This window comes from Mesocricetus auratus, unplaced genomic scaffold, assembly GCF_017639785.1.
Source record: "Mesocricetus auratus isolate SY011 unplaced genomic scaffold, BCM_Maur_2.0 Super-Scaffold_100011, whole genome shotgun sequence".
Lineage (NCBI taxonomy): Eukaryota > Metazoa > Chordata > Mammalia > Rodentia > Cricetidae > Mesocricetus > Mesocricetus auratus.
Genome location: NW_024429195.1, coordinates 10,926,473 through 10,998,561, shown reverse-complemented (window position 1 = coordinate 10,998,561; position 72,089 = coordinate 10,926,473). Strand labels below are relative to the sequence as shown.

Below are 72,089 nucleotides of genomic sequence, written 5' to 3'. Positions count from 1 at the left end.
AGCATGATGTGCGTTCAACCACATACATTACATTTACAGTTAAATGAGCTTGCATGAAGAGCATGGCTGTGTTGGGTGAGTTTTAAAAAGAAAAATTAGTAGTAGAGGACATGGAAAGAGCATTAACCTTCCTTTTGTTGTCTGTCCTGTGGGCGAAGGAGTATCATTACCTCTAAACCAGAGATAATAACAAAAAGGAAGGAAGAGCAGGGAAACAGAGAAAGGCAGAAAAGGAGGAAATGCTTCTGAAATAGGCCCTCAGGATGATGAATGGTATTGTTCTGAAACTGCAAAAATATCCATCCAATAATTCAGTCACTAGTACCTGCAAAATGTTGTTTCCTTTAATTAATGTAAGTATTAATTACAAATATATAACTCATTAAATAGAATTTTACTTCACATATTTAGAGTCTCTGTCTAGACTAGAGGAGAAAAGTATGATAAAAACACAGCCAAACAGAGTTTGACTCTATCACTGATGTATGCTCACTAATAGACCACACCTCAACTCTGGACCTGCCCATCAGATAGCTCACAAGGCTTAAACCACGCATAGCCACACCTCTTGCAAGAGCATACACTGTGGTCCAGAACTATAATCCTTCCAATAACCAAGTCCAACCCTATCTTCCCACTCTCCCAAGCTACTGTTGAAGCTCCCTGGAAGTCTCCCTGCTCTCCAGAGAAGCCATGGTGTGTCAGCCATAGATGTCTACCCCTCTTGAGGTGTGTGTGGCTTCATAAATCTTGATATCAGACCAAATATTAATGAATGGAGTTAATCCACAGCCTCCCACTCTCAGAGATAACAACAGATTGGAAATAGAGCAGACAGAGATGCTCGTTTCCTGCCTTGACCATTGAAACATCACTACAACCCTGAGGATCCAGAGCATGGAAGAGATGCTAAAAGGTGACATGTATTGATTATCTCAATCCTTCTGCCTGACATTATCATTACATCTGCAAATTTTCCCCTTTTACCTCGGCTTCATTTTGAATAAAATAAAAATAGCACTTGAGCAAAAAAGAAGGCTTTTCTAAACCACCAGGGATGTGTTACTATGGCAACATGATCAACAAAAATAGAAACACTGATGCTGACCCAAGACTCCTTCTTGGTAAGCCTACATGGCAAACAGACAAGACCTGCAAGACTTTAAGGAAAAAAAAAACTCACCAGGATTCATCATGAACTCATCATGAGGCTGTGTGACCCTGACTGGGAAGTCACCAGTCAAGACACCAGACTATGCTGCCTGACTGTGCTTTCTGCGTTAAAAAGGTGCAGCTGCTTTTGGGATACCCCAAAGAACAGGCTGTCAGGTCCTGGTTCTTTTAAGTGGGGAGCACGTATCTAGGTCTCTGGTAGCTAAACATACAGCATGAAAAATAAACAATAAAATATCAATATCTAATACAGTATAGCAAAAAATACTAGGAAGGCTTTAAAAATTGTATGATTTACTTTGTGTGTGTGTGCATGTGCACGTGTGTGTGCACATGTGCGTGTACTTGTGCACATGTGCGCATGAGCGCACGTGTGTGTGTATGTGTGTGTGTGTGTGTGTGTGTGTGTGCCCACAGAGGCTATAAAGGGTTTGGATGCCCTGAAGGCTGCTGTGAACCTCCTAATATGGGTGTTGGAAACCAAATTAAGATCCTCTGAAAGAACAGTCAGTGTTCTTAACCACTGAGCTCTCTCTCCAAGCCCTAAATTTGTAATTTTCATGTATTTGTAAATACACTGGTAACATTAGTGCCTCATATCTTGATATATTTGCCAATATTCACATAAATATGTAGGTCCTTTTTTCTCTTAAGTAAGATACAATAAAATACCCTAACAGCCAATTCTTAGAACAAAATTATTTGGCAAGCATTCTGTCTTTTCTTCTGTTCAGCCTGCTTTTTCTCTAGAACTTCGAGTTTGTGTTCTAGGATGCTTTAGGTAGTACCTCTTTGCTTCCCTCTCTACGGAGTTGCTCTAACCCAATAGCTACATCGTCATCTCTCTGTTTCCCAGTTATGACATGCTTTCATGCACAGCTCTTTCCATTTTTAACAAGAAATAACTGGAAACATTCTAACTGTTATTTCTGGTGCTTCCAAATGACAGCTGCTTCAGGTTGACCACCATGCCTTCTGACGAAGCCAAAAAATAGACATTGTCCAGTCACCACTGGGGTTTCAGCTGAGGCTAGTTCACGGTTGACAGTTTTGAGAATGATGGCCTCTTCTGTAAAACTCAACAGCACGCAAGAATTATTTGGAAATTTACTTAAAACCTGTCTCTTACTTCAGAAATAGCTCAAAACATCTCTAAGCAGTTGAAGGGGAAAATATTATTACCTGATTATTTAGTTTAAGAAATTGAGGCAGAAGGTTGTTATTGTCTGGATAACATGCAGCTAATGACTGGAAATTTTAGGGTCAGCCCAGGTCATCAACTTCCAAAATCACAGGCTCTTCCAAGTATATAGCATTGTCTTTTCCTTGGTCTTACGTTCTTAGCTTTAATTTGTTTGTTCTAAACCTTTTAGCTTCTATTAATATTCTGATACCTCCTTCAGTCTTAAAGTAATGTGTATGTTTTTGAGACAGAAAAGAGGTGGAGAAAATGATCTTTGTTTTGGGATAGACATGGTACTAATCTTTTTGTGATAAGATTTACTTAGGATTTACCCTGAGCTGTGCTGGCAGAGTCTAAGCTCAAATAGAAAAGATCACCTTGAAATCCTTGAAATTCTGCACAGCCCTGGATTTAATCTTCAGCATGGAAGGAAAAAGAAAAAAAGTCTAGCTGAAAAGATTCAAGTGTTGCCCATGAAAAATATGTGTGTTTGTGCTAAGCCAGTTCCCCATCACTACAACAAAACTCTGAGATAAATGACAGTTTGATTTTGCATCGGTCTTAAGATATTTCAGTCTACAGTGAAACAAGCTCAATGCTAAGAATCCTCTGGCAGGTGTGCTGGATGGCAGCAGTGCAAATCACATGAGTGTGCAGACAGCTCATCCAATGGCCAGGAATCAAAGAGGCCAAATACCTCCAGTTAGAGGCCATTCCCAAAGATTCTACCATCTCCCACTGCTGTGGGATACTTGGCCACTGTGTGGAGATGTGATTGTTGTGTTAGGTGTAACAAAAAGCTAAACATCCAATAGCCAGCAGGAGGTATAGGTGGGATTTCCAGGGAGAAAAAGGAAGTGGGAATGAATCTCCACATTCAAGAGACGCCGGGAGACACAGAAGAGGGCAGCCTCACCAGCCAGATCAGAGGAGGCATCAGTACCCAGAGATAAGGCAGTGAGCCACACAACCAAACATAAATTAAAACAAATGGGATAATTTAACTTGTAAGAGCTAGTGGGACAAGCCTAAGCTAAGGCCGAGCTTTCATAATCAATAATAAGTCTCCATGTCATTATTTGGAAGCCGGCTGGCAGGACAGAAAAAGACTCCTCACATCTCACTAGTGTTATAGTAGAATTAAGCCTTTCATAGACATGGTGGGGGACATTACATATCCAATTATGGATGTGGACTTCCAGTGAAATTCTTTAAAAAGGCAACTTCTCTGTATAATAGAATTCCAGTCATCAAAAACATTGGACACCAAAGTTTCGTCGTGTAACCCTAGTAAGCTGAGACTCACAGTCCTTTCCACAGAAGAGAATCAGCCCACAGTTTCAGAAGGCTCAAATCCAGTGGGGTTATGAGTAGTAGAGTAACTTCAATTGTTGTTATAGGACATCCTGACCAAAGGCAACTTAGGGGAGGAGAGGGTTTCCTTGGCTTACAGAGTATACTACATCATTTCAGGAAACTTAAGACAGGAACTCAAAATAGGCTAGTCATATAAGATCCACGGTCACAAGCAGAGAGAAACAGAAGCACCCATGCTGGCTACTTGCAAGGTTACACAGGCTTGGCTAGCTTTGTTTGCTTATACAATCTAGTCTTTACCACATGCCTAGGGAATGGTCCCTCCCACAGTGGGTTTGGTCTTCCCCCATCAATCAACAATGAAGACCACCTTGAACAGAAATGCTGTAGGACAAGCTGATCCAACCAATTCCTCAATCTAGACTCCCCTTCTAGTTGATCCTAGGCTGTGACTAATGGGCACTTTGGGGACATTTTGTTGCTCTCCCTATTTGGGGGAGCAAGAACTGTGAAAAGCAACCTGTTATTTAAGATTGAAGCTGTCCTGGAAGCCAGAAATATGGAATAATCACAAGCCAGAGAGTGTGGGTACCTTGCCACGATTCTGGAACCTGGACTGCACCGAGGCAGACAAGGAGAGGTATCAGAAGAGATATGGGCACCCTTTGATGTTCAGGTGGCAGGAGGCTTGACTGGAACAATTACAAGTAGGAAGCTGATTCCCTTACCCTCTCTGACCCATAACAGCCTATCATCTAAGAATAACTGCGGTGTCGGCTAACCCAAGCCTGATTGTAGCAGGAAGATCAACCCTGGAGACATATATTGACCCAAGGTCCACTGCCAAAGGGACCGGGAACCCTGGCGCCCCAGAAGAGACCATAACTTCTGCAGTCTTGTCTCTCCAGTGTGGTATCTAAGTGCTGAGTACATTTTGAAAACACAGAGACCTGTCTTTATTTAACTCTACCTTTTTCTACTCCCTCACCCCTTTCCTTTATTTGAATTACTATTTAAAATTTTCTCCTAAATAACTTAACTTCAGAGTATCCTCTGCTTGCTTACCTCACTCTCTAAGACACCTGGGAGACAGCCTTCAGTGGCAAGTTTGCCGTATCAAGTTGTACAAAATGGGCAGTCTAAGCAAGTAGCTGGAGGATCTAGCCTTAGCCCACAGACTGCAGAGCCACATGTGGCCAGCAGAGGGTGCTGGCATGAAAGGAAAGAAAACTCCAGAACCCATGGTTTTCAACAACAGCCTAAAAGATGAGAATGGTAGGGGACTCAAGTTTCAACTGAATGAATGTCCCTCCCCATTCTTAAAAATACTAAACATTTGGACGCCCAGCTTCACAGAGGAACGACGACTGGAAATAAAAGGGGAAAAGGTCAATGATAATAATTACATCTGACTTTAGTATTCCATTCTTATCAGATATATAAAAGACCCAACAGAAACCAACAAAGAAATTTCAGAGTTAAACTGGACCATAGACATCCAAAGTGTAACCCAAAGAACTTTTTCTAAAATACTTCATACTGTTAGTAAGTCTTAAAATTTGAAAAAAAAGACATTTTCTTATAGCTAGCTTATCAAATCATAGTGGGATAAAATTAAGAAACAATAGCCACATCAACCAGAGATGCTGTATAAATACAAGAGGAAGGAATTGGAGGGAATAAACTGGTTCTTGACATCAAATGAAAACATAAAGGGAACTTCCCAGAATCCTTGGAACCCAGCAAAAGCAGTACTGAAAATTGCTTTAGCTAGACCTGTTAGCGAAAAGTTCCAAGACTTGTCAAATGATTCAATTAATAATCCTCTTACAGCTCTTAGAAAGAGAAGAGCAAGCCAGTCTCAGACACAGCCGACAAAATGAAGTTCTCAGGATCAATTCAGAAACTGATTAACTAGAAGCTAACCGGTGATGAACACAGGAATGAATGAAACAAAGATAAGCCCATGAAAAACAAACCAAGACTGGCAAGCCCTTAGCAGAACTAACCACAAAAGGAGAGATGCTTAGAACAATAAATACGAACTATCAAAATTAAATCCTTGGGATCTGAGAGCCCACACAGATCTTTATAGAGATCTACACACGCCACACCCTTATTCAACACAATGAGACCCTGGTGGCAAAGGAAGAAGCCACAAAATTGCCCCTAATTCAAGGTGATGTCACCGTACATTTAAATAACCCTAAAGATGTTGTAAATAAGCCAATGGACACAGTTGTGTACACAGTGGGGTTTTATTTAGTCACACAGAAAGGTGAGACCACATAATTCGCAGGAAAACTGATGTAACTGGAGGCTGTTCCATACACTACATATTGTTGCCCACAATAATCTACACACCATACATATTGTCCCACACAATAATCTACACACCATACATATTGTCCCACACAATAATCTACACACCATACATATTGTCCCACACAATAATCTACACACCATACATATTGTCCCACACAATAATCTACACACCATACATATTGTCCCACACAATAATCTACACACCATACATATTGTCCCACACAATAATCTACACACCATACATATTGTCCCACACAATAATCTACACACCATACATATTGTCCCACACAATAATCTATACACCATACATATTGTCCCACACAATAATCTATACACCATACATATTGTCCCACACAATAATCTACACACCATACATATTGTCCCACACAATAATCTACACACCATACATATTGTCCCACACAATAATCTACACACCATACATATTGTCCCACACAATAATCTACACACCATACATATTGTCCCACACAATAATCTATACACCATACATATTGTCCCACACAATAATCTACACACCATACATATTGTCCCACACAATAATCTACACACCATACATATTGTCCCACACAATAATCTACACACCATACATATTGTCCCACACAATAATCTACACACCATACATATTGTCCCACACAATAATCTATACACCATACATATTGTCCCACACAATAATCTACACACCATACATATTGTCCCACACAATAATCTACACACCATACATATTGTCCCACACAATAATCTACACACCATACATATTGTCCCACACAATAATCTATACACCATACATATTGTCCCACACAATAATCTACACACCATACATATTGTCCCACACAATAATCTACACACCATACATATTGTCCCACACAATAATCTATACACCATACATATTGTCCCACACAATAATCTACACACCATACATATTGTCCCACACAATAATCTACACACCATACATATTGTCCCACACAATAATCTACACACCATACATATTGTCCCACACAATAATCTATACACCATACATATTGTCCCACACAATAATCTATACACCATACATATTGTCCCACACAATAATCTACACACCATACATATTGTCCCACACAATAATCTATACACCATACATATTGTCCCACACAATAATCTACACACCATACATATTGTCCCACACAATAATCTATACACCATACATATTGTCCCACACAATAATCTATACACCATACATATTGTCCCACACAATAATCTATACACCATACATATTGTCCCACACAATAATCTACACACCATACATATTGTCCCACACAATAATCTACACACCATACATATTGTTGCCCACACAATAATCTACACACCATACATATTGTCCCACACAATAATCTATACACCATACATATTGTCCCACACAATAATCTACACACCATACATATTGTCCCACACAATAATCTATACACCATACATATTGTCCCACACAATAATCTACACACCATACATATTGTCCCACACAATAATCTACACACCATACATATTGTCCCACACAATAATCTACACACCATACATATTGTCCCACACAATAATCTACACACCATACATATTGTCCCACACAATAATCTATACACCATACATATTGTCCCACACAATAATCTATACACCATACATATTGTCCCACACAATAATCTATACACCATACATATTGTCCCACACAATAATCTACACACCATACATATTGTCCCACACAATAATCTACACACCATACATATTGTCCCACACAATAATCTACACACCATACATATTGTCCCACACAATAATCTACACACCATACATATTGTCCCACACAATAATCTACACACCATACATATTGTCCCACACAATAATCTATACACCATACCTATTGTCCCACACAATAATCTATACACCATACATATTGTCCCACACAATAATCTACACACCATACATATTGTCCCACACAATAATCTACACACCATACATATTGTCCCACACAATAATCTACACACCATACATATTGTCCCACACAATAATCTATACACCATACATATTGTCCCACACAATAATCTACACACCATACATATTGTCCCACACAATAATCTACACACCATACATATTGTCCCACACAATAATCTACACACCATACATATTGTCCCACACAATAATCTATACACCATACATATTGTCCCACACAATAATCTATACACCATACATATTGTCCCACACAATAATCTACACACCATACATATTGTCCCACACAATAATCTACACACCATACATATTGTCCCACACAATAATCTACACACCATACATATTGTCCCACACAATAATCTATACACCATACATATTGTCCCACACAATAATCTATACACCATACATATTGTCCCACACAATAATCTATACACCATACATATTGTCCCACACAATAATCTACACACCATACATATTGTCCCACACAATAATCTACACACCATACATATTGTCCCACACAATAATCTACACACCATACATATTGTCCCACACAATAATCTATACACCATACATATTGTCCCACACAATAATCTACACACCATACATATTGTCCCACACAATAATCTACACACCATACATATTGTCCCACACAATAATCTACACACCATACATATTGTCCCACACAATAATCTACACACCATACATATTGTCCCACACAATAATCTACACACCATACATATTGTCCCACACAATAATCTACACACCATACATATTGTCCCACACAATAATCTATACACCATACATATTGTCCCACACAATAATCTACACACCATACATATTGTCCCACACAATAATCTACACACCATACATATTGTCCCACACAATAATCTACACACCATACATATTGTCCCACACAATAATCTATACACCATACATATTGTCCCACACAATAATCTACACACCATACATATTGTCCCACACAATAATCTACACACCATACATATTGTCCCACACAATAATCTACACACCATACATATTGTCCCACACAATAATCAAGACTCAGGCAGCTGTAAAATTACATGTTTTCTTTCACATTTGGGAGGTATGTGCCCACATACATGATTGACAGGTGTCACAAATACATGATTCTCATTAATTTTTGAACAGATAAATACAGAAGAAATATGTATACAGAGGTAGAGGTGTGAAATGGGACCCTAGGACATTCCTGTGTGCAAGAGAAAGCTCCAAAGGAAAGGAGAAAGACAACCCACATGTGGATTTATCTTAACTCTGACCAGAATTTGAGCAGGTCGACTGTGCCAAAGCAGAGCTTGGTGTTTCCGCGAGTTTTTTTTTTTTTTTATTGTAGCGATCACTCTTGCTTTGTCTTAGAGTCTGGCTGAAGAGGCACCAGACATCGTTTGTGGACTAGAGAAGATGATTACGACACTCAGTGTCCCACCTTTGAAGACAGAGTCTTGATGTGGGCAATGTCACAAGAGCCAAAGAGGACGGGACTGTGATCATGACAGCCAAGCAATGTGTGGATCTAGGTCGTTTAATGAAAATCCAGCCATGGTCTGGAGAGACGTTCAGTGTGGAAGGCACTTGATGTGTAAGTGTGCAAACCTGAGTCTTTCCTTTTCTCGCATTGGTAAGCATAGACAAAGCAGCCCAGAAAGCAAAGAGGTTTATTTCCAACCTTTTGCTGCATGTCTGCTCTTCCTCCAGATTTGACATCAGCTACTGGTCCCTTCTTGCATCGGCCTTGGAAGATTTCTTGGAAGGGTTATTATTCCTACTTGGTTAGCATTTTGAAATTAGGTTGATTTCCATGAATTTCAACCAGTTTAATCAAAACATAATAGATATATTAACAGTGTTTCTAAACACACTTGTATGGTGTACTTTCTCCACTAGATGTCTCCAGAGAAATACAAAGTAGATAGTGCTAATACAAACTACATCCAGTGTTAAATGCTCAAATGATTCCAGTTCGGTGAAGGTGAAGCTTACATGGTTGACTACATAACAGGGGAATGAATCCACCATGTAAAGGACTTTCAAAGGCAGAGTCTAAGGAGATGGGTAAGGAGACAGCATCCCACCCCCCTGCTATCCTCAAAGGCTTCTGCCCAGCACAGTTAACAGTCAAGTCAAAAGAAAATGATTCTTTCTTTGGAGTGCGGTGCATTCTGAGGGTTAATATTGTTCCATTGTCTTCCCGTGTCACAACAGACTATGTCTGGGGACTCTTGTGGAAATCCATGGAAACACCCCACTGAAAAGAAGGCTTTAGAAGCCTCACTTCTAGACTGCATCAATTTTGCAATCCCAGGGTGGCCTTGAACTCACAGAGATCCATCTGCCTCTGTCTCCAGAGTGCTGGGATTAAAGATGTGCACCACTACTGCCTGACCTCTATGGCTAACCAGTGTGGCTGTTCTTCAACTGAGGGTTGTGCTGTATAATCTACATGCAAGCCACTTGGAGCTCATGTGTCATGCCAACCCATGAACCATTTGATGAAGAGAAAGCGTTTAAAATGTACATGATACAAGCAAGAACACGGATACACTGCTCCCGGTTTGAGTACACAGGCTCACTGAGAGCGTAGCCCATGAGGAGTCCTGGGGAGTGAAGGAGTTTGAGGTTGGTTACACACTGGTGAGTAAGCTTGGCAGTGCGATGACCTCACAGTCTCCGGAGGCCAGATAACAGAGGACTGCCTGTAAATCTGCATCCCATGGCTACAGACAAATGGCCCTGTCTCTCAGACACACTCTCTCTCTTCAGTTACATAATAAACCATTCTTTCTCACTAATGACTTACATCTCTGGGTCAGACTTTGCATCCCTGGAAAGTCAGACTTAATTTTCATGATTTCCGTCATCTTTCCAACTGCCAGGGACATTGCCAGGCCCCCTAGGGTCAGAATCCTTTCATGGAACAGAAGACAAAGGGTCCTGTGTGGAGAGAGAGTGACTTTTGATGAGGACCCTGGAGGAGAGAGACTGTGTCCTTCCTCAGACTTGTTCCCAGTCTTTTCCACAACGTGGGATAGGTTCCCTCCTCAGTTTCAGAATCACCCCCCACCCACCCCAGCCACCCTTAAACCGTCAGCTGGGCTCAGAATCCAAGGCACTGAAAGCCTCGGACTTCCTCCCACTGATTAAACTCAGCATCACTTTTCTGGCCTGGCCTCAGTCTTGCTCCCCTTGGTCTCTGTGTTTGCTGGTGGCTTGTGTGTCCTCTGGATCTCATTTGCAAGACCCTCCCTGATGTCATTACTGATCAGAATTGTAAATATTTGTGGAGGGCTGGCATTTGTTGACTTCCATGGGAGTTTTGGAAGTCTCAAACATGATGCTCGGGTGGAAAGATTTGAGATTTCTATTACTGGAATCTAAAAATAAAGGGCTTCAAAACGCCTTTTTGTTACATAAGAATGCACTTTGCATTGTGTAAAACAGTAAATGTGTATTATGTATAGCACAGGAATCTCTTAAATGTCACCAAAAACTTTCTATGGCCACTTGATTGATATCAGATAGACCTTATATGTATGAGGTCTGTCTATTCACTGAGTAGTTATCAACAGCTTACCATTTGTACAATCTAAGACTAACAAAAAGCTATCTTAAAGGCAAACAAGAAAAATGCAGATAAAGTTAGAATCATTTCATTTAGATAAATATAAATAAAAGATTAGTATTATTTATCACACAAATACCCTGCAAGGAGCAAAGTTTAATTCTCATGATATCTTCTCTCCCAGCTCTCTAGGGATTGTTTTGTACATTTTCAATCCTTTAATACCAAGATTTCAGAAGTGACAGAGGCCTCTGACTCATATTCAAACTGTGTTGTTTGATCATGCACTTACTTAATAAATCAGCCGGTCATTGCGGAATTATTTCAACACTCAAAGACGATTCCCACAGGAAACTTACACACATCTCTCCAGATAAGGAATTCTCTCTGGCCTAATATGCACTCCCCTTAAGCTTCCCCAACTGTAAAACATTGAGAGTCCAGGCATTGTGTGTCTCCCTTGCCAGTGGGAAGACAATACTGATATCCACAACCGAGCGGGACTTCATAACTCAGAAGAAAAACACAGCACATTCTCTCGAGGGTGTTTTAAAATGTATGCATTCACATGGACTAGTTAGTGGCAGTTAGCATTCCCAGCCTAATGTCCCTTCTGCTCTTCATGACTTCTTCATCAAAAGGATTCCCCACATGTGACACATTGTGTGTGAAGAGGTAAAAATTGTGCCTTCCCTCAGCTGAAGTCCAATGCCAAGAGCAGTGTGCAGTCAGTTGTTCTTTTAAAAAATTGCAAGCATATTCTTGGCAGCAGCCCTGTTTCTTAATATGTATTTAATTACCACATTACTTCTGGATTAGTAATACTTGCTTCCAGGGCTTATCAGGATATGCAGCCTTCGTGTAATGAAAAAGCAATACAAAGCAAAATTTTATTACGTCCATACAAAAATATATGTGTGTGTGTGTACGTGCGTGCGTGTGTGTGTGTGTGTGTGTGTGTGTGTGTGTGTGTGTTTCAAAAGTTAGGGAAACTCTCCCAAAGTAGGTCTTTGTTAATTAACCCTCTATGCTTACTAAGAATTGAAATGGCATAGCCCAAGTTTCATAGCAGTGCAAGGAACACGTGCCTCTTCCATATTAGCTGTGGAAATCATACTTTATACGTGTTGTAAATCTATCTAGGATTTGTGATAAATCCCTTTTGTGATTCCTTTTCTGGTGAAAAACAACCCTGTTGTTCTGTTGTGGAATGATTAAGTGTGATAAGATCAAGCCAGTAAAGTGACTGAGCTCAGACACGGAGTGGCAGAGGCAGAGTTGCCGCCCACCCCCACCAACTCAGACACAGCTGTTTTCATAAACAAAACCTATACAAGCGAACGCCAGGCCTTCTATGATTGGAAGCAAATGGGAGAAGTTCAGTCTGCTCAGGACCCAGTAGGCTTTCACTGGCAGCCAGGGCTCTTGGTGCTTCTGGACAGCATCTGGGAGTCTCAGGTTGCTCCAGCACCCCCTCCCACAGCCCCCGCGCTCCCTCCCACCGCCCTGAGCTATATAAATTCAGCTCTCCAGAGCCCAGGCCAGTTCTCTTCCTGGACAGAGCTCAGGGCTGAAGATGGTTCCTCTCCTGCCCTTATTGGCTCTGCTGCTGTGCGCCCTTAACCCTGCAAATGCCAACAATTACTATGACAAGGTCCTGGCTCACAGCCGCATCCGGGGTCGGGATCAGGGGTGAGTCCCTGGCTTATTTTATTTTAATTGTTTCCTCTTAGCTTGTTCTAGAAATATGTATGAAGTTCCAGATGAATGCACCTCAGGGTAGTTGTTGGTTTTTGTTGTTGTTGTTGTTTTACTTATTGCAAGGTGGACAGGAAAATAAAAAACTGAGTATTCTGTAAATGTATATATATGTATATATATGTGTGTGTGTGTGTGTGTGTGTGTGTGTGTGTGTATGGTTACTATGACACATCTTAAACGCATAAGAATTGCTATCAATATAACAATGATTACTTTATGTGGATTATTAGTTTTAATGTAATTAACAAAATACAATGAGCTAATCTTTTGTAATTCAGTTTACTTGACTTTTTATTTCCTTCCAAAACTGCAGAATATGGATTTCAATCAGAGTCTGCTGTTAGATGGTATCATGCTAAAGGCTTTGAAATGCCTCACAGGATTTCAGCAAAAATTTTATTTGATTTATATATGAAAATTAAACTCTGGTTTGAATAATAGGTTCTCTGAATTCTTTGAAGTATTTTTATCTTTTAGAATAAATGTAGGATTTTAAGAAGTTATTAGAAACAACTTAGTAACTTAAGCAAACATCTGTATTTTTTACATATGGCTCTTGGCATCTTTCCCAAGCCTTGGAGAGTTTTCTTAATTCTCAGAGCACTCTTCCCCACAGCGGAGGAGAATTTCCACCCCCCTTTAAGAGAAAGCAAACTTAAATTGCAATAGAGAACACGTTTATTTGTCCCAGTCAAAGAAACAAGTTTCCTTTGTGTAAAGGCATTGTTCAAAAGTTACTTTTAACACTTATGTGCTTCTGTAAGTACCTAGACAACCACAGAGCAGAGAGGGTAATAACTCAGGTGTCTTGGCTGTCAGTCTCCCACTATTCAGGTGAATCCTGAACCTCCCATCCTCCAATGAGTACATGCTTAGTTTTAAAACAAGGCAGGGTGGGAGGGGGGGGGTCGCTATTAACATTAGTGTGTACATAAAATTCAACTCCACTAAATTGAATTGTTTGAATATTCCTATCAGGGGAACTTCTTGAAATACTGGTATTAGTCTCAAATATACAATTTGTCTTTCTTCCTTCCTCTCCTCCCTTCCCCTTCCTCCTCTCTTCCCTCCTTCCTCCCTCCTCTTCCCCTCCCTTCCTCTTCTCCTCTCTCATTCCCTATCTCCGTCAAACTTCTGCTTTTCTAGGGACCCAGTAGGATTGGCTCAACAGTCAGATTTATGCAAAACTAAAATCACATCTTGGAATATCAAGTCTGCACCCTAACCTCTGTTTTCAGCCACCTGACCTGAGACTGTGGAGAGATGATAGCCACATGAATTAACTCTTTTTGCCTCCCCTTTACTCTCCAGCCCAAATGTCTGTGCCCTCCAGCAGATTCTGGGCACCAAAAAGAAATACTTCAGCTCATGTAAGAACTGGTACCAAGGTGCTATCTGCGGGAAGAAAACGTGAGTCTCACCCTTCTCTTCATTGACAGTTTCATGATCCGATAGGGATGTCACTAGCCTCTTCTTGGGTACATGGCCCAGTCTGAAAACACTGTCCAGTCTCGTGAGTGTGTAAAGAAAGCCTCATCCACACAGACGGAGAAACCTGCTCTTGTCTCCACAGTTACAAGAGTCGATTTCTCTGAGCCCATAAGAGGGAGGGGCCAAAGCAAGCCCATGGCAGTATGATATAGCCTGAATTAGTATGAGCAAACATGATTTCTACTCTGTTGTTTGGTCTTCCTTTGCCATAAGAGAATGTGCTCGCACTCATGCGCACCTGCGCACACACACACACACACACACACACACACACACATACACATACACAGGTTCAAGGACAACAAATTAATTTGAAATATTATGATTTAAAACTCCAAATCAGTGTTTCTCCAGTTATTTAAAAGATTAAATGTCACCCCAAGTTTTCACTGAAGCATAAAGTTAGAAAGAAATTGCATTTTCCACTTCTTCCTAATCCTGGATACCTTTTACAAATTGCCTGATCCCCAGGGGACCATGAAGGTGACAGCAGAAGCCCATCACTCTATCAAATATCCCAATGGCTAAAGGGACGATTTCTTTTAGCTTAGTGATACAACTATGGCTTAGTTGAACCTCTAACTGATCAACTTAAAGCTGTAAATCATTATTGCTTATTGATTTATTTTACTTGGACCTATAAAGGTTAGGAATCACTTATGCCAATTCATCATTTTAGAGGCGGGGTTGCCTCAAAAGTGAGATAAAAAGGGGTTTCCATGTCCTTCCCAGTGATGACAACAATGGGAAGGGCTCTCACTGCAGTCAGCCTGAACAGCATCTCGAAGGCGTAGCCTTGAGGACTGCAGGACCTAGAGATCTGCTAGCATACCATGGTGAACTGCAGGCACCCTCCAAAGAGTGGAAGCATTGGTCAAACTTATTTCTGCCAGGCATGGTGGCTCATGCCTGTAATCTCCAGAAGGCTGAGGCAGCAAAATCACCCCAAATTCTAGCTTGAGCTCCAATGTGACACACTCTTAAAATGAATATTAATGATTAAGTAACTAGTTATCTAGTTAGCTAGCTAGCTAGTTAGTTAGTTAGTCAATGGCTTATTTCTACCCTTGTGCTACTGGTGCAAACACTCAACATAAAAGTATATAACCTGGGGAAGTCGGTGGTTTTCCCAAGCTAAGTGTCAAGGGAAATATTTTTAATGTTCTTCCTGGAAATTACAGGAGTCTTATGTCCACTTGTAATTATATTAGAGATGCCAAAGTTGTCACACAACAAAAGACTCTTGTTTCCTGTTAAACAAAAGTCCTGCTTGTAGCCAGACTTTCTACCAAAGCTATAACAATGTCCCTTAGCAAATTTCCCTCCAAGAGCTTCCGTTTCAAATTGCATTTACATCTCTTCACTGAAATAAATGCAAGTGCTAATCTCGAATAACCAAGGAAACCAATGCTGTGCAGAGGGAGGATGTGTGACATCCCCCCCCCCGCTCCTGCTCAAGTTGCCAGCATCTTCTGGTAATGTCAGTTTTCAACTTGGCTTCTGGTTAAACAGCTACCTTGGGAATTTTCTGGAAGAAAACAAGAAGAGCACACGTATCCCTGGGCCTTGGGTTAAGTTCCTGTCTAGAATGATGTAGAATCCCTTTCATGAAGCATTCTGCAGGCTCCCTGTGCGATGCCAGCGGTATTTCAGCCAGCTTTTGATCGCAGTTTTGCTGCCACTCAGACAGTGAGGGTAACTCCCCCAGGTTCCAAGCTGCCCAGAGCAGGCACTGTGCCTTCTTCTAGCGCTAGTCCACCTCTTGGCCATATAGGAAAATGGACTTTTTTGTTATGTATACCGAACAAACCTATTCCCAAAACACTCTTTGGGGATTCCCAACTATTTCTATTTTGGTATTATCACTGCTCTTCCACGTTAAACAGTTGAAAGACTGAATTCTAAAGTGCCAAGTGGCTTGTTTAAGGGCATCTGTCTACCCCACGGTGAACCTACACATAAACCCTATTCTTCATTCACGATCAAGATACAGGACCCTTCTCCCAGTGCCAGGAGGGTGCAGAGAATAACCAAACTTACATAAATCTGAAGGGCAGAAATGAAAGCTAACTGCTACAGTCTTAGCAAATCACGGGAGTAAGTGACACGTTAGGTTTATGTAAGGGTGCATCTTTGGAAGTTCTCCGTTCTAAAACTGAGATGTTTTACCCCTCTCTGCAGCACTGTGTTATATGAATGCTGTCCTGGCTATATGAGAATGGAAGGGATGAAAGGCTGTCCAGCAGGTAAAATTTACATTTAGGGATTAAGTGGGGGAGCATTTCCTTTGTGAGCAATGAGTTGGACCGCTCGTGGGGAAGCCAACATTGTGTGCACGTGCATGGCTGTACAGGTGTGTGCATGCACAGATTTAGCATAATCATTAGTCCAAGCAAATGCTTGGTGTTTTTGTGTTAATCCCATGCTTACCCTAATGCTGAAATGGTAGACCTCCTGTCTCATGCACTGGAAACTGGTAGCACTAGACACTAACGAGAAGCCTAATTGGAAGTAGCTCAGCTCCTCCTGGATGAAAGTCCCTGACTTTGAACTTGTTTAGAAGCACGGAGCCTACTTTAAGAAGACACCATCTACCGCTGACCAGCTCTGAGCTTGCAATGGCCCTTGCTTTGAAATGTGCTCACTTTGAAATGTGATTGCCCATAGTTCTGCCAAAAAGAATAAGTCACTTTTCATTTCCTCTGGATATGAAATGCCAATCATCACCCTTCCCCAGGCTCCTATTCCCCAAAACAGTGGTCTCCTCCTGGGGCACAGGTCCTCCAGGCCTCGAATCAGGTGTAGACTCCAAAGAATTGACTGTCAAGGACACCGACACTTAGACAGTCCTTGCATAACAGTGTGTTCAGAGTGAGGTGCTAGGCTGGTGTCTCCAGAGCACTCCTGTCTGAGCGGCTGAGAGACCATCGAGAAGCTCACTTGCTGAGACCAGAGGTTTGGTTAATGCTGTTGGTGACAGCGCCGTGTGACTAACTCATGTCACCTCTGTAGTCAATTATGCTACAGCTTTCCTCACAGGGAAACTGCTGAACCAGGTTTGGTGTAGGATGTGTATTGCTCAATCTAGGCATGGGCTTCCCACGAAACCCTGCTAAATTTAACCCTTTCCACTTTTACCCAGTTTTGTTATATTGAGAGTTCTTTTGCAGAATTTGTGATTCAATTTAATAATTGTCTTGGGGCATTCACTAACGCGGTCATTTATTTTATGACTATGTCCAAATGACACCAATTTTCAAATCAACAGGGTCAGAAAAGCAGGTGGTCTGCAGACAGCTAGATGTACATTTTCTGGTTGACATTCAGGCCAAGAAAAGCTTCTGAAAGTATTAGATGTGTTTTCCTTAAATTAAAACGGAGAGGACTGTGTCCATGTATTGCTTTAGGGCCAAGAACATTAAAATTATAGATGTAAAGATAATACTCTGCTTAGAGATTCAGCCCAGCATTGCAGCGTGTGTTATCCTTGCTAGTCTCATTGAGAGTTTGGCTTGTCTTTACCTCAAATAATCAAGCGTGTTTTCTGAAAATTCTGATTGAACTGCTATTGATGTGACAGGATTTATTATATGTTACTTCAGTTTGATCTTTTAAAACTCACTTCTTTAGCCGGGTGGTGGTGGTGCATGCCTTTAATTTTGGCACTCGAGAGGCAGAGGAAGGCAGATTTCTGTGAGTTTGAGGCCACTCTGGTCTACAAAGCTACACAGAGAAACCTTGTCTCAAAAAAAAAGCAAGCAAACAAACAAACAAATCTTCACTTTCTTAACACCAAGAATATAAGAAATAATAATTCAAGTGGTACTTTATTATATAATACTCAAAATGCAACGTTTGTAAAGTAGAGGATTCATGGGATATTATTGCTTAAATTGATAAATTGAATATATTGGGGAATAGTGCAAAGCTTGAATGATTGTGAATGGATACTCTGGAAATCAAGTACTAAGCATTTGCTCATTTCTTGACCATTTCAGTGATGCCTATTGACCACGTTTATGGCACTCTTGGCATTGTGGGAGCCACTACCACTCAGCACTACTCCGATGTCTCAAAGCTGAGAGAGGAGATTGAAGGAAAGGGGTCATACACCTACTTCGCACCGAGTAACGAGGCTTGGGAAAACCTGGATTCTGTAATTAATCCTTTTCATTATCTGAAACATTTATTGTGGGATACTGCCATTTTCATTTTAATTGATCAACTTACTTATATATAACCCAAGAACATATTATATGTTCCTATCACACACATGTGAGAATATATAAAAACGAGTTATTGGGACAGTGGTGTATGCTCACTCAGCTGTAGTGGAACTCCCTAGGAGAGAGTCTTTTTAAAGGGAAGGAGAATGAGCTGAAAGAGGTACTTATCATCATTACATTTTATTTCTCTCCTCTTACCTTCTTTGTTGTGAGAAAATACTTGTGCTTTCAGAAAACGTATCTATTAGAAACATAAGCTAAAATGCCTAGCTATATTTTTAAACTGTATTATAAGCTATATCATATCACTTAGCTGTATTTTTATGATTTATAAACAACATAGCAATAGTTGGATGAAAAGCTACACAAATAGTTTATACATGCATAACTACATGCCATATAGATGGCTATTCCAAACTGTCAAAATAGTAAGTACGTATGGATATTTAAACCAAGTGTTATAAGCAGTATTTGATTTTGTGAACAGACTAAGCCATGACAGTAAATTCATAAAATTTCCCCCTATTTCCAAATTTATACAACTAGTATAGAAATACGCTCCTGCTTCATGCTCCTGTGGCGATGAACTGAAATTTCTACAATGACTCAATGCCACTTCTCGGACAGCGCTTCCTTTGTCTCTACCATGCTGAGTCAAGGTCCCTTGTCTTTCCTTACACGTCAGTCTCCCCCCCCGTTCCTTCTGGTCACATCTGCGCATGCTCGCCTTAGTAGAAAAGACATTTTTCCTGGAACTGCCCTGCCCTTTCCCTGCACCTTAGCGACTCTCACTCTAGTGGGCACAGCCATGAAGTCTGTGGGGTTTGTAGCGATTTCCCTTGGGGCCCCAGCGATTCTAATCTCCACATTAATATTTCTTCTCCAAAAACCATGTGACTACATAAATAACGGTTACAGAAAATGTGAGCCATTTATTTCTTAGCTTCATAAACACTTGCTTTTCTCTAGCCCTTTCTGCCATAATAGGCAGAATCAATGTCAACATTCAGACTTAAAAACGGCAAGTGACCCTGGTTCCCCATCTCAATCCCTTAAATATTAGCTAATCACCATACTATCATGTTCATTTGTGGTGATCCTCCTTGCGCTTTTGTTTCTGAATAATCTTACCCCTCGATTAGCTTTCCAGAAGCCAAGCCCAATCACTGAGTCCCAGACCCTCACACTCTTCAGTTTAATTGCTGTCTTAATGTATTCCTTACTCAGTATTCACAGCATTGCGCCTTTCCGAACATACTTTGAACATTGCCTGAGGAATATAAAAATATGTCATGATGGAATGGTTATCAGTTACTTGACCAACAGTTACTCTGTCAGCATATAGGACAATGCTGTCCCCACCCTATCACCCAAACTATGCCCACCCATCTTAGTCTTACCTCCTTCTGCATATGCACCTCCAAACCACCCTATTGAAAATAGCTTCATCCATCATTGGAGCCCTTAAAGCACGCTGTCCCTCTATCCTCTAAGTTCTGTTCTTACTGTGACTTAACAAGTACCATGAAGCTCACCTTTTCCTCGTTGCATTCACTATAGCACTAGTTCAGAGAGGTGTAAGGCACAGCCTTGGGAAGAGACAGGATGATGAATTCTTACACTAGTTTAGGAAAAAGCACAAAATCCTTGCTAAATCTCATTTGATAGTCAAGGGTGGTGGTACATGCCTGGAATTAATTCTAGCATTCATGAAGCCCAGTCAGGAGCATGGTCATGAGTTTGAGGCCAGGCTAGGCTACATGATGAGACACTGTCTCCAAAAGACAAGCATAAAAAAACACAAAATCCCTCAAGTGTTATATGCAAATATAATAGAATGTTGAGTGATGGCACCACAACCTACGTGTTGTACTGTGTCTGGTGATGTCATGTCCCTGGTTATGAACCTATATGAAGATTGTATCTTCATCAATTTATTTTGAAAGTTTTGTTCCTAAAAACATACAAACATTCTATCCAATTTAGGACTGACTACTTGAATTTCCAAAATTCCTCAATCAGTTAGAATTATACAATTCTATTATCCATGTCAATTTTCTATGATAAATTGGTAATTTAATAAGAAGGCCAGAAAAGAGTAGAAATCATGTTGGAGATATGACTCAATGGTTAAGAATGCTGCAGAAAACCCAAATTTGGTTCCCAGCACCAACATCAGGCCAGTCACAACCACCTGTAACTCAAACTCTAAACACCTTCAGGCATTCTCCTACACATGGTACACATACACAGAGGCAGGCAGGGAAGCATGTACAAACACACACGCACACACACACACACACGCACACACACACACACACACACACACTTTTTTAATGGGTAGTGGAGAGAACTTCAGTAATAAACCAAGACAAACTGTTATTGAATTCTTCCTAGGACATTCGCAGAGGACTGGAGAACAACGTCAATGTTGAGCTACTGAATGCCTTACATAGCCATATGGTTAATAAGAGACTGTTAACCAAGGACCTGAAGCACGGCATGGTGATTCCCTCAATGTACAACAATCTGGGACTTTTTATTAACCATTATCCCAATGGGGTAAGTTTATAAAATTTACATTTCCAAGTCATGTTTTCCTTTTTTTATCTGTTCCCTTGTTAGGATGTTCACAGAAATGATAAAGTTTGTTGGTATAATATAAATTCTTATATTATGATTAAAAACAAAATTTGGCCTTGTAAAATTTCAATCCAATTGCTTCCTTGTAATGACTGAATAATGATTTGCATCTAGCAGTCACTGTATGTTAAATGGTTTCTTATAAATAGTGAAATACACTCTAGAGGGTGTGGTGACTGCCCTGGACTCTCTGGATACTGATTAAGATTCTTGAGTTTTCACATTAGTTACACTATGGCAAACTGTCAATAGAGTTTCAGAGTTTTTTATTCAATGTTCAAATTTCTAGAGGAGAAAGAAATTCCAGTGATGAGGCAATACTATTTATTGTTCAGTAGACCTCATTATAGTTTTGCAATGAAAATTTTATTCCTCTCTCAGAATTCATTTCAGAGCTAATTGGGACTCTGCACAATTCTTTGACCATCATTAAAAACAATTTATAGCCATATTAAAGAATAAAATTAAAATCAGTAACTCAAATCACAGAAATTATTTGCCTTGGATCTCCAGAAACGCTCTTGATTTGATTGACTGAGTTTCTGGACAGTTCTTTCTTTCTCTTTGACAATACTCAAGTCTTAACCCACAGCATTAGCACTCAGGTGTGTAGACTCTTTACACTGTATCTACTAGATCCCTGGCATCAGCACTCAGCATGCAGGTTCTTTACATCATACATTCTAGTACAATAGGAATGTGGAAATCACCTTGCTGTCCTAGCAGTTAAGGCCAGCTCTGATTTTTTTTTCAAACAATTGCAGGTTGTCACTGTGAACTGTGCTCGAGTCATCCACGGGAACCAGATTGCCACAAACGGTGTTGTCCACGTCATTGATCGTGTCCTGACACAAATTGGTACCTCCATCCAAGACTTCCTCGAAGCAGAAGATGACCTTTCATCGTTCAGAGTAAGAACCAGGGCAGATTCCCTTGAGTCACTGAAAACCTTCCTTCCCTGGCAAGATCTGCAGACTGTAAAGAGTGCTATTCAACCAATCTAGCAAACTGCAACTTCACACAGGAGATACCATCCTGTACCTAGTAATAATAAATGTTTGGACATGAAGATAAAGGAAGGCTGGGTGTGTGACTACCATATTTTGGGGGGACTTTAGAACCTGTCCATTCAAAGACTGTACTTGTTGCTGAATTTTGCTGCAATCAGATAAACACTGTCACATTTCCCAACAGTTTGAGAAAAACTGGGAAACACTTAATTGGTTGGGCCAAAAAAAAAAAACTAGTTTAACAATCTAGTTAGAGCAATGTCTCTGGTTTAACAATCTAGAGCAAATGTCTCTGGTGAGGCTGTCAACTCCCTCCTGATCCCCTAGGCCAAGTGTGTGACAAATTTCCTTATGATTTATGACGTAGATCCTCTGAAAACCATTTGTGTTTCAGGCGGCTGCCATCACCTCTGACCTATTGGAGTCCCTTGGAAGAGACGGTCACTTTACACTCTTTGCTCCCACCAATGAAGCATTTGAGAAACTCCCACGGGGAGTCCTAGAAAGGATCATGGGAGACAAAGTGGCTTCTGAAGGTAGGAAAATGTCTTCGTCTCCCAGAGACCTAGGACAAAGACAATAAAAAAAATAAAAAAGGACCAGTTATTGCCAGTAATAGCAGCTGTCATAGGAAAGACCAAAAATGTCTCACGTGAGGTGCTCTAGAAAACATCATTTAAAAGACTGAAAGAATATGCAAGCATCATTCTTAATAAAAACAGCTGCAAGGTCGCAGCCTTTGGTGTTGTTTCCAAGCAGGTAAGTTATGCATGTTGTGAAAGGTCAATAAGGGGCTGGAGAGACAGTTAAGAGCACGGGCTGCTCTTGAGGAGGACCTGTGAGCGATTCCCAGCACCCACGTGGTTCCAGAAGTAATCATTTCCTGTTCTGGCCTCCGTAGGCACCGGGCATGCACGTGGTGCGTGAACGTACATGCAGGCAAACACTCACACTAATAAAACAAAGAAAATAAATAAGCTAAAAAGGAAGATTAATGAAGCATAGGAGAGTACTGTTATATTTGATTATAATGTGAAGTGCATGTTATACAATACTTTCAACTCTAAATGTCTGCTACAAGTCGTAGCTGAGCAGAGAAAGTTACATGGCTCTCCTTGGCCACCGTACGTTGATTCACAAATGCATTTGGGTCCTTTCCAGTCTCCCTTCAATGCTTTATTTCCAAATATGTTTTCCAAATAAAGCTGATGAACTTTGAGAACGTAAGTCTTGATGTAACAGACCCAAAGGGTAGATCACTACAGATGCTCTTCTGGATTTTCTGGGTGTGTCTTGAGGGAGTGACTTGCCTTGCCCTCAGGATCTAGAAATAATTTGCAGATCATGAATGATCTTTTGGAAGGGGTGATTGCAGCATTCTGTTTTAGAACAGTCCTGGTTAACAGATAACTTCATAAATTATCTAAAAGACTCTTCTTTTACTTTTTTCTTTCTTTTGTTTCCTGTATTCCTATTTCCAGAATAGTTTTGGAAGCTCATATTCTCTTTCTCTCCTTTCTAATAAGTTAATCAGTTTCTACTAAAGCAAAGATTTAATACACCCATTTTCTTGGAACCTGTATAGTTAAGATTTTAATTCTTGAGTCTTATGTCTGTGCTGTGATTTCCCTGGTGAATTTAACTCCATGATGAAATGCATAATTTAAGGGTTAAATGTCATTTCCCTTGGCCAGAAGTTGACGCCCTTCCTACCCCTCTTTCCCCAGCTCTCTTGAAGTACCACATCCTAAATACTCTACAGTGCTCTGAGGCTATTACAGGAGGAGCCGTGTTTGAGACCATGGAAGGAAACACAATTGAGATAGGCTGTGAAGGGGACAGCATCTCCATTAATGGAATTAAGATGGTGAACAAGAAAGACATCGTGACTAAGAATGGTGTCATCCACCTGATTGACGAAGTCCTCATTCCTGATTCTGGTGCGTGAGCTGGGCCCGACCACCACTTTGCTTGCTGGCTTAAGGTATTTGGAGAATAAGCCCATGAAGAGCTGATGGGCAGTCTAAAGACGCAGAAACAGCAGTCTGTCTGTGTGCTCACAGAGTGCCGACTCCAAGGCCTGTGCAGTCATGGGCAGCACATGCAAGACCTGGGCCCGGCATCTAGCTTTTCTAAAAGGGTTTCACACTGCTAGTATGTTTCTTGGCAACACAAAGATGGACATTGATAGTAGACTTCTGGTAAAACAAAGGGCATGTCACAGTGTAGAAAGTGCTAAAAGGTGAGTATGTTAAAGAAAAGTACACTAGGAAGACAGGGAGAAAAATCCCCTCTAAAATTATTTGTGTTCATCAAGCCCCTCACATAGAAGCTGGAACCTTCATACAAGGCAGGGTAGGATGTTTTACTGGATTGACACTGAAGTAAATAGCTTACAAGAGTAGAAACGAGCCAGGCATTGATTTAGAAGCCCTGAGATGGGGATCATAACAATGACGGCATTGTTGAAATGGCAATGGTTTATTTTACAGCCAAACAAGTTATTGAGCTGGCTGGAAAACAGCAAACCACTTTCACAGACCTGGTGTCCCAATTAGGCTTGGCGTCCTCTCTGAAGCCAGATGGGGAGTACACTTTGTTAGCACCTGTGAACAACGCATTCTCTGGTATGTGCTGGGTTCTGTTCCTGCTTCCTCCCTGGGGGAACATCTTTCTTCACAGTGATTACTGTGAGCAATCAATACTAGGTGCTTTAGAAAATGTTGATTAGATTTTGCAGTTCAGAAATATAGGTGTCAATTTATAAATGCACAAAAAAACAAAGATGATATGTGTGGATCATGATGGGAAGTTTGTTTTTCATCTAGTTATTGCTACTCACTGCCAATGTTTAGAACACATGCTGAGATCAGTTTTAAAACTTATTTCACAGGGAGATACATAAATTATGAGGAAGAGTTTAGTGAACAAAAGTCAAACTTAATGTTTTTTAGGTATGAAGTTGTAATATATGAAACTGTTAATTAGAGAAATCAGAATTTCTAGAGATACTGTATCTCCCTTAGGTTAATAATGTGTGTATGTTCTGGCACTAAGCTACATCTTGGAGTCTGTGTGCTTTGATCCCTGGACCAGCAAATAAGCATGAACTTACAAATGGCTCATCCACAGTCACCCATGTGAATAATGGACAACTAATTATCAGGAAAAAAGAAAGAAAAAAATAGGCAAACAAACAGAAACTTGGACCACTATAAAGATTTAGATTTTTTGCCAATGACCTTCATGAAAGTGAACAGTCCCTATGTAGATGGAGCCATTGTTTGCCCAATAAGAACTTTGTGGAGATAGTTTGGGAAGGCAGATCAGCTTATACTGGCAGACAGCCTTGCTGGCCTCGGGTATTTAATAGACTCCTTCATGGTATGAGTAAAGGGTACTCATTAATAGCATTAGAGATGCCCACTTTCAGGTTTTTCCTCCAGCCAAGTTATGCATACACAATAATGTTCCTTCCTAATGAATTTATTTACAGACGACACCCTGAGCATGGATCAGCGCCTCCTTAAGCTAATTCTGCAAAATCACATATTAAAAGTAAAGGTTGGCCTTAGCGACCTCTACAATGGACAGATACTGGAGACCATTGGAGGCAAACAACTCCGAGTCTTTGTATACCGCACGGTAAGTGGGTCGGACAAGATTCTATGCTGATCTAAATGTCACACAGTATGTACTGGTCAAAAAACCATAGCAAACGTTCCTCAGACTCATGAAGGTGACTATAAAATTTAATATGATCAGAGATGAGGACAGCTCAAAGAAAGACAATTAGGAGAATGCACCAATGCACTGTGTATGACATATAATCAGCCTTTATGTTGAGTTAAACATGTAGGGTATCCCCTACTGTGGTATCTCCATTCAACAACAGAATTTCTTTTGAATGATTATCATGATGAATTTGTAATGGCCCATACAGATTTCTGAATCCTATGAAATGAAGTGAAAGTAGTGTATCTTGCAGGAATTTTCCTAGAAATATTGACTGTTGGAATTACAGTGCAGCCAAAAGGCTTTGTGCAAAGGGAAGCATTACCTAGAGACTGAATGGCAAGGCACACATTTTAAATAATTCAGCAAATTAGTTTCACTCTCAATTATATATGCACATATATTAAATTATGCATCTATACACACTGGATCATACATATGCATACAGCAAATTATACATGTACACACATTAAATTTTACTTCTGCATACATTAAACGATATATATGTGTATATTAAATCAAACACGGATTTATTCATTTTTTTAAAAGCTGGAAATAAATTAAGGACTAGACATATAACTGATTGGTCTTACTGTCAAAACAATATAGCAAATGTGAGGATCACAAGAAGCACTGAATTGTGGAAATTTATAGCTAATATTAACATACAGAGTACACAGAGAAGCTAGACATAGAATAGGATGCCAGAAAAAAAAACAGAAGTAGAATTCCACACAACCTGCAGTCTGCTATACAATGCACAGGCCCGATGCATGCATACGGCAGCTTGGCTAGCGGTAGGACCGGAGGAGGGTACACAGTAAAGTTACAGGACACTACAGGACTGGAGGAGGGCACACAGTAAAGTCACAGGACACTACAGGACCGGAGGAGGGCACACAGTAAAGCTACAGGACACTACAAACAAGAGAGAGCTGTTTGCTCTGGTTCCATCAGTCCACTGCCTTCTTAGGAGGGCTGGCTCAGATCATGCACACGAAAGGGCATCACGGGTCCTTCTTCGCTCCCCTAGGCTATCTGCATTGAAAATTCATGCATGGTGAGAGGAAGCAAGCAGGGCAGGAATGGTGCCATCCACATATTCCGAGAGATCATACAACCAGCAGAGAAATCCCTGCATGACAAGCTGAGGCAGGATAAGCGCTTCAGGTAAGTCTACCAGCTGTACCCGCACAGAAGGACAAGCCCTGCTGGTGCTATCCCAAGAAGCACTCAGCTTATGGTATTGCCTAACTACATCGGGGACACAACCCCAACACCCAAGCTCAACAAATGTCTTAGAATAAGGAAAGAAAGAGTGTAGGAACCAGAGGATCAGGATGCTTGCTGTGAGACAGTGTCTTCTCTATAGGACAGAGGAGCTCACTAGCAACAACAACAACAACGTGATCACCTAAATAAGACCTTCACAAAGACAATAACAGGTGACACATTAGTGTGAAAGGGGGAAATTTCACACACCTACTCCCCTAGAGAATTACAGGCAATTAATGACTGGTAAGAGAGGGAAAATCCATCCGCTGCAGTGAGGAGCAGCCTAAGAGGTTATCTAACCCCATACCCGCCCTCAACACATGTGCATATCAGCACCACTAAAGGGACTCAGCAGTCTGTGTTTATGTATACGAGTGTGTGTGTGTGTGTGTGTGTGTGTGTGTGTGTGTGTGTGTGTGTGTGTGTACTTAAGGAACAGGAGGTCATGAGTTTGAAGAGTCAGTAGAGGTGGCAACACAAGAGAGGGAGATGGAGAGGTGAAAATGTCATAAACACAGTTCTTGAAGATGAAATTCTAAAAGAAATATAAAAAATACATACAAATGTTTTTAAATTAATACATTTTCCCAGATCTATTTGGTCTGTTCCTGGGGAGTCATTGTATGATTTGGTGGGTAAGCAAAATCTAATAGTCTGATTTACTCCTCGGGATTCTTCTTTTCTTTTCTTTCTTTTTAATTTTAGAAACAATCTTATTTTACATATCAATCCCCCCATTCCCTTGCCCTCCCATCTTCCCATGTCCCCCACCAGCCCCCCACACACTCCCCAAGGATAGTGAGGCCCTGAGGTGCACCAAAGAACATCAATCATTTGGGGAAGAGCCTAGGCCCTCTTTCGTGTATCTGGACTGCAATAGTTGAGATTTTCCTTATAATAGTTTCTTTAAAATTGATAATATAATAAAACTCTCCAATAAAGTATCAAATGAAACAAAGTTTTGTGTCACATAAAATGTGACTGATAATTTTAAAAGAAAACAAGAGGTGGAGAAATTTATAAACTATTTCATCATTTCCCCATTAGGCATCTTACTTCACAGGGAAATTGCATTTAAACACATGAAAATGTGTACATGGATCCCACCCTACTCTGTACAGCGTGGCTGAGTTAACCTACATCTGACACGTACTAAATTAAACGCACATGCTCTGTGTTTAGCATCTTCCTCAGCCTCCTGGAAGCTGCTGACTTGAAAGATCTTCTAACACAGCCTGGAGACTGGACCTTGTTTGCACCGACCAATGATGCCTTCAAGGGAATGACAAATGAAGAAAGAGAGATTCTGATTGGTGGGTATTGGAAATGAAGAAAGGGAGATTCTGATTGGTGGATATTGGAAATGAAGAAAGGGAGATTCTGATTGGTGGGTATTGGCAATGGCAGATAGTCACCCCTCGAATTCAGAATCTTGGCTCTTCCTCCAGCTTTTCTGCCTGTATTTAAGAAAAGAAAAGAAAGCCCCTCAGCCTCACCCCTGGTTTCCTTTATCCTACTTGGGATGTGAGGAGAACCATTCATTAATGTTTATTCATAAACTGCTTACTGTCATACCATAATTTATGGAAAGACACAATTGTGTGATATAAAAGGGAACTGTCATAATTGCAAGACTAATTGGCATAGTTTGAGTTGATTGAAATGACTAACGTTTTGGTAAAGCATTAGCATCCACTTGAAAAAACTGACGTTGTGAGAAACAGAGAACTGGGAAAACAGAGACAACGAAATGTTTTATTCTTATTTTATTCCTTAGTTGTAGGGAGAGATCCAGGTACCCATACTGCTGACCACACCCGTTTTTGGTCTGGCTACAGGTGTGAACAGTACCTAGACCGAACCCAGAAAAGAGAGAGAGTGCTTCTAACCTCTTTCTTTTTCCCACACCCAGTACCCACCTATAGCCAGGCCCAAAACGGGCGTGGTCAGCGGCACTGGTACCTGGATCTCTCTCCCTACACTTAGTCTTGTATCAAAATGTCAGAGAAGCAACACATCATTAAATCAAACCTCTGTCTTTTCCTGCAGGAGATAAAAATGCCCTCCAAAACATCATTCTTTACCACCTGACCCCAGGGGTTTATATTGGAAAGGGCTTTGAGCCTGGAGTCACCAATATCCTGAAGACTACACAGGGAAGCAAAATCTATCTGAAAGGAGTAAGTTACAGCAAGGGACTTATAAAGTGCTCATCATTATTAGGTGGATTCCACACAGTTTCTCCTTAACATTCCCCCTAATTTTCAAAGGTAAATGAGACACTTCTGGTGAACGAGTTGAAGTCCAAAGAAACTGACATCATGACAACAAATGGAGTCATTCACGTCGTGGATAAACTCCTGTATCCAGCAGGTCTGTACTGATTGTGTTGATAGACTAGGACTGTTCAACACGAACGCGGTTTTGGTCGCCCATTTTCTTACCATAGCCATTGAATATTTGTCTCCGTAGACATTCCAGTTGGAAATGATCAGCTCTTGGAAATACTGAACAAACTGATAAAATACATCCAAATCAAGGTACAGAATGCTGTTGGATCTTATTTCTAGTATGTTGAGTAGATGTAGGGTTAACACAAAAACTAGAAATTACTATAGCTTAGTTTTAGTATAGCATTTTGTATAATGCAGTAAACAGGAAAAATACAGCACAACACATATACCTGGCAGTGGATTAATTATTTTATAGCCTTAAAATAATTAGTAGCATACCTGGTGGCTTTTATACTACCTGACATGACTTCATTTCCATTGAGTCCCCTTAGCTGTTTTTATTTTAGCTAGAATCACAATGTCCTTGGTGTGCAAGGTATTTTATGTTACTAAACATGAACCTTTATTTTTAGTTTGTTCGTGGCAGCACCTTCAAAGAAATCCCCATGACTGTCTACAGTAAGTATATGCACAGTTTGGGCTACAAATGGGGGTGATGTGCGAATAAAAGGGGAATAAGTCTCTTTGTATACACAAAGACTGCTGATAATCTGGTATTTAGAATTCCAAATCCTGCAAAACTCACTGTCCTTCAAACAGGGCTTGAGATCTGGAGGAGACCTCATAGACTTGGTCACACCCTCCAATTCTATAGTACCACGCCTCTTCTAATTGGAAACAAGAGTGACAGATTATCTGAAATGAGGGGGAATAAATGAGAAGAGGGCATACAAAAGGGCAGATTGCGAGAAGACACCCCAGAACTATGTGGGAAAGTTAGTAAGTGGGTACAAGGATAGTTTAGCAAAGGAAGGCCACTCACCCTGCCTAACCTGTGCAGACAAATCCTAATTCTACCACATCCAAAACGGGGCAAAGGAACCCCAAGTCTAAGTGATTTTCTTAATCCCCTACACTACCAGATTATCAAGATCAAAATTCAACTACCTAACAACGGCAAAAGACATTTCGCTCTCACCATAAATGCTGCTGTCAGTCATCAAATAACTTCTTCATTATGGTCTCCCCTCCCCTCTTTCCTTCACTGTAGCTTTTAAAGCTGAAGTTCTTTTCATTTTGTTTTGGCTCTTCCACAAAAAAAAACAGTCATGTACGCTAAAATATTACTTTGCTCACATTTATTCTGACTAGAAATGTATTCTGCTTTATGCCATGAATATTCAGTTATCTGATTGTGAACATTTTCCTTAAAATGAATACTAGACATGAAAAAGGGAAAAAAGTCAATATCTGGAGCAAAACAAAATGTCTGCTTCTCCACCTGGTATTACCTCTGCAATCCCAGGGCCAGGCTTTCAGAAATGTCTTAGGGATTCCATTCCATTGGAACCATGATTATTTAGGATGCTCTAAATTCCAGCCACGGAAAAAAAAAACACACCATATAACAAATACAGGAGTACTCCACGGCCTCTGTTCAACAGATATGTGAATCCCCCATGCTATAAATCTTTACAAAAATATTGTTTATCCTTCCCCATTTACCCATATCAGTTCCACTATTGGCTATAGATGACAACACAGTATTTTGTTTATAATGAACTAAAATACTCTTACAGTATTTCATTAATTATGATTGCAAAATTATGCAAATGAAGTAATTTTCCGGCCCACTCAGCAGCCATAAGTAGCTCCGGGGTTTACAACCCAAGGTGGACTGTTGCAAATAGAGGTTCAGGTGGTTTAAAGCGAAGAGTCCACATTCAGGTTCATTTGCTACCTTCTCTCTAATAGTTCTGCAGGTGTGTTAGTGCCTTCTTGTGCCCCCAAAATATCTCACATCCTAAATTTTTATCAGGGAGCACTTTGTTATAAGTTGTCAAAACCAAAATATCTTATGTAGAGAAGGGCAAAAATCAGGAAATCTGTAGACCGGTCCAGATGATTTAAGCCTTCACATAAGCAAAACTACCAACAAACTCAAAATCCTGACGTTCAATTCCTCAGCACCAAGCAACACTTCTAGAAGTGACTGATTATTTCACTTGAACAATAGCAGCAGGGGTCTCTGGGCGTTCCAGGGGGAGAGTCCTGTGTGGCAGAACCACTTGTGGGATCGAGAATTGAAAACACAAATTTGATACATTTTAGAGTTTTATAATTTGAGTTTCCAAACTGTTATGATTGAAAACAGTCCCCATAAAGGCCTAGCACGCATCCCAACTCAAAAGGTTGATACAGCCTAGCAGGTGAGAGCAAGGCCTGAGACTGACAGAAACGCATGTTATGCTACAACCCTGTGTGTCACAATTGTGTTGTGATTGAAGTCTTCTACTAGGATCATCTTTTATGGCCTCTACTTAGGAATGACCCAATGACCTGGGTCATCCAATAAAACTGTACAACTGAAACCCATGACAACCTCACTCAGGAGATGATGTACATTCACCACAAAACCTTATGTTAAAATTATCATAATGAGGCTGCAAATTAAATGGTGATCACATCGTATTTCTTGCAGAAAGCTCGTGACTTCCTGGCTGAAATTTATTCTCATCTAGAACTGTGAATTATGTCCTTTTCCATATTTTCTCCTCTATACCAAATGCATGGGAGTATTTCAGGGGTTCTTTTCTTTCCACATCCTTCTTTTAACTGAGAATCTGACGATGCAATTTAAGGTATTATGAATTGCATGAAATTAATCATGTTTATTTGTCTCCTGTTGCCACGCAGCCAGTATTTTCAAGAAGCACAGAGGAAAGTCAGAGTGTTAGTGGTGCGCTGCAGAGTGGTAGATTTCTAGGTAGGATGCTTCCTCTAGCTAGTGCTTCCCTTCTCTGGAACATAGTCAAGTCACTGGCCTGCAGGAGTCAGCATCTGGACACGAGAAGACAGTAATGTGCCGTGAACATTGCCTGAGACAGCCTGAAAACAGCCCCATAGCTGATAACTGAACACCTTAGAAAGACCAAAAGGGACAACTTCATTGGAGTTGTTTCTATGTAAACTTTGTTCACGCTCCACTTTCTACATTTTCAGCAACTAAAATTATAACCAAACTCGTGGAACCAAAAATTAAAGTCATTCATGGCAGTCTTCAGCCTATTACCAAAACTGAAGGTAAAAGTGAACGTTCTCCATGGTTCCTTCCACTCTGAAAACAAGTACCATGTAATCAACTCATTTCTTTGAATATACCCACATTCTTTTTGAAACTAACATGCTAAATATTTCTTTACAAACAGCATGCTTGTTAATTGCAGATTGTGGAGTGCAATATTTTTTAAAGCAAAGTAGATGGTGCATCCCTAATATTTTCAGTACATTTGCTTGTATTTATTTTCATTTAATTGAGGTTATGTCAACACTAGAACCCGGATGATCACTGAACAAATTAATCATAAATATTTTTGCTGCAGATTCCTTCCTAAAATACACTCTTTAATTTCCAATCACCACCTCACAATCTCCTTTATGCCACTAAAGGAAAAAAATTTCAAAAATATGCAAGAATTTTTCTCAATGAACAACCTAGGAGGGTATAGAAAGTGTACATTAATGAAACACGTAAAAATTACAAACAGAAATGATATAGGTTAAAACTTAGATTGCCAAAACAGAAAAAGAAATAGTGTTGTTTAGTGAGTCAAGTCCCGTATCCTTAATTTCAACTCTGAACCTATTTTATATACATATGTAGTAAATATATACCTCTTATATTTCAAATGTCTCTTTTCTTTCTATACTTACTTTGTTAGCTGATATCAACCTCTTGGTTACTACCTTGATTTCATGCATTTTTATTATCTCTAAGATCAAACTTAAATACCAGTGTTCACATTTATGCATGTTGCAGCAGAATTTGCCACAAAGAACACACGTGTTGTCTTTCTTCCATGAGAAAGATGAAAACAATCTTTTAAAGGAGGGACAGATTATGCCTTTAATTTAATCTTGGGGACTTCATTGTTCTAATTACTCTTGAATTTGGGTTTGTTTTTCATTCTGTGGCATGAGATGGCAACTCAAATTATATGTGTCTCTTCCCTTTAAAGTAACCCTAACTTAAACTCATTGAAAACATAAGGTCAATTCTCTACCTGACTAGCCATGGATATCATTCTTTCTTGGGTCTATAGTTGAGTTATCCTTTAAAATTTGTGCTTAGTTTTTAAAAAATCCAATCATTTCATGTTTTTGTACCTGTTGATGAGGAGAAATTGGTGTTTAACTTTAAAGTGTTTTGCTGACAGTGTATGTTAATCATGTCAGTGACAAATGATCAAAGGATTTTAGCCAAACACAATGGATTTTTTAAAAAGTCATAGTCAATAAAATGTCCCTATAACTAACACACAGCTTCCAAAGCTGAAGTCATTCACATGTGCATGTTCCCATTTTCAAGGCCTCTCCTTCCATGCCTCTTCATTCAACTCATGTTCACCCCAGTCTTTGTCAGCCGGGCTCTATAGATCATTCTTTCTTCAGGTGGGAGCATGCTGAACATCAGTCTACCTGTCTTCTTCCTCATGATCTGGATGGAGATGGGTTGTCTCATCTGTAAATATTCTTTAGTGTAAAACTGTAAAGTGACACTCATGTGTAGCACAACAGAAGAAACAAACACTCCTCTTGGCAAACAGCCACAGCTCCCCATTCAATACTCTCATTCCCCTTTCAGTCTTTGAACTCTGTGAATTCATTGACGCTTTTCTAGTTTTTACTAAATGCATTAGAGTCCAAGACATACTCTTAGAATCTTTTTGTCAAAAAGACATTAAACCAAAATTCAGAATTAAGAATTAAGTGAACAATAGTCACTGTGCTGGATATTATTCCAAGCTATCACATAAATATACAAAAAAGAATTATTTAGTAAAACACCTTCCTTTGTAGTAATATTTAGTAGTAGAAGGTGCTTCCAGAATTTCAATTTGGCTTGAAATACTTATGGTTGATAAAATGGTTTTCTTTCTCTCATTATTTATTACTTAGTTTCTGGGTGATGGTGTACTTTGATGATTTCCAAAAAAGCAAATCAGTCCTCTCAAAGATAATGATAACTCCATTCAGCTATTGAAAAGTACAAGTTAAATGTACTGAATTGAGTAATTCTCACTCCTGTATAAAACATCCCTGATTGACTAATGTAGCAGTTGGCTTCCTAACATTCCAACTGATTTTCTCTGGGAACAAAATCATTTTGCAAGTCAAATCCAGCCCACCGTGCATTTGAAGGGCTGTGTAGCTTAATAAGCCCATGTTGTTGTTTGTATCCTTCTCTTAGTCAAGGTAAGTACTCAAGTCGGTTTTCTTTGAAGCCTAAAACTCATCATCTTCAAGGTAAGTATATTACATTTTTAATGTTCAGTCATATGATCTGAAATAAAAGTTTAAGGTCATGAGTGATAAAAAAATTAAATGCAGTATTTTAGCAAAGATTGGCAGATGATATCCCATGGTAAAGTGTGATTTAAACCATTTGTCACTCAAGCGACTCCAATTTGTACTGTTACTTGATTCCCAGAGAAAGCTACATAAAATACTTCGTGTCGTCATTCCTTACACCCACTAACAGAGGTGATGGGGTGCACAGCTTTCTCGTGCATCACCATAAATGCGAAAGCAGGTGGGTGGGTGGGTTGGCAACATAAACAAATGTGGCTGAATCATTTGTTTTCTTAAATGTTGTCTAACCTAAAAGCAACGGGAAATGCTTAAAACTGATTTCATAAAACCAGAAGCACTGATGTCTATATAACAAGAAATGTGGAAATAAACTTACTTGGGCTAATGTAAGTGGCTGCTTTAATGCGCTAATCTGTCTCCTAAAACAATGTCTCAGGACCTGCAATGACAAAGATCCACATTGAAGGAGAACCTGACTTCAAACTCATTAAAGAAGGCGAAACGGTGACAGAAGTCATCCACGGAGGTATGTCCTGTGCCTTTGCTGGTGTCATCTCTGTGACATTTTAAAATAGAGTTGGTTTGGAATTATCAAACAGCTGATCTTCTCTTGATTTTCATTTTACCCCAGCATTTTACCAGCATTTCGCTAGCTAATCAAGGATACAATGTAGCTCATTTTTAAGTGGGTTCAGTTATAATTTAAGAATTAAGCCCCTGGACCACTTCTTAGGAATATGCAAGTGGTAACCAGGAAATATAATGATTACAGCAATGTAAACACAAAAGACACATTGTTCTCAAAACAGAAGGGGGCTGGTGAGGTGGGTCAGCAGGGAAAGACAGCTTCCCCCAAACCTGACATCTGTGTTAGATCCCGGGGTCCCACATGGAGAAAACATCAAGCCATCTTCTGACCTCCATGGGCACAACATGGTGAGCACTTGTATACACACATGCACACACCCACACACACGTGCACACACGCTCACACACACACACACTAAAACAAAAATGCACTAACCTTTTTAGGGACTGCACTAATAAGCCAGCACTAGGTTTTATTGTAGAATTTCTTGTCCAATGGCAGACTCAGCTTGCCAGCTAAACCCTCTCACTCACCTGAGACCCAAGCATTGCTCAGACTGGTCGGAATGTAGTCACAGTCTGTTCCAACAATGGCTGCAATTGACTCTTAAAGAAGTGTGTTGTTAAGAAACACATTCTTGATTAAAATCTCTAGCTCTGGGAAGTATAAACACCATAAGAGGGTAAGTCACACATGGTTTTCTTTCTCCATCTTCAGAGCCAGTCATTAAAAAGTACACCAAAATCATAGATGGGGTTCCTGTTGAAATAACTGAAAAGCAGACCCGGGAAGAACGAATCATTACAGGTATTTTTAATTCCACACTTGAGCTGTACTCACATTGTAAACACAAGTTATACTAACCCTAAAGTATGTGCGTTACATAAACTTAGCCTTTATCATGGTGACTATTAAGTTACTCTGTTTCCCATTTTCTTTTTGCAAAGAAAAAATACAGTATTATAAACGTGTTTCCTGTTTCTTACTCTGAGACTTTCTTGTAGATATGTTTGTAAACTTGCATTTTTACTCTGTGTATACATATGTGCTTTATGACATTCTGCCTTTAGTTTACAGTTGTTACTGAGTTATTGAATAGTAGGAAGAACTTTTCTTGGGTTTCCATTAATATTAAAAATCTATACATCTACATACCAAGATGACAAATTCAGTATATTTTGTATGAGGCTCACATCTACAAACTAACCCAAAATTCTAAATTTCATTTTCTATGTATTTTACTTATACATTCTGCAAGCACAGTCTTCGCCTTGTATTTTAACATAAGCCAAGTCGAGCATTGTCATAGAGTCTCCGGCTTGGCTTACTCTAGATTGCCGAGTGAGGCCCACATGGTCTAAAACCCTTTTCCTTTCTGCCTTTACAAAAGGAGTTTGAGCACACTTTTTTCCTTTAGGTCCTGAGATAAAATACACCAGGATTTCTACAGGAGGTGGAGAAACAGAGGAGACACTGCAGAAATTCATACAAGAAGGTCAGTATGTCTGGAAAAGTGAGAGTGTGGCATTGAGCCGCGTATCCCACTGGCTAAAGTCAGCTTGAAGGCTTTGGACACTCTGTCTACACCACCTTGCTCCAGTGTTCATATTCCACACCAGCATAAGGAGCTCGTCCAAAACCGGGGTCCAGGCCAATAGGTGGTAGCTATGTGGATTATCTCCTGGTATACTGATTAACAGCTGATGAAAACACTGTACCTGGCGCCAACACCAAAAACTTAGAAAGAGCTGAGCAGTGGTCTGGAGTACTTAATTGAGCAGATGGCAGTATGTGTCATGTCAAATTCTTTTTATTGAGTGAAACCATTTCTGCTGTGAACGTGTACCCTCTCAGAGGTCTCCAAGGTCACCAAGTTCATTGAAGGTGGCGATGGTCACTTATTTGAAGATGAGGAGATTAAAAGACTGCTCCAGGGAGGTTAGTAAAACCCTGACCACTAACCCCTTAACAGGCAATGGAGGAGTGCTTCTGCTTTTTAAAGACTGGGCCTGAAGGCTGTTCCTTAATTAGGTTAAGAAGACAGCACAGTGAGCTGTCTTCAGCAAATTGACTGGTGTGTGTAAGTGGTTGTTTCCCAAAGTGATTGCTGGTTAAACAGTCTTTAAAAAGTTTCAAGATACAAACTGGGGAACAATGAATACCTTTTTGCCTTGACACAGAAAATTGGACAGATTTTTTAACTATATGCAAGAGGAGTGATTTTGCTAGCGTTGAGAAGCCTAAATTTGAAAAAACTTTTTTCATATTTTCAAAAACGTATTCATTGTACCCACGACAAAGACAGGCATGTTTGGGGGAGTCTGTAGGTGCGTAGTTAAGCATAAACATTGCTTTTAGCAACTTGCATTTCCAAAACTGCATTCTTACAAATGGATATATGTTCCTGCTAACTGTTTGAGTGACAATCTATACTCAGGATTATATATTCTTTAGCATATAAAATTAATATTTGAAGTACAGAATGTTCTTGGCCTGTGTCAGATGGACTTACTTTCAAAAGAAAAACAAAGGATTCAAAATATACAAACTCTCCATTATATTTATTCAAACAAACAAAAATAGCCAAGGTTTTAAATATCATTTGTCTCATTGATGGCTAAATAAATGCATTTTAATTCAATTTACTAACAACGAAACATCAGACTAAAAATTATTCAGAGTACAAGTAAATGTATACAACAAGTATGCTCTTATAGTGTATTACAAATTAAGAAAGGCACCTGAAATTTGATGTTAATCTAAAATCCAGCTCAGATGGCGTTCTGTTTACAATTTTTTTTTTGTTTTTTACAAGACAGGGTTTCTCTGTATTGTTTTGGAGCCTGGCCCAGCCTCAAACTCACAGAGATCCGCCTGCCTCTGCCTCCTGAGTGCTGGGATTAAAGGCATGTGCCACCACCGCCTGGCCTGTTTACAATTTTAAAAAATTGTATAACTATATCCATGTAACTCTTCTTAAGATCTTGTATGTTTCTGGAAGTCATTTTTGCTTATTTTAATGTAGATAACACTTCTGGATTTGTAACAATAATTTTTTTCAACCAACAATGTATTTTTTTAGTATGTATACACACATACTGAAAAATACATGGTTTCCTTCCAAAAGGAAATGGCATATGGCAAATTCTTAGGCCGTAATGAAGCCAAAGAGTGTTTGATGATGTAACACAGTACAGGAATCACTAAGCAATTCTCTGCCATAAAAGCAGAGGGCCTAGAAGCCAGAGCAAACACATTGTGAAATATAAATTGAATTCTTTGTTTTTCTTGTTAACCCTTGCTATAGTCAGCAGCTTTGAGGAATGGCAGTGCTTTTTAGAGAATTAATTAGAACCTGCTTCATTTATATTGTTTCATTTCCATAGACTTAAACTGTGGGTAAGTATGTTTCTCCTCCTTTAATTATTAAGACTCTGAAATTTTTCTTTGAAATGGCACTTTAACTAGTAAAGAAGTGATTCCCCTTCTTAGAATATATACCTACATTCCAAGAAAATGTTGCTTTCTCTTTAATTAATAAAGCTATGTCTATATCTGTTTCTCTCAGAGTTTCTTTCGCTTCTCTGGATGTGAACTGCCCATAGATCCATAAGGCATGGGTTTCAAGAGTATCACTTTAGAAGGCTTAGTGCAATATTCCCCAGGATTTTTCTTTTCTTAAAAAGGGGCGTGTGGACCTGGGGAGATAGCTGGGAAGGAAAGAACATGTACTGCTCTCTCAAAGTACTGGGATTTGGTTCTCAACAGCACGTAGCAGCCTTCAACTGCCTGTAACTCCAGTTCCAGGGACCTCTGATGCCCTCTTCTGGTCTTCACTGTCACTACACCCACATGATGCATATAAACTCACACATATGAACATACACATAAATAATAAATAAATGAATCTTTTAAAAGATTCACAATGTGCAATATAATTACAGTATATAGGCCTTAACTGAAAACGTTAGACTTCTTTTTCTAGCTCTCTAAACATCAAGTTGCCACTGAGGCACAAGCATCCCATTGACTTCAGGTATCTGTTTACTCTCTCACGCCCACCTCTGTAATGGGTCACTTCTTAAAGCTCTTTCATTTTGAGATATCTGAGAGCATGGAGAGCAAATTCTGGCTCTGCATTTTATTATAACTTCCTTCTAAGATGTTTATGAGCCTCACTGAGCATTTCTAATTTGGATTCTGTCATAGCAGAGTAATGGTAATTGACATATTTAATCGTCAGACACTACCAAATGTATGCAAGGGAATCAGAAAGCAGTTTTTCATTTGAAAGGGGGGAACCTAGACACTTTTCTTGATCCTGAAGTCAATTTGCAATTAAGTAGAATTTAATAAGCTCACTATAAACCCTACCCTTATTCAGTATTTAAAGTTGCATCTATCTCATTGTGATGATATTTTATAAACCATTATTTTATTATAAAATAAACATGCAGTTAAAGAAAATGTCTATCTGACATGTAATGACTTAGACTTTATAATTCAAGGACATTTACCTCTTATCCACAGGAACCAATCAGTCTTTAATCCCAAATGCCCTCAAAATGAAGATAAAACATGACCATAGGCTCACTAGATGGCCACACCAGGAGTTATATTAAAAGGACTAGAGGATTATGTTTCAACTATAAATCACAAACCGCATGAACATGTGTAACTCTTATACATGAAAAATGTCAGAGCTGGAGAGGTGGCTCAGTGGCTAAGAGCACTGGTTGCTCTTCCAGAGTCTGAGCCCACACGCGGCAGCTCACAACTGTCTGCAATTCTAGTCCAATGAGCTCTACACCCTTTGCTGTGCCCTGCAGACATGAGTCACACATGTGGTGCGCAGACACTCATGCAGTTAAAACACCCCACACAAAAAGTAAAAAAAGTTAAAGAAAGTAATGAAAAGTGTTTTATTATCTATAGCTATTTAATTTCCCAGTGATTTCACAGAAGGGGCAGTGGAATTAGGGAAAGACAACACTGCTACATTTCTAAGCTGTTTATGGGCCTGTAGTGAGAAATTTCAGAGGCACACACACAACAACTGACATATGGGTGTCTTTCTTGGAAGGTGGTGACACATTTTACCAAAAAGTATTCATTGTGAAACTCATTTATTCCATGCAAAATATGGCACAGATTACCAGACTCCAAAAGACACAGCAAAACACCGTGTTTTGGTGTGCTTTCGCTATGATGTGTGGGAAGTAGATAACTTCTCAGTCAGTGTAAAATTCTAAGGACCAGTAAGTTCACTACTCCAGTGACTACAACATGTATGCAATGGTTGCTTATCCTTTTGCCTTTTGCAATGGCCTCCTGACTTTTACCTGAAATCACAAGTGTTTCTAACTATAAATCTTTAATTTTAGACACACCTGCAAAGAAGATTCAAAGCAGCAGAAGGGTTCAAGGTAAGTGTATCAAATATACTAAAGCATGTTTGATAAATTTTGCTATGATGCAAGTTACAGGGGAAAGTGTTTAATGTACCTTTTTTTGAATTTTGAATTTTGGTTTCAGACAAATAGAAAATTTAGTGAGTTTTGATGCAAAGGTTGCTCTGATACCTGTCAAGAAGCAAACTGACTATGTTCTTTATCACTTGACGCTAAGAACAGATCTTAAAAGAAGGGCAATTAGACTTGTGTAAATGGTTAAATGTAGTGAACAGCTACGTTAACTAAGAAAGAAATCCTGGGGCTGGCGAGCTGTTGTCTCAGCAGGTAAGAGCATTAATTGCTCTTGCAGAGGACCTGGGTTCAGTTCCCAGCACCCACATGGTGACTCACAACCATCTGTAACTTCAGTTCCAGGGATTATGGGACCATCTTCTGGCCTTTATGGGTACTGCACACACATAGTACACAGATATACACACAAACATACACATGCAATATAAACAAACACATTTTTTAAATAAAAGAAATGCTTTCCCATCAGAGCAGAGAACATGTAGACTAAAATCCTTGTAAATATTACTCTTGTGAGAGAATTCAACTGAGACATAAGTCAGTTAGTGCTCATATAAGTATTTATATAATTTAACTTTATTATACATAATATTTACTATATGATTTCCTCCATTTTTGCCTTTTTCTAACATCTCTTATATTAGTAATCATTTCAATGTATTGAAACAGCAAGGATTTCCTTTGTAGAGCGTACAAACTTAGAATTAAAATTCTCTAATGCTTAAAATAATTACAGACTAAAAATAAAAGGAATTCACACTTGATAGTGGGGCTGTCTTGGGGGCTCTCCTGGACAGCCTGTTGCTGTCCTGTGTCGTGATTCTCTAGGTTTTTCCACTTCACATGCTCCAACGGTTCATAGATGAGGTGGATGTTGGAGGGGGTCAACTCACAGAACGCTGGTGATAGGTGGGTTGGTGAACCTGCCCACTTTCCCTCATCCTGGCTATCCAGGTGAGCTCTCCAGCGCTGTCTCAGATAGCGTGCCAAATGCAGCCTGCAGAAAGGAGTGGGGCCAGTTCTCATGTTCTCAGGGCCCCAGATCTGGCACACTCACACTCATACCACAGGGCCAGTTCCACTGTTTTGTCCAGGCAAGCTTCAGGGCCCTCTCTTCCGACTGATGCAGGTAGGGGTGGTGGCAGGCACCAGCTCTCCTTACGCCCTCAGGGCCGACTCAACTGCACCATCGAACTGCATATGGTTTTCAAATAAAAGATTTATCATGAATATCTTATGGGCACACCAAACCACTTCACTCTTCTAGAGACTTAAAGTCATGGAGTTTTATATTTTCATATACCTTTAGTTAAAGCATAATGTTTTTCTCTCCATAAAGTGAAGGTAGTATAGAGACAACATAACATAAATAAATCTTACTATAAAAAACAATGATCACTTTTGACGCATACATTTGTAGACAAAACACACTGTTCCTACTCGTGAGAATTGTCATAGTCACATCTAACCCTTGTCATTTCCTTCTACCCAGGAGCTAGAAGACGATCGAGGGAAGGCCGTTCTCAGTGAAAACCCGAAACCCAGACGGCAGAGTTTATATAATCCTAAACGACAATCTGGTTTTAAGGGGAAACTGTAAGAGCCACATTGACCCCAGAATCCGAAATGCCAACAATCAGAAAGTAAGCTCCAAGCAAGTCTGAACATAGATTTCATGTCTTTGTTTAGGAATGAGAAGCAGAAGGAAAACAGTGGTTAGTCTCCTGTGGGGTAGGAACTGAAAGAAATATAGGACCATGCAGGGCTTTTATCATTTCGATGAGAAAAGTTCTGATTGAGTTAGGAATACACCAAATATCATCCTAGTGTCCGGTCCATTATGAATACATCTCTGTTTGATGAGCTCTTACCTCCTCGAGAAGAGAGATGGAAAAACCCAAAGCACACAGTTACCTCTCCATGGGAGGCTAGACTATCAAAAGGAGTGTTCAGTATACAGCAAGTAAACCAAACAAACCACACAACAACCTGTGGCATTACATATTTCTCATGCAATGTGGGTTTCCTGCTAAATGTTGTTGTTTTTACACTTGATTTATACTCTCGAGATGTTTGTCATATGCTTCTTGTGATACACATGTTTTCTCTCAAACATTTCAATAAAACCATTTTTCAGGTACAAAGAGAATTACTTCAGACTGGGTAATTCAAAGCACTCAAGTTTAAGTTAACAATGAGTTTTGACTTTGGGATAGGACTCCATACTTTTTTACTGTTAACAAGTACTCAATAAAGTAAATCAAATAAAATTAGTGTTGCTCAAAATTCTCAAAACATTATGTGATGTTAAAGATCATTACACAATGGGATAATCACAAATTACCAATAATCCGTCTACTATAGCCCTGGACTTCTGTTAAGTTGTTATAATTTAGAAAGTTACTCTCCTCAAAAGGCAAATAGTCAACCAGGTATTCATAATGTACAGTAGGCTATTAGTATAGCTCAGAATGGTATGTGATTTGAAAGATCACTACACAATGGGGTAGCCACAAATCATCAATAACGTGTCTACTCTAACCCTGGACCTGTGTTGAGTTGTTAAAAATTACAAGGTTATTGTCCTCAAAAGGCAAACAGTTAACAAATTAATGGGACGGTGCCCACCCAGCACCCTCCCTACAGTCAGAGCTGCACACTGTATGCACCCATCAATCACCCTCCCTACAGTCAGAGCTGCACACTGTGCACACCCAACACCCTCCCTACAGTCAGAGCTGCACACTGTGCACACCCAACACCCTCCCTACAGTCAGAGCTGCACACTGTGCACACCCAGAACCCTCCCTACAGTCAGAGCTGCACACTGTGCACACCCAACACCCTCCCTACAGTCAGAGCTGCACACTGTGCACACCCAGAACCCTCCCTACAGTCAGAGCTGCACACTGCGCACACCCAGAACCCCTCTCACCTATGTGAGAAAGTAGTGAAGAAAAAAGGAAACTTACTACCTTCCTTTTGTCACTCAAAGCTCTTAAATAACCACTGAAAGAGTTATCATTTCTCTTTCGTAAATACTAGAAAATAGTTCTTGAAAATTTAACTTCTTATTCCCATTTCTTTGTTTTGACTGCTGTGGGGTTTGCATAAGATCTGAACCCACACACAATGATCTTCACTGGTGGGGTGGCCTCCAAATGGTAAGAAAAGAATAGTGTTTTGTTTATTTTGTTCCCACAACCTAAATCCCGAAACCACTTGAAAATGAAACCATTGGGAAGTAGACTAGTAGGTAGCTTCTACAATTTAACAATAAAGCAATTAACCTCCCCATAGCTTACACTTTTATGAAGTATCCTGAAATGCTATGTAAACAGAGACATTTCTGAGAGAGCCTAATTCAGGAAATTCACGAAAAGGGAGCAATTCCACACCATGTCCTTCAAGTGCTGGGTTGTCAGTTATGGGCAACAGAAGACTCAAGATTATAAGAAATATCCCATAAGAAATATAAACAAAAGAGGGAAATTGAAAGAGATATCAGAAGATGGAAAGATCTCCCATTCTCACGGATAATTAGGATTAGCACAGTAAAAATGGACATCCTACCAAAAACAATCTACTGACTCAACACAATCCCATCAGAAATCTAACACAATTCTTTACAGATATTAACAGGACAATTCTCAACTTCCTATGGGGGAAAAACAACAACAACAGCAATCCTGAACAATAAAGGATGCTGGAGGTATCAACATCCCTGATTTCAAGTTGTACTATGTCATGGTCCAGTCTGTATTAGCCCCACGCTGTAGGGGTCATCTATTCCAGACTGATGCCTTTGGGGCTGCAATCTCAACCAGTCCAACAACCCTGGGTCCGACCCTGAGTGGAGGAGTATGGATATCCAACAGCATTAAAGATGAGACAAAGACACCTGGTCATATCAAGAAGTCTCTCAGTTAATACTGAAGGCCACGGTTTATTCTTCCATCATCTTAAGTAACCATCCAAAGGTGGGGGCAATAGGGGAAGGCACCTATTATCATGTATCAAGGGCTGATATCAAATATCCCCCTTAATCCTAGAGACGCTCCTAAGCAGCACATACTCAGGCACTCCACACCAGCCTGTCTGTCTAGCCCTCAGGGTGGGTATAAACTCTCCCTGGCCCAAGTCTTTTGTTATACAGCATAGGAGCCATTCCCAACCAAGGCCAAGCATAGGGCAGTAATCAGCTGACATCTAAAAGACAATAGAAGTTCTGCACGCTTAGAACTCATGGCCATGTAGAACATATCTCCAAAATATTTCGTGGGCCCCAACAGTACTACAGGGATATAGTAATAAAAACTGCATGCTACTGGCATAAAAATAGACACCTTGATCAATGGAATTAATTGAAGAACTAGACAGAAAGTCACACAACCATGTTCATTAGTTTTGATTTTTAAAAAAAGCCAGAAATATACATGGGGAAAAGGTCAGCTTCTTCAACAAATTGTGCTGGTCAAACTGGATGTCAGCATGTAGAAGAATCAAAACAGATATATACACTTATCATCCTATACAAAACTCAAGCCCAATGGATCAAAGACCTCAACATAAATCCAGATACACCGAACCTGATATAAGGGAAATTGGGGAATAGCCTTGAACATGCTGGCACAGGAGACAACTTTCTGAACAGAACACTATTAGTGCAAGCACTAAGATCAATAATTGATAAATGGGATCTCATGAAACCTGAAAATCTTCTGTAAGGGAAAGAACACTGTCAACAGGACAAAATGGCACCCACAGAATGGGAAGAATTTCATCAACTCTACATCTGATAGAGGTCTAATAACCATAATATATAAAGAACTCAACACAGCATGCATCAAAAATACAAATAATCCAATTTAAAATGGGGTGCACATCTAAACAAAAAATTCTCAACAGAAGAATTTCAAATAGGTCAGAAACAAAGAAATATTCAATATCCATAGCCATCAGGGAAAGCAAATCAAAACTACTTTGAGATTCCATCTCACACATGTCAGCAACACAAGACAGCTCACACTGGTGTGGATTTGGCACAAGGGGAACCCTCCTCTGTTACTGGTGGACGTGCAGCCACAGAACCTCCCACCTACAATCTGTCCTGCCTGCAAGATATTCTGGGGCAATGGTGGTGCCGAACCTGTGGGAGTGGCCAACCAATGATTGATTTAGCTTGAGACCCATGCCATGAGGGGAACCCAATCCCCTACACTGCCTGGATGGCCATGAACTGGAGGCCTAGGGTAGAACAAAACCCCAACTGGCAAAAAAAAGTCACTGGAATGATTCCTGCTATACTCCTAGATTCACAGATTGGAGCCTTGTCTAGTCATCCTCTGAGAGGCAACTTCTGGCAGCAGATGGGAGCTGGGTGTAGAGACCCACAGCCAGACCTCGTGCAGAGAATAAGAGACAAAGACAGGACATAGAGAACAAGGGAGAAGGGGGAGGGAACAAGGAAGTGAAGGGAGGGAGCAGGGAGGGGGTGGAAGGGGTATTTGTCCCAGGGGATAAAGAGGAGACAGATGTGGCACTTAGGAAACTGACAGTTTATAAAGTTAAATGGGGAACCATGTGTTAGGATGAGTTACTTCGTTTTAACGGGGTGTATTAATTAGGTGAACCAAAAAAGGGGCTTTTGATTGGTGGACTTCAGTACGCTGATAGCTGTGCCTTGGTAGTCAGCCTCAGAAGAAGGGAGTGGCCAAGTAATGGAAAAGACTTTGGTGACCAGTTTTAGGAATGTCATCTAAGGTTTTTAGCAAGGCAGAAGGAACAGGGAGAAGGGCGAGGCCTGCCAGAGTCACATGCTTCAGTGGGCTAGTGTCCCTTCAGACTGGAGGAGAGGGGAGGAAGTGGGAGAAACTGGGTGGAGTGAGGGGAGGGGAGGCTGCCATCAGATTGTATTAGATGAGACAAGAATCTATTTTCAATATTTTTTTAAAAAAAGACTAACACGCCTTTGTGAGTTCAGAAAGGGGACAGTTTCAATTCTGTGCCTAATTCTTAAATTTCTTTTCCAAAAAATGCGTCTGTCATTTGCCCTAGAAAAATCCTGTTTCATTTTTTTCTGATCTCTCTGTTTTTTGCTCACTGTGGTCTTCGTTTTCTGCCACTCAGCATTTGTAGCCTCCTGGAGCATCGGCTGAAGGTTTGGGTTTGGTTGTTGCTTTTGCTCTGGGAGTGAGCACTAAAAGCTAGATTCCGCGTGACCTACTTCCCACACCGTCCATGTCTTCACTCAGCTCCTTTCACATTTGCCCTGAAACTCAAACAGACCTCGCCACGCTGGAAAGATGACATCTTCTGGACATTTATTACACAGGACTTGCCAAGCACCTTGCCTGAGTCCCCATGATAACTCATCAATCAGGTGCTATTTTTTACTTCATTTGGGAGAAGAGGAAATTGTCAGAGACCTTTTTCCCAACTGGCAAAGAAAAGAAGCAAACTTACAAGCGTTGAATGCACATAGTAGGGCTTTGGAGTCTGAGCTCTTCAGCCTCATGCTGGCACTGAAAAGCCATGCTTTGAGCACAGGGGACCTGACTACGACAACAGAAGTTATCCAGTGGGTGGAAGAGGTGTCCTCATGGTTCAGGACAGGCCACTGCTGTGACAACAGAACAAAAGCTGAACAGGGAAGGCATTCTACTGGGTTATCCATATACTCCCACGGGACTTTTGAAAATGACAACATGCTATGAAGATTCCCATATTTATGTGACTTCATTTCAGAAGCATGGAGGACTCTGCTCCAGCATTGATGTGCCCCACAAACATCACAGACTTACATCAAGTGCAAACGTTAGGGTATGAACCAGTGCAGAATTGCCAATGAGAAGCAGCCAAGGCATCTGGAAGGAGGATGCAGTTTTGTAAAACGCAAACTCATTCTCTTCTGTGAGCCAATAAGATCGGCGGTGGCTTAAGATGCGGAGATTAAGATCAACTCCCATGAGCCAGGCGGTGGTGGCATACACCTTTAGTTCCAGCACTCAGGAGGCAGAGGCAAGCGGATCTCTGTGAGTTCGAGGCCAGGCTGGACCGACAGCCTCCAAAACAATACAGAGAAATACCCCCCCCAAAAAACAAAAACAAAAACAAAAAAAAAGATCAGCTCCCATGGACAAGCTAAGCAAAACCAAGAGCTTCAATCAGCTACGGTCTCCAACAATTTTGTCACCCCGAGCACAGCTGTTTGGTTTGATCTTACACAAATAACATTTTAAAGTGAATGTCTTGACTGGTGATTTTTAAAAATCATCTATTTATATTTCATATGAACTAGTGTTTTTGCTTGCATGTATGTATGCCTGGGTTTTGGATCCCCTGGAACTGGAGCTACAGACAACTGTGAGCAGCCATGTGGGTGCTGGGAATTGAACCTAGCTCCTTTGGAAGAGCAGTGAGTGATCTTAACCACTGAGCCATTTCCCTAGCCCTGACCGGCGATTTTTACAACACTTTATGTACTTATTTTCATAAATCATCAGGGTCCAAGTGACACATTTAGACAATGTGGACATACTAAAACAAAGCTGTTTCAATGAAACAACTGCCTTGGCGATATAAAAGGAAGAAATAGGTTTTTCATTCGTCTTATTCTGGTAGATGAATGTTGGTTTTTACCATTAATGTGTTTTGTCTAATGTTACTTCCTCCTAGTAGAAAAGCCTGGCATGGTGATGTAGACTTGGGTACCATTAACATCAAAGACTTTTTATCTCCATGACCTGGACCAGCAGGTCATTCTTCAGTGACAGGTCCTGAGAGAGAGGACCAGGGCAGAAGGTAAGGAGACAGGATTTCTTGGGATCAGGAGACCTTGTACAAGCTGTCTTGTATCAAGCTCGCTTGTTAAGAAGCACAGCATCTTATGTACTATTTCCAGGGGAGAAGTGGGAAAGACTCAGCAGCAGCTACCATACAATGAGACCGTCCAAAGTAGGCTTGCCAAGCTTTGTTTCACTATGGGAATATGTTGGTATCTCAAGAGCATTACAGACCAAGCACACAGCAGCCTTGGGAGTGATAACTCCAGCCTCTTTACAGGGAAAGGCCAAGTTCCCAGGAACTGAAAGCTTAATTCCTTTGAAGCTCCTGCCCCAGCTGCAAACTGGCCTTGCCAAGTCTGCTCCTGGGCAGGGACACAGCGCTAACCTCTTCGGTCCTTTCGTCAGGAAGTCTGAGATAGCTTTGGGTCTGTCTGGCTCTCCGCACCTCCATCCCCCTTCATCTCCTCCCTGAATGTGGTCTCCTGGATGTGCCTCCAGGCAAGTTCTGGTGTTTCTTACATACACATATTGATCTGTCTGCTCATAAGCCTCAGTTTCTTACTTGACAGAGTGTTTGGAGGCGGCCCTCTTCAACCCATTGTAGCCAACCAGGTGTATCTCCTGACTTTGCTCCTTGAGTAAACACGAAACTACACCTCCCTGCCACCATTTTCTATGGAATTAAAGGTTCTAACGTGCTCCATTTTTTTCATCTCTATTTCTGTGGTTCCCAATGAAACATGGTTTGACTAGATAGCATTTAACCAAAGGTGGGTGAAACAAGATCATTTGCTTCTCCAGAAAGTTTTTTTAAATACTGTGAACTATTTTCCTGAACCAAAATAGCCGTTGCCGGTTGCTCACGCGGTAATGTTTCTCACCATCTTCAGTAGTCATTCCTGAACACTAAGACTGTAAACAACACATTTGGAGGGAAGGATGGCTTGAGAAACCTCCCAGGCTGCTGTTCATCTGTACACATCTGTTGGTGGTTATTAGTCACGAGAAAATGCCTGAGAGTTAACAAGTTTCACTTAAGCTCTCCTGCAAAGTTTCTCCTGTTGGTCAGCCATTATAAGATGCTGACTACACTAGCTCTGCCATGGTCTGAAAAGCAAATGTCTTCCATAGGCTCAAGTTTACAGATCCCTTTCCCAGGTTTAACACTATTTTAAAGACAGTGAAGCCTTTAGGAGGTGACCCAGCTGGTGATAGATTGCTAAGGACTTTTGAGGCTATGCCTGCTGCTGATTCTACTAGGCTGTCACAGCGGCAGCCATGTGCACCATCATGAGGGACAGAGTTACTTCGCCCTGCCTTGTGGCTATGACCAACCACGACCCTCTGAAACGACTAGCCGTACTGAATCCTACTTCCTGTTCATTGCATTTGCCAGCTATTTTGTAAAAATCAATCAGAAAGGTAAACAATACAGACTTTGCTTTCTGCCATAATGGCATCTGTCAGGTTTGTGGTTCTGAGTATTCTCCATGGCCGTCTCTCCCACAAGAATGGTGACTAGAAATATTCTAATGGGCTATTCAGTGCTTTGTGGAATGTTGCAAAAGAACAAGTGTGCTTGGCAGAAGGATTGTCTCGTTGTGTAGCTAACTCCGCTAAAGCAGCCCCACTTGTAAAGACAGGCCAGGGATAACTGTAAACCTGCTGGGTTTTATTATCCAAATGTGGCAATTATCATTTATGCTAAAGTAGGCTTGCCAGATGCACTGACAAATGAATAGACACGGAGTGTAGAATGCTGTAACTTAACTCAGTAGGGCATTTCTCTCAACATAATGAATAAATGGGAATAGGACAGGGGAAACATTTAAAATGTTATATGCTCACATCAAATAATTGACTGTGACTCATTATTTTTAGCCACATTTTCCTGTTTTTCTAGTCATGTGTTTATTAACCAGATCTATTAGTCTGCAAACAACACAAAACTAAACTTGGGAAGAGAATAATTTAATTTTTTGTTTATATACTAGCAAATGAATCGTTAAGCTTGGGAAGAGAATAATTTAATTTTTTGTTTATATACTAGCAAATGAATCAAGAAACTTGTACATTTCAAGAATTAAAGGCTGTTATTCTTGTTATGGATGCTGGTTATTTTGATAATCTATAAACCTAGGCAGAAGGGAAGCAGAATGCTAAGAAAGAGATTGGCTGTCCAAGAGTCACATGTTTGCCCTTTGAACCAATCACTGCAGGGACAGTGCAGTCAGGGCCCTTCAGAAGCAGAAGCAGCTTTCTTACTGCTCAGCAGCTTGGAACCTGCTGACAGCTTTTGTGTGGAGCAAGCAAGGCAATATGGAAGGTTAATCAGGACAACCCAGGCTTCAGAAGACAGGAGGCTCGGATGAGCCACTAGCAGACTTAATACTCTCCTGATGCTCTGACAATACAAATGTGATATAAAGTCATTAGCTCCTTACTTGGTTAAAAGTTCAGACATTTTCTCAAACCAGGAGGTGAAATGAGCTGAACTTCTGTAGCCCCTGAGTTCTACTGATGTTCTCCTGATGTGTACGATGATGCTTGTCCCCTCTTTGGTGTGTCTGTACCTTCCTCCTATTCCTTTATTTCCTTAACAGACATCCTTGATCCAGGAAGAGTCTCATCTTCATCTGTGTCAGGATCTGTTAATTCTAATAACCTAACCTCCTAGAACTCAAGTCTCATAAATACTCGCCCATATGAAGATACACATAAATATGAAAAGTAACCCGAGTTTACATAGACTGGTTTTTCACTTCTAGATGTCTTTATCTATTCCTGGGTGATATAAAACCATTCTCATCACCTTAATGTTTTTCAAATATAAGGCACTAATGGAACACACACACACACAGAAGGAAACTGCTACTTTTAACTACAAAGAACTCATATCTATTTTTATAATGCATCTCCAACAACAGGAAATTCAAGGTCTCCACCAAATGTACATTTTCAAACTGCCAAATCTATATTGTCATAAGTTGGAATGTACACAAGCATGTGCCTAGGACATTATTGTTTCTTACTATATCTTGAGTGGTTTTGTCCCAGGTTCATAAATAATCCTAATCTCCAATGGGGTGACAATAAGAACCCTAGGAAGACAATTATCTTGTGAAAATAGTGTCTCATGCCCTTAAAAACACATGGAATATTTACAATTGTGTGGATGTCCATCAGATAAACCCTTGAACACGGGGTGGGGAGTAGAGGTATTGAAGGGATTTCAACTAGAGTAGAAAATTTCTTTTATGTGCATACTGCCACATGAATACACTATGAAATGGTAACATGCAGCAACTTAGCAGGTCAACCAGACAAGTGAAGGAGGGTATGCATCCAGATGAACTATAGAGGCTCAAGACTGGGGTATGAAATGAGATGGAGGCAGCCAAGAGTGACCACAGCTGCAGAGATGTCGGCTGAGAGGTGTGCATGTGCTCAAAAAGGAGCAGAGAGGGTGAGTGTTTCCAACCAACGGCAGAAGAACACTTTCTGACTGCTCCAGCATGGATGTTGTTGTGGGTTCTAGTGGAGACGTTAAGAACAGAAGCCAAGAATGGTTGTATGGGTTAAACGAAGAGTACAAGGTTTAAGTTTGCTTACTGGGGTGTTTTGCTGAACAGGAACCTAAAATATGTGCTACGTAAGTCAATGCATTTCATGTTACAAACTATCAGTGGCAGTTTTCTGGAGGGCCAAAAGTTTAAACGTCCAAGTGAAACGTCTTAGTGAACCTTCCGGGTAACCAGGTGGGGTAAACATCTGATCACGTTTTGTTCTGTCGGTTGTTCATTACCTCATGATCTTTTCCCACCATAATTTCTTACATGAACTACCACATGTACCCCCACGTCTCTGATTTTTGTTCCCTGCTCCCGATATCTTTGAAAATTATCCATATTTACTCTTAAAGACACCCCACAATGTCAAGATCAAAGCCACACCCTTCATGTTAGCGCTTCCTCACCAGCCCTTGCTCTTGACTATTTCCCCACTCCATTTGTTCAGTTCTCCCAAAACTACAACGAAGAGCTGGAAATATTCTTTGCCTCATGTTTTTCTACATCATGCTTAGGATGAACATTCATTAGAAAACACCGTTCAACAAGTCCCAACCTCACACCCCGCCCCTATCAGTGAATTTCCCCTCTACCCCTAACTCCCATTTTGAGTGTCAGCCAAGGTGTCACCTTCCCTAGCATGCTTTCTATCAGCCATCAGTTTCTGTGATCTTGTTCCAAAAGTACGCTTTACCATGCTCTCACCTACCAATTGATTTTCATATCACAACTGGAAGACACTGGAAGATTTTTTCCCAGGGGACAGAAAATGCTTCATGGCACTTATGGATCTGAATATAGGGTCATACCTTCTTACAACGCTTAACATAAGACAGATAAATAAATATTTCTGGAATCGAGTGAGACAGAATACTAGGGGAGGAAAAAGAGATTTGTAAATTTTGGAAGGCACCCAGTAAATCCCAGTTGTCAAATGCTTACTCTTGAACTACTGGCTTGAGTGAGCATCCATTCCTGGGAAGCAGGGAGAAAAGTGACCTCACTGTTGTGTTTATAGGTCTGAAGTCACCCTAAATTAAAAGAACACTTTGTTTTTCTTACTTTAGCATATACTTATAACTGCAGATGTCAGGTTTTGGCACAACTGAAATAAACTTACCAAACAACAACAGAAAAAATATATTCACTACTTGAACCAGATAGAACATTGCAGGAGGAAAATTAACATTAATGGCAACCATATTTTCTTCTAAATGAGCTGCACATTTTTTTGAAGAAGACTGTTACCTCCATATGGCTTGCTAATCCAAGTGATTTGACTTCCATACTGAAGCAGAAGGGAACAGTGGGATGAGATGTCTCATCCATGGAATTGTGCATAAAACTAAAAACTGGAACTTCTCTGGCACGGTCTGGCATGCGCACTTTTAGGTTGCATGAGCGTTGCTAGAACTTGCAACCTGCCCACCTCTGTTTGACGAGTGCTTCCCTGCTTTCTTCTGTGACCTTCTGTGTTTCTTGTCAAACTAATATTTGGTCACAGAACCACCTGCCTGCTGCAGATGCACCCAAGCGATGTGTAAGGAAAGGGAAAGCCTTTTATAAAAAAGTAGAACCTGCCCTCATTCTACTGTTTCTGGTTGTTTGCGAGTTAGTAAGTCGTAGAATCGTGCATCACAACTGTATACTCATCAAATGGTTAGTTTTTGAAAGCGTGTGCTCCTCTCACTCCAGAACACGTGGCCTTTAATCCCAGCTCTCTGAAGAAATGGGCTGACCTTTGTGAGTTTGAACCTAGCTTGGTCTACACAGCCAGTCAAAGCTACATAGTAAGATCCTGTCTTAAAATCCAAACAATAGAATTCTGCGGCTACCATTTTTAAGTGAAGTCGGTGGATTTTGAGTTTTCCGGGCTTCTTGTTCTGAAAATGACTTGATGAACTTGAAACTGGTCATCTCTCCATGAGACCACCAAACTCATTTGCTCAAATCAGTCTAACTCCCTCCCTCTCTCCCAGTGATACAGAAGCCTACTGGTACCTCGACCCTGCCACCTATGCTTAAGCCAGACTTGGGCTCACTGAGAAGCAAGCAAGAGGCATCACTGTGAGCTGCCTGTGTCATAAACAACAAGAGACATCACTGTGAGATGCCTGTGTCATAAACAACAAGAGACATCACTGTGAGATGCCTGTGTCATAAACAACAAGAGACATCACTGTGAGATGCCTGTGTCATAAACAACACAGAAGAATGGAATTTGCATCTATAGAGATAAACTAGACATATGGAAAATGGCTTTATGATGACTGGAATAGAATCAAAAAATAAAGAATTTTAAATTATTAAAATGATTTTCCTAAAATCTTTTCCTCTGGTCATATAGTAATTAGTTTTATAATTCTGGTTTTAGAGATGTATTCATAACATTAAAATCATTTTATTTTTGCTGATGGTCAGGATCATCTGAGACAAACAAGATCTTCATTTGACAACCCAAACAAGTATTTGTTTTCTTTGTTTGCTTGCTACAGGATTTCACTTTATAACCCAAATTGACCTGGATCCCTAAATCCCCCTGGGATTACAAGCATGCACCACCATGCCTTGCTCAAACACAGAATTTTTAAACTATGCTATCCAAACATCCTGATTCCTTATAAATACTGTTTTTCTAATCAAAAGGAAAGCACACCACTACCTAATGAAGTGAAGCATACTTGATTCTGGGAAAAATGATATTATAAAATAAAGCCAAGCCAGACCCGGTTTCAGTGCTATAGAATGTACAAGAACTTCTGTGTCTTACATTGAAGACACAGTTTCATTCAGGTCCTCTGAAACAGTAAGGCCACTTTAACATGGCCCTAAATAATACCAGCAGGGGGAAATCTCATGAGGCCCCACCGATGCATGACAATTTACAATCAATGGCCGCTGAGAGGAGGAAAATGGATTTTCTCCAGGGAAGGGTTATCTAATTCCAAAATGCATGCCCATATAGACAATGTCAAATGAACTCAGGAAGGTGTATATGATCAATAATTTGACAGGGAGTAGAGGGATATAGGAGGACTTGAAAGGGGAAAGGGAGAAATGGAAATGATGATGTAAACGTTCGTAGTACTCATTTATTGAATTCTCAAAAATGTTTAAATTTCTAAAAAGAAGCAAGTCTCCAAAACGCCAAAGCATCCAATTAAAGAGTGGGGTAAATAACTAAATAGAGAATTCTCAATAGAGGAGTCTAAAATGCCTGAGAGACACTTAAGAAAGTTCTCAGCATCCCTAGCCATCAGGGAAATGCAAATAAAAACAACTCTGAGATACCATCTTACTCCTGTCAGAAGGCTAAAATCAAAAACACCAACGACAGTTTATGCTGGAGAGGATAGTGGAGAAAGGAGAACACTCCTCCACTGCTGGTGGGAGTGCCAACTTGTACAGCCACTATGGAAATCAGTATGGAGATTCCTCAGGAAAATGGGAATAAACCTACCTCAAGACCCAGAAATTCCACTCTTAGGCATATACCCAAAAGTTGCACATTCATACAACAAGGACTTCTGTTCCACTATGTTCATAGCAGCATTGTTTGTAATAGCCAGAACCTGGAAACAACCTAGATGCCCCTCAACTGAAGAGTAGATAGAGAAAATATGGTACATTTACACAATGGAGTACTATTCAGTGGAAAAAACAATGGAATCTTGAAATTTGCAGACAAATGGACATCACTAGAAGAATTCATCCTGAGTGAGGTAACGCAGACACAAAAAAATAAACATGGTATGTACTCACTCATATATGGATTTTAGACATGCATCAGGGAAGTGCCAGCCTACAATCCCATTGCCAGAGAGTCTGGGAACCAGAACCTTCATTCAGTGACTGATGGAAGCAGAGACAGACACCCACAGCTAACCACTGAACCGAACTCCTGGGATTCAGTGACAGAGAGGGAGGACTGCTGAGCAAAGGGGTCAAGACTGGGCTGGTTTAACCCACAGAAACAGCTGACCTGAACAAGGGGAGCTCTTGGACCCCAGACTGATCGCTGGGAGGCCAGTATGGGACTGATCCAGACTCCCTGAATGTGGATATCAGTGGGGAGGCCTAGGCAATCTATGGAACCTTGGGTAGTAGATCAGTATTTATCCCTGGCATACAAATGGACTTTGGGTGACCATTCCACAGTGAGGGATGTTCTCTCAGCCTGGACTCTTGGGGGAGGGCCTAGGCCCTGCCCTGAACGAAATGATAGACTCTGGAGATTCCCCCATGGAGGACTTTACCCTCCATGGGGAACACAATGGGAATTGGGTGGGGGGTTGAGGGACCTGGTGGGGGGTGGAGGAGGAGGGGAGGGAGAGGGAGCTGGTATTGACATGTGAAGCAAGCTTGTTTCTAACTTAAATGAATGAGTGATTGAATGATGAATGAATGAATGAATGAATAAATAAATAAATAAATAAAGTATAAGAGGAGGGCCAGTAAAGGAGCTCAGTGGGTGAAGATGGTTGTCACCAAGTCTGATGACCTGAGTTAGAACATACATAATGGAAAGAAAACCAACTCCTCCTGTGATTACCAGATATGCCCATGGCATATACGTGCACACATGACCCCCCACATACAAGCACATACATACCTACATTCTGTGAGTTTGAAGCCAGCCTGGTCTACAGACCAAGTGCCAGGATAGGCTCCGATGCTACACAGAGAAACCCTGTTTCGAACCTACACACACACACACAGAAAGCACATACATGCACATAGACCTGTATGAAACAAAATAATAATGAACATTAAGAAAGATAAGTGTCAGAGGGATGACTAGAAGTGACATCAAAAGAGAACTCATTAGATAATGATAAGTGGCCTCATATGACTGACTGCTGGGTGGGAGAGGCTCTGTAAAATGTCCACTATGATTTGTTTTTTCAGTATTTACAGGCAATATCTACACCCTTAAGTTTCTGTTAGAAGGAAAAAGAAAAACATATGAACATCCACAAAGTTACATGAACCATCACCAGAAAATTTGGCATGTTCCCTTTGGGATGAAAACAACCTAAACATTGTAGAGGTCATGTGTTCAGGGTTACACATTAATCACTCCCAGGTTGGAGCAGCCCACTCAAGCCAGATCCTGAGAACATATGACAGTTGACATCAACAACCATCCATGCTGTGGTAACACGCAGATAAGAAAAACAAACAAGAAATGAAGAGTCTGGAAACTGCACTGGGAATACCGGCATCAATCGTGGACAGGTCTGCATACAGCATTGGAGTTTCTCTGAGCAGACACCTCATAAATGTCTAGAGTGTACGGGTGATTCTTTTTTTTTCTCTTCCACATCTGAGGAATAACAGACACTCCTGTCTGCTGTTTTAGAGTAACTACAAGATAAAAAGAACCACAGCGCTTTCTAACGCAAACCAAGCTCATCTCTTAGAATGAGTTAAGGGATGGGAAATAATTGTACAGATGTAGAAGGACCACAGAAATAATTACAGAAGAAGTCACTGGCTTCCCAATGCTTAGAACATTCTAACTCTGTTTCTCCATATTTCATTTTGACATTATAGTTATTGTGCCTTTTAATTCTTTTAATTCTACAACTAATTTAGATTTAATCATTTTAATTCTAAATAAGAATGACGGTTTATATCAATATTTATTTATACATCCCAGAATATTTGTTCTCACTTATTATTATTTATCCTCTCCTGCCTCTTCTTCTTAATATTTTTCTTTATAGCCCACATAAACTAAAGCCCTTTAGTTGTTTTCTTTAGTTCAACCTTGATCTCAAAATACCCTCTTCATTTACTGGATTGCATTAATTTGTGTTTTTCCAAAACGTGATTTATTTCACTTTGAGCTTTGGAAGACATCTTGACAGCATATGAAACAATTGGAATGTCTCTCCTCGGCAACTAAAGGTTTCGTTATATTGCCCCATAATTCCCAGTAGTCCTGTTGAGAAGTTAGTCATTTTTGTTCCTTTCATTTCACTGTGTATTTAGCTTTGCTCTGATGGCTTCAAGCTTGTCTCAGTCCCCTGTTCAGTACTTAAGTTCCCTGATGTGCAAATGTGACTATCTTTGGATACTGTGTACTTTCGGATTTGAGAGTTAGGGCATCTGGGAGCATTGTTTGCATCCTATCCTTTCTCTTCTTCATATGGGATTTTTATTAACTATATCATGGCTTTTTTCTTCCATTTTAATCTTATTAGTTGAGCCTGGCTCTGGACTCCTTTAGATGTAGTTTGGATAGGTCATCTTCTAGCTGGTCTTACTTTAGATAGAAAACACATCAGGTTTCTAGCTCATGATCCTCCAAAACCACGGTAGATAGAGAGCTTGGAACATCAATGGCTTCCCATTTAGCTCCCCAGCTAATTGCCAACATGGCTCTAAACCTTGACAGAGAATATCAGTAAAATCCAGACTCTTGTCCTACCTCTAGTAGAGCTGGCTTCTTAAACTGTGTAAAATTGTCAGAGTTTCTCTCTGCCTTTTTAGAGGGGGAAATTCCAACTCTTTGGTCTTCTACAGAAGCCCAGAGTCAGCAAATACTCCTGAATAACAGACTCAAGTTTCTAATCTGTCGCTCTAGGCCAACACAACCACTGAAATTGCTGTGTTAGCTTCCCCTGCTTCCATACCCTGAGACTTTGTCAGTGCTGAGCCCAATCATTAGTTTGCCCACACAGTCAGCCAATGTCTCTGAGAACAAGGGCAGAGGGTGCCAGGAGGGAAAACATTGGGGCATGCACAGTTCCCACCCTGTACCATCAGCTTGCGTGTTTCTCATCCCTTCTAAGACTCTTTGCACAAGTTGATGGATGCAATAGGATACAAGGTTTCCTTGTGCCCTCCCCCACATGAACATCCCAAGAGCCTTGTGGTTTGGGGACACTTTGTAGATGAGATCATATATTTATGCAGGCAGCGATCTGAAAGCTGGTGGACTTGCTCTTTTCATCAGCTCATTAATAGCCAAGAGGAGGGAAAAGATTTAATGTACACATGCAAGTGACTGAGATAGCGGGAGGAAGAGATAAAGTGGGGGTCTGAAGATTAATCATGACAGAAAAGTCAAATCGCAGACTCTATAGAGCTGTAAAGAAGCCAGATAAGAGAGCCCTCAATGAGAGCACATTGAGATTCGTGGGGCAAGCATGTGAGAGGAGGGAACATAGACTCTACTGGTGTCATTTTTGACGAGTGAATTATCTTTCTTAAGATTTATTTATTTGATCTTATACGTATGAGTATTTTTCTGTCATGTGTGTATACAACTATGTCACTAGTGTCCAAGGAGCCTAGAAAAGGGCATCAGATCCCCTGGACTAGAGTTGCAGACGGTTGTGAACTGCATCACGGCATTGGGAACTGAACCTGGGTCCTTTGTAAGCGCACCCAGTGCTCTTAACCGTTGAACCATCTCTGCAGGTAAACTAGCTTTCTCTGAAATATTTTTATCACATATAAATGAGTCAGAACAGTTAAACACAATGTTTGTTAAAAATAAGTTTGTTTCTTTTTTTTTTTTTTTTGGTTTTTCGAGACAGGGTTTCTCTGTAGCTTTGGAGGCTGTCCTGGAACTCACTTTGTAGACCAGGCTGGCCTCGAACTCACAGAGATCCGCCTGCCACTGCATCCCGAGTGCTGGGATTAAAGGCGTGCGCCACCAACGCCCGAATAAGTTTGTTTCTTATAAAAACAAAAAAAATTCCAACCATCCAAAACACCTCCATCTCCACTGTGTCTCTAATGGCTTCATTAGCAAAAGTATTGTCACTAATACATCAATCAAGTTGCACTCAGAACGATCAGGGGAACAGTGATTTAAAATGAGTCATGAAAGTCAATTGAATGAAGTGGTAAGAAGACCACCTTAGTAGGAAACAGGACTTAAATATTTCACGTGAGGTTGTTTTAGGCTTGGCTTTGTTCTCAGAGTTCCAAGTCATACAGTACAGAGTGTTTTATTTTCTTGATCCAAAGTATTGATAGTGGCAGTGAATACACCTGCCATACAATACAGAGAACAAATGACCATGTGGGTAAAAAACAAATCTGCTTCTTATCCATTGCAATTCTTTTCTAAATCCTGTATTATCTTAAAAGGTACAGCATAGTTGGGTCACCTTAGTCTAAAACAGTTTAGAATATCTTTGAAAGCAACTAAAACACAGCAGAATCCAAAAGGTTCCTTCCCAGCATGGTGCAGTGAAACATTTTTAAGACCATGGTAATGTTAAGAGTTCTGCTTTGATCATCACATGAGGTACACATGTGCCAAATTATTGTGCTACACACAGTAAGCATAAATAATGCATGTCAATGAAAATAGAGTAACCAAATGTGTATTGTGTATACATAAACCTACCGATCCATCTTTTACATCAAGAATACACATGTGAGGGCTGGAGAAACGGCACATTGCTTAAAGGTACTTGTTGCTCTTGCAGAGGACCAAGATGTTCCCAGCAATGAGCTGGTGGTGCAGAAACGTTTATAACTCTAGTTCCAGGGGAATCTAAAGTCCTCTTCTGGCCTTTGTAGGCAGGCACTGCACACATAGTTCATATACACATATGCAGGCAGACATTCATACACATAAACTAAATAATTAAAACATAACATATTAAAACATACTTCCTATAGTGTGCTTTTAGAAATAGTGACATTTGAAGATCTTTCCTTTCAGTATGTGCAGGGTGGCTGTGTTCCTTTTCAGTCTCCTCAGTCATGTAAATGTAAGCTGTCTTCCTCCACACAACCCCATAGGCCAGGAATTGCCAAGTAAAACAAACCTTTAAAGAGAAAAATTTAGCTGTTTGTAACTATCAGTCTCAGGCCTGTCTTTCTTTCAGTTCACTAAATATAATAACTAAAAACATTTTCAAAATTGGAATAATTATACCAGTTGTCCCTTATTAATTTGAAGTTTGAAAACCATGACTTCAAATAATGTATGGCTGTCTTCCAGTTTTGAAAATGCTTGGCTTTCAGAGGGATGGAGAGACATCCAGAGAAACAATCAGTGGGTTGAAACTGACATCTGTGGTGGGGAACAGTTCCCAAGCTGAGAGGCTCTTGTGGTTTGCACATCCATTAACTGTGAGAGCCTTTGTAAATCTCATCCACATGTGCACAGTCTCACGAGGATTTGCTCTCAGACTTGACCAGCTTGGGAAGCCGACAAACATAGACTCTGCAGTGAGAGAGAGTTAGAGCCAAACTATAATCCTCCCAAGCTAGTCAACCACTTGGGACAAAATAAAATGATGAAACCCAGTCACTGTGCTGAACAAGGATGGCCATCAGACAAGGAACTATGAGTTATGGTTTGTGGGCTTCTAGAACAAGACTATGCGAGGCTGTGTGAAGAGTGGGTTTGTTAGCTTTGTAACATGGAAGAGGAGCAAAGGAGATAGAGTGTCGACTGGATTCAGAGTGGGCTTGTTCACTGAGTCAGAGATTTCAAAGTAATTACTAATACTTGCATTCCATGATGTAGTTACCCTTTGCAAAGGACATTTATAAGCACTTACTCACTTTGACATCTAGAACTTCGCACACTTCATCTATAGAAGAATGCTCTCGAAGAAAACTCAATAATTGATACCTAACTATGACACCATATTGTTCACATATGACCTCTACACATGACTGGCATTAAAACCTCTAAGAAATTATCGCCATACAATGAGTGTCGGGGAGCTGGGGTTGCTAGGAGGATGTTGGAAACATCTGTTTTTAAGATTTGAAAGGAGTGTTCATTGCTATATTCCGTTCATAACTGGCCACTAACTCATGATCAAGTGTATTTGTATGTAGTCACTGTGCCTCAATTAAAAGGTTTGGTGCAACCTTTTAATTGAGGCACACATGTGAGGCAAACATGTAACCCATGTCCCAAAATTTAGAAGAAAAAAATTTTATTTCTTAATTTTTTAAAACACATATAGATTATTTCCACAGTATTATCATTAACTCCAAGTCCTTCCATGTTCCTCCACTCTATGAATTTCAGAATCTCTTTGTCTTTAATTGTTGCACGCGCACACACACACACACACACACACACAGAGAGAGAGAGAGAGAGAGAGAGAGAGAGTCACACACATCTTACTGGGCCCATTTAATGTTGCTTGTATGTACATGTGTTTAGGGTTGAGTTCTTGGGAGTGATAACCTATTGGGGTGCTCATCCCTGGAGAAGAATGACTTCTGCTCTCTTAACAGTCATGAATTGACCATCTAGGGGTGGCCCTCTGAGGATTTCCCAATGTGCTGATTGACCTATGCCTGGAAGCCAGGTTTGGTCCAACTTACTCTAAACTATTTAACTGATTCTTTTAAAAAACATTGACAAATATCATTGGAGTTAATTACAGAGATCTGAAGGTATGAATTCTCCAACAGGTATTGCTATTTTTAAAATTGCAAAGAACAAAAACCTTAAGGTCCTAAAAGATGGAAATTATAGATATGAAGCTGGGAATCCACCATGGGACTAATCAAGACCCCCTGAATGTGGGTGTCAGTGAGGAGGCCTAGGCAATCAATCTATGGGGCCTTGGGTAGTAGATCAGTATTTTTTTTTTCGAGACAGGGTTTTTCTGTATTGTTTTGGAGCCTGTCCTGGAACTCGCTCTGTAGACCAGGCTTGGTCTCGAACTCACAGAGATCCACCTGCCTCTGCCTCCCAAGTGCTGGGATTAAAGGCATGTGCCACCACCACCCGGCAGTAGATCAGTATTTATCCTGGCATACAAATGGACTTTGGGTGCCCATCCCACAATGAGAGATGCACTCTCACCCTGGACTCTTGGGGAAGGCTCTAGGCCCTGCACTGGATGAAATGACAGACTATGGACACCCCCATGGAGGGCCTCAACCTCCCTGGGGAAATGAGAGGGTATTGGGGGAGGTTGGTGGGAGGGCAGGGAGAGGGACCTGGGATTGACATGTGAGGCAACCTTGTTTCTAATTTAAATTTAAATTTAAAAATAAAAAATTTTAAAAATCTCTGAAATATACAGACATTGCTGTGTCTACTTCAAAGCACAGAGATTAGCATTGTTGTTTGGCATGTCCAGCCCCAGTGGACACATCTATAGCATAACTCATATGTCCAAGACTCGGGACATCAAAGAAAGGAAAAACAAAAGAGCAGTAAGAACCAGAGACCCAGGGTGTTAGCTGGGAAACACCGACTTCCTGACACGAGAGGAAAGACACACCTATGAAATCTCAGCAGCAAGGCCACTTCAACAAGACCTGCCAAAGTGTGGAGGTAAGCTTTTCACAAAGCCCCATCTCTAGGTGAAGAACTATGGATAACTCATGGCTTCTAAAAGAGGGGAGTCAATCTTCTCCAGAGAAGAACCTCCTGATTGGTTATCTGATCCCAGCAGTCATACATGCACATACAAGCAACATTAAATGCACTCAATAGGACATACAAGTACATACTCATATACATATGTGTATATATGCAACAATAATAATTAAAGACAAGGTAATTAATTCAAGAGTGCGTGGTAAAACTTCTTACAGAAGCTTACCGCTGTCTCCTTCAGACTTTTTATTTTCTATAAAGGAAGAAACAAAATTGGAGACATGGATGTTATCCAAGCCCAGGTGAATGCCTTGTCTTCCAATGAACTCCTCAGGTGCTTAGTTGTGTTTGATTAGCTCTCAACACTTCAGGAACTCTCTGTGGTGGTTTGAACAGATATGACCTCATAGACTCATGCATTTGAATGCTTGATCTATAGGGAGTGGCACTATTAGGAGGTGTGGCCTTGTTGGAGGAAGTGTATCACTGTGGAGGTGAGTTTTAAGGTCTTACATGCTCAAGCTATGCTGTTCAAGACAGAGTTAATTTCCTGTTGCCTAAAGATCAAGATTAGAATTTTCAGATACCTCTTCAGCACCATGTATGCCTGAATGCTGCCTTGCTTTGCACCATGACAAAAAAATGGACTAAAACTCTAAAAGTGTAAGCTAGACCCTATTAATGATTTCCTTTGTAAGAGTTGCTGTGGTCATGGTGTCTCTTCATAACAACAGAAAATCTAATTAAGACATTCTCTACTGACGGGCATGAATGATCATAGATCACAGCCTTTCACCAGCACCCTGAGTGGTATCTTTCAGTCAAGCTTTGCCAGTGTTGAACCTGAGTTTCCAGCCTAATCTGACATCACCTCTCAACTTATCAGGAGCCCAAGAGGAGGGTTATTGTACATGAGTCTTCCCCAGCATCAACTCCTGCAACACAGGATAACAAACAATGACAGCAGTAATGCACCATCATAGAGCATGTTCCTAAATGATATGGAAACACTGGACTTACAAATGCAGAAATGATTCAGAGACTTACAAAAAACAACTTTAAAAAACGAAGGAGGAATTTTGAAACTCAGAAATGTCGTGTCTCATGTCTACAGTCAAAAAATGTCAGATGAGATTTCAAAAGACTAGATATTACAGAAGAAATTATTAGTAATTATAAACACTGAGTGATTAAAATGGCAGAGAAAAATGATAGGAGAAAAAGAACAAAGTCTTAGTGACTTGGAAATGTTAAAAGAAAAAGAAACATTGGGGAAAATACTGGAAAGAATTTTGATTGAAAAATTCCAATTTAATCAAAGATCTTGGAATTTCAGATAAACATTGAAAAACACTGAAAAGAAAATCACACTTAAAAATATGATACAATGAAATAACCAAACAAGATAATCTTAAAGGAAGATTAAAAACCAGCACAAATTTTATACAAGGAAAAAATACCACCTATTTCTCATTAGGAAGACAGGAAGGCAGCAGACAATTGCAAAATCTTTGTTAAGGTTAAGCAAAATAAAAGCTTTGACATTGTCTTGGTTAGGTTTTTTTATTGCCATGAAGAGACACCATGACCACAACTCTTATGAAGAAAACATTTAATTGGGGTGGCTTACACTTTCAGACATTCAGTCCATTATCATCATGACGGAGAGCGAGGCAGTGTGCAGGCAGTTGCGGTGCTGGAGTTGAGAGTCCTACATCTTGCAGGCAACAGGAAATCAACTGGCAGTTACACGGAGGAACGCTTGAGCAAAAGAGACCCCAAAACCCACCCCCACAGTGACACACTTCCTCCAACAAGGCCACACCTACTTCAACAAGCCATATCCTAATAGTGTCATTTCCTTTGGAGGCCATTTTTACCAAACCACCACATACACAGAATCTTATACAGTCATCCTTTGGAGGCCGAATATTAGCTCCAGAATCCACAAGGATACCAGCCTTAAGCACAGATGTAGGAGTGTTTACATACAGCCTGCACAGACTCCTCCATGCTCTGAGTCATCTCTGTGGAACTTAAGGTACCTAACACAGTGTGAAAGTTGTGTAAACTTCTGATGATCTACATAGTTTAGAGAATGATGACAAGGAAAACCTGGAAATGTGTTCAACATAGACATTTCCCCCTAAATTTCTTTTACTCAAAGGAGGAGGGATGGAGGGGGAGAGAAATGATGGAGGGAGCCAATATGGGGTTATGGAGAAACCTGGCACTGGAGAAGTTCTCAGGAATCCACAAGAATGACCCCAGCTAAGACTCCTAGCAATAGTGAAGAGGGTGTCTGAATGGGCCTCCCCGCCTCTGCCTTTTTTGATCTTCCCCTTTAATCAGATTAGTGACTCCCCTAATTGTCATCTTAGAACCTACATGCAGTGACCCACAACCAAGTGCAGGGCCACCTACCTGGAGTTCAGTTGAAGAGAGAGAGGTGGGTTAATATGTACAAAGAGGGTGGGTGGTCAGGATCATGATGGAGAAAACCACAGAGACAGCTGGCCCAAGCTAGTGGGAGCTCATGAACTATGGACTGACAGCTGGGGAACCTGAAGCAGACCAAATTAGGCCCTCTGAATGTGGGAGACAGTTATGTAGCTTGATCTGTAGGGAGCAGGGCTGGCAGTGTCACCAAGACAGGGAGTTGGTCATGGGGGAACAGGAAGTTGAGGGGGTGGGGGTAGAATGGGGGAAGAGGGAATCATAGGTTCGAAGACAGATCAGGCACCAGAGTGACCTCGAGTGATCTAAAGGTATAACATCAATTGGCAAGCTAAGCAATAGTGGAGGGACCACCTCGAATGCCCATTCCTGATAATGAACTTGATGTCTATAACCATCCGGGAGCCTTCATCCTGTGACTGATGGAAGCAGAGGCAAACACACAACTAATCACTGAACTGAACCCAAGGAACACAGTGACAGAGAGAGAGGAGTGATGAGCAAATTGGCAAAGAATGGGCTGGCAAAACCAGCAGAGACAGCTGATCTGAACAGGGGAGTGCTCTTGGACCCCAGACCGACAGTGGGGAGGCCAGCATGGGACTGATCTGGACCCCCCAAATGTGAGTGTCAGTGAGAAGGCCTGGGCAACCTATGGGGCCCTGAGCTGTGGATCAGTGTCTATCCCTGGTATACAAACTGTCTTCATGTGCCTATAGCACAAAGAGAGATGCTCTCTCAGCCTGGACTCTTAGGGGAGTGCCTTGACCCTACCAAGAGTAAAATGACAGACTCTAGATATCCCCTATGTGGAAGGATTTGGCAATAGGGTGGGAGGGAGGGGGGAAGAGGGGAGTGCGGGAAGAGGGGAGGGAGAGGGAACTGGGATTGACATGTAAAACAAGCTATTTAAAATTAAAATAAAAAATGATTTAAAAAAAAGACCTATCCTAGGTGCATGAACTGACTTTTTGAAGCCCATTTAGTATGACAGGGTACCATGCTCAGTATTGATATGGGGGGGGGCTTGGTCCTGACTCTACTTGGTATGCCAGACTTTGATGACTCCCTAAGGAAGGCCTTATCCCTTCTGAGGAGTGAATGAGAGGGTGAGAAGTGGGGAGGTAAGGGGGGCAGGAGAAAAGGAAGGAGGAGAATCTAGAGTTTGTATGTAAAACAAAAAATTTATTTAAAAAAGGTTATCTGAATCTGTGGATGTGGAGAATCTACTCTCTAATCTAAAAACACCTCTCAGAAAGGAAAACAGATTCAGATAAACAAACCTGAAAAAGTAACACTAATATATCTATTGCTCTATAAATAATATTATGGCAAATTCTTTGTGCTAAAAATGCATAATGTTATTTTTATAGGCAAAAGTAAGATGAATTACTTATACTAAATGCATAGGTAAATACAAAAGAATATTTTAATTTATTTCATTAAGTTTTTAAAATTATGGGGGAGGGACTGAGAGGGGAGAAGAAACTGTAATTGGGCTGGGGAAAATTAATTAATAAGAAAGCAAGTCAATGGGGGACAATCAAAGTAATTTATGTGATAAAGTCATAGAGAAAGATATTTATGCTAATCGTAGAGGAAGATAAATACAACCCAAGGCGGTTATGAGAGTCATATGTCTATTCCCAGTCTCCTACTCTGCCATAATCCAAAAATGTAGTAAAGATCATAAAACTATCTGCTAGAAGGGAGAGGAATGGGAGATATTGAAAGCAAAACGAGCTTCCAAGGCAAGACCTCACCTTCCCGACTCAGACACACGCTAGCAAGGGAGGACAATTCTACTAACACTCACTTATGTCACCATGTATGGAGTACCTAGACTATTAACACTGCAAATACTTCATTAATAAAAATATCCAAACTTAAAATCATTTTGAAAACTTAATAAATATATTAATGAATCTGCACACTTTTTTCATTTTTTATTTAAATTAGAAACAAGCTTGTTTTACATGCCAATCCCAGTTCCCTCTCCTTCTATTCCTCTCCTGTCGTCCTCTGACCCCATCCCTCTTTCTGCTCACCAGAGAGGGTGGGGCCTTCCATGGGGGATCTTCAAAGTCTGTCATGTCATTTGGAGCAGGGCCTAGGCCCTACCCCGAGTGTTTAGATTGAATGAGTATCCCTCTATATGTAATGGGCCCCGAAAACCCATTCATATACAAGGGCCACCTAGATTACCCAGACCACCTAACTGACACCCACATCAAGGGGTCTGGATCATTCATGTGCTTGTTTCCCAGCTATCAGTCTGGGTTCCATGAGCTCCACCTCTTTCAGGTCAGCTGTTTCTGTGGGTTTCTCCAGCCTGATCTTGACCTCTTTGATCATCACTCCTCCCTCTCTGCAACTGGATTCCAGAGTTCAGCTCAGTGTTTGGCTGTGGGTGTCTGCTTCCATCAGCTACTGGATGAAGGCTCTAGGATGAGGGAGTCATTAATCTCATTATCAGAGAAGGGCATTTAAAGTATGCTCTCCACTACTGCTTAGATTTTTAGTTGGAGCCATCCTTGTAGATCTCTGGACATTTCCCTAGTGCCAGATTTCCCTGTAAGCTTTAGTGGCTCCCTCTATATAGTATCTCTTTTCTAGTTCTCTATTCTTCCCCCCACTCAATCTTCCTGCTCCCTCATGTCCTCCTCTCCTCTCCTGTTCTCCCATTATCTTTCTCCGAACTCTGCCCATATTCCCAATTACCTCAGGAGATCTTGTCCCTTTCCCCTTCTCAGGGGACCCTTGGGGTCCTCCTTGTTCCCTAGGTTCTCTGGCGGTGTGTATTGCAGACTGGTACTCCTTTGCTCTATGTCTAAAATCCATTTATGAGTGAGTACATACCATGTTTGCCTTTTTGTGACTGGGTTACCTCATTCAGGATGGTTTCTTCTAGTGCCACCCATATGCCTGCAAATTTCAAGATTCCATTGTTTTTTTCTGCTGAGTAGTACTCCATTGTGTAAATGTACCACATTTTCTGTATCCATTCTTCAGTTGAGGGGCATCTAGACTTCTTCCAGGTTCTGGCTATTACAAATAATGCTGTTATGAATATAGTTGAACAGATGTCCTTATTGTATGAATGTGAATCTTTTGGGTATATGCTAAGAGTGGAATTGCTGTATCTTGTGATAGACAGATCCAGTTTTCCTAAGGAACTGCCATACTGATTTCCATAGTGACTGTATGAATTTGTATTTCTACCAGCAGCGAAGGAGTGTTCCCCTTTCTCCACATCCTCTCCAGCATAAACTGTCATTGGTGTTTTTGATTTTAGCCATTCTGACAGGAGTAAGATGGTATTTCAGAAGTTGTTTTGATTTGTGTTTCCCTGATGGCTAAAGATGTTGAGCACTTTCTTATGTGTCTTTCAGCCATTTTAGATTCATTTATTGAGAATTCTCTATTTACTTCTGTACCCCACTTTTTATTTGGATTATTTGGTGTTTTGGTGACTTACTTCTAGAGTTCTTTGTATATTTTGGAAATCAACCCTCTGTCAGATGTGGGTTGGTGGATATCTTTTCCCATTCTGTGGGCTGCCTTTTTGTCTTGTTGTCTGTGTCCTTTGCCTTACAGAAACTTCTCAGTTTCAGGAATTCCCATTTATTAATTAATCTGTGTCTGTGCTACTGGTGTTATTTTCAGGAAGTAGACTTCTGAACCAATTCCTTCAAGGGTACCTCCTACTTTCTCTTCTAAGAGGTTCAGTGTGGCTGGATTTATTTTGAGGTCTTGTTGTGGGATCCTGCCTAGATCCTGGCGCTGTGCCAACCCAAATGAACACATAGGAAACTATATTAATTATGAAACTGTTGGCTGTTTGCTTGGTTTCTTACTGGCTATCTCTGACTTAAGTATTTAACCCATAATTGTTAATCTAAGTATTTCTCTTACCAGAGAAAAGGGTCAGAACTCTTACTCGTCTGGTGGCCTACATCATGTCTGCCTATGTCTCTCTTTCCCAGAATCCTCCTTGACTCCTAGTCCCACTTATCTTGCTCTCCTATTGGCCAACAGTGCTTTTTCCAAACCAATCAGACACATATTTACAGAATGACATCTCCCAACACCGTCTTTGATCCATTTGGACTTAAGTTTGTGCATGGCGATAGATATAGATCTATCTGCAGTCTTCTACATGCCAGCATCCAGTTATGCCAACACCATTTGTTGAGTTGCTTTTTTCCTACTGTATAATTTTAGCTTCTTTGTCAAAAATCAGGTGTTCATAGGTGTGTGGGTCAATATCAGGGCTTTCAATTTGATGCCATTGGTCTACCTGTCTATTTTGTACCAGTACCAAGTTGTTTTCAGGACCATAGCTCTATAAATAGAACTTGAAGTCAGGAATGGTGAAACCTCCTAAAGTTCCTCTATTGTACATGGTGGTTTTGGCTATCCTGGGTCTTCTGTTTTTCCATATAAGTTGAGAATTGTTCTTTCAAGTCTGTGAAGAATTGTACTGGGATTTTGCTAGGAATTGCATTGAATCTGTAGATTGCTTTTGGCAAGATTGCCATTTTTACTATGTTGATCCTATCTATCCAAGAGCATGGGAGATCTTTCCATTTCCTGGTGTCTTCTTTAATTTCTTTCTTTAAAGACTCAAAGTTCTTTTGATGCAGGTCTTTCACTTGTTTGGTTAGCATTACCCCAAGGTATTTTATGTTGTTTGTGGCTATTGTAAGGGGTGATGTTTTTCTGATTTTTTTCTCAGCACTTTTATCATCTGTATATAGTAGGGCTACTGATTTTTTTGAGTTAATCTTGTATCCTGCCACTTTGCTGAAGGTGTTTATCAGCTGTAGGAATTCCCTTGCAGAGTTTTTCAGGTCACTTATGTAACCTATCATATCATCTGCAAATAGTGAAAATTTGACCTCTTCTTTCCAATTTGTATACTCTTGATTTCCTTTTGTTGTCTTATTGCTCTAGATAGAACTTCAAGCACAATATTGAAGAGGAATGAGGAGAGGGGACAGCCTGTCTTGTTCCTAATCTTAGAGGAATTGTGTTTGTGTTAAGTTTCTGTCCATTTAGTTTGATATTGGTTGTTGGTTTGCTGTATATAGCTTTTATTAGGTTGAGGTAAGTTCCTGTTATCCCAGATCTCTCCAATACCTTTATCATTAAGGGGTGTTGGATTTTGTGAAAGGCTTTTTCAGCATCCAGTGAGATGATCACGTGATTTTTGTTTCTCAGCTTGTTTATGTAGATTACACTGATGGATTTTCATATGTTGAACCAACCCTGCATGCTTGGGATGAAGCCTACTTGATCATGTTGGATGTTTTTTCTGATG

The 72,089-nt window shown here is 40.5% G+C and overlaps 1 protein-coding gene across 4 annotated transcripts; it reads left to right on the top strand.

Moving 5' to 3' along the window:
• Positions 1-13,112: 13,112 nt before the first annotated feature.
• Positions 13,113-43,891, top strand: Postn (periostin). 4 transcript variants are annotated; one of them, XM_005077466.4, is made up of 23 exons: positions 13,113-13,271; positions 14,652-14,750; positions 17,013-17,077; positions 18,830-18,987; positions 21,455-21,619; positions 22,465-22,611; positions 23,105-23,246; positions 24,438-24,650; positions 25,203-25,337; positions 26,207-26,355; positions 27,479-27,615; positions 28,903-29,033; positions 29,770-29,900; positions 29,991-30,093; positions 30,193-30,260; positions 30,587-30,632; positions 33,177-33,257; positions 35,983-36,072; positions 36,853-36,942; positions 37,553-37,630; positions 37,990-38,073; positions 41,520-41,561; positions 43,114-43,891. In XM_005077466.4, exons 1-23 carry the CDS (start codon positions 13,156-13,158, stop codon positions 43,149-43,151), a joined length of 2,508 nt encoding a protein of 835 aa, XP_005077523.1. In that variant the 5' UTR covers positions 13,113-13,155; the 3' UTR covers positions 43,152-43,891. The 4 variants fall into 4 exon arrangements, with proteins under 4 accessions (XP_005077523.1, XP_005077524.1, XP_005077525.1 ...); XM_005077467.4 differs by lacking the exon at positions 33,177-33,257 and having other exon boundaries at positions 13,114-13,271; XM_005077468.4 differs by lacking the exon at positions 37,990-38,073 and having other exon boundaries at positions 13,114-13,271.
• Positions 43,892-72,089: the final 28,198 nt, after the last annotated feature.

What these genes read in the sequence shown, in the direction of transcription:
- Postn (XM_005077466.4), top strand. Translation starts at nt 13,156, where the DNA reads ATGGTTCCTCTCCTGCCCTTATTGGCTCTGCTGCTGTGCGCCCTTAAC. An exon ending in GACAGAAGTCATCCACGGAG is followed by an intron (nt 36,073 to 36,852) that starts GTATGTCCTGTG and finishes CTCCATCTTCAG; the next exon opens with AGCCAGTCATTAAAAAGTAC. An exon ending in AAGCAGCAGAAGGGTTCAAG is followed by an intron (nt 41,562 to 43,113) that starts GTAAGTGTATCA and finishes CCTTCTACCCAG; the next exon opens with GAGCTAGAAGACGATCGAGG.